Below are 60,948 nucleotides of genomic sequence, written 5' to 3'. Positions count from 1 at the left end.
ACTGCACAAAAATGTAATAAAATAAATATATAATAACAAGAAATTCCTAACTGTAAAATACTAGATGAAAATAATACATTTCCTAGTGAAAATTTAAGGTCTATGAACGTTTACCACAAAACTAAATGCTTAACAGAAAATGGGCGGCTACATACAGTAAGGCTCAATTCATTCACATAAAACTCTACTTGAGCTAAGATACCGAAACTACCCACCAACCCCGGGAAAGCTAATTCGGCTTAGATCCTGAAATATGCGGTCGATTACAAAAATAGATCGATCTATCCGGATTCCGAGCGACAATCGAGACGATAAACGATAAATGCTAAGTAATATTATCACCATATCTTGTACACCAAGATAAGATTTCAGACTAGCAGACAGAAATAACGTTTCGAGGAGTGTTATTTATTAAAAAAAAGTATCACAAAAGCCTAGTTAGCTTTGAATTGTAAGCACACTTCCAAAACGAATTTGATACTTTATGATTTGAGGAAAGTCGAATGACCTCACGAGGAGTGGACGCTGAACTCTCGTTTGATGTAGAAGAGAATGTAAGGCTTACATTTAGCCACTACTTCTAGCTGTGTCTGACGGACCGAGCTGTCGTTGAAGTGCCACCACTGGCCTGTGAACACAACATGTATCAAAGTGAGCTTACCTTTGAGCCAGAAATGGGAATGGTTCATTAACAAAAGATGGATAGAAAATACAAGGAAGAAAAAAGTGAAAGATTAGGTCTTTAAAGGTTAGTTTTGTTCAAGGAAGGCTGTAGGCCAGAAATTTCGTTTGTAGAATCAAGAGATAGCAGCTAGATTACCTTAGAAGAATTACGAGTACTAGTTTAGGATTGGTTACCTATTTTAACAGTCTGAGCAGATTTTTCTTCAAAGTTTGTTTCATAAAACTAGGGATGGACGAGATTGGATTTTTAGTTCGAGACGAGACGAGACGAGATTTTTTATTTCTCATAAAATTTCGAGACGAGATCGAGACGGGATTTCCCTTCTCATACACAACGGGAAATGCACGTTCAAAATTTTTACCTGATTTTGTAACATTGTTAGATGACTGTTTAAGTACAAAAATAATGATAATAGGCAAGAATATTTACAATCTTTTATTAAAAAACATCAGCATAACATTTTTTTATTAATCACGCCTAACTTATTAAAAATGCCTACGATTAGGAAACGTAGTGATATCAGTTAGGATAGAGTTAAACTTATCATAAAATAAAATAAATCATAAAATAAAAGCAATATTAATTTTTATAAAATAGTTACTTGTTTTGACTTTTTATAGTAATAAAACATCCCTCACACTGCTTACACTTTACAAAACTTCTCAAATGTTATTAAAGTAATATTATTAAAATAATTAAAGTAATATTTACATTTAAAGAATTAATTAAATAAGAACGCCTTCACAAAGGAAACGCAACTACAACTTGCTCCTGTATTGCGGGTATAGCATTGACTTTCTGCAAGCGTTTTTAATTTTTTTTTTTTTTTTTTTTTTTTTTAATTCCCGTCTCGGTAAAAATCTTGGCCAAAAAGAAATCTCGTCTCGTGTAACGGGATTTAAAATTTCCCGAAAATTTCCCGGAATTTTGAGACTTGACCATCCCTACATAAAACATTGAAAATGGATTAGTGATGAAATGGGTTTGAATGTTAGATATGATATTTAAAACTGATAGACAACTGCACTTGTAGTCTGAAGATACTAGGGATGGACGGGATTGAATTTTTAGTTCGGGACGGGACGGGACGGGATTTTTATTTCCTTCCAGATTTTCGGGACGGGACGGGACGGGATTTTTTTCTGTGCATAAAAAAAAGAAATTACTGTATTGCAGTTACCAAAAAAGACATACGAAATCAATTTTTACCATTTGTGGCACAGATCTATAAAAACCAAAAAAATGGGTAACAATTTACAGGTACCTATAGAAACTTGTGACTCGCGGGTCACGGCGCGATCGTCGTCATGACTCGCGGTCTCGGCGTGATCGTCTGTATGACTCGCGGTCAAGGCGCGATCGTCGTCATGACTCGCGGTCACGGCGTGATCGTCGGTATGACTCGCGGTCAAGGCGCGATCGTCGTCATGACTCGCGGTCACGGGGTTATCGTCGGCATGACACGGTTATCAACTCCACGGTCACGGCGCGCTCGTCGTCATGACTCGCGGTCACGGCGCGATCGTCGTCATGACTCGCGGTCACGGCGTGATCGTCGGTATGACTCGCGGTCAAGGCGCGATTGTCGGCAGGACTCCAAAGTCACGTCGTGATCGTCGGTAGGACTCCACGGTCACGTCGTGATCGTCGGTATGATTCGCCATCACGGCATGATCGTCAGTATGACTCCGCGGTAACGGCGCGATCGTCGGTAGGACTCCGCGGTCACGGCACGATCGTCGGTAGGACTCCACGGTCACGGCACGATCGTCGGTAGGACTTCGCGGTCACGGCGCGATCGTCGGTATGACTCGCGGTCACGGCGTGATCGTCGGTAGGACTCCACGGTCACGGCGCGATCGTCGGTATGACTCCGCGGTAACGGCGCGAACGTCGGTAGGACTCCGCGGTCACGGCGCGATCGTCGGTAGGACTCCGTGGTCACGTCGTGATCGTCGGTAGGACTCCGCGGTCACGGCGCGATCGTTGGTATGACTCGCGGTCACGGCGTGATCGTCGGTATGATTCGTGGTCACAGCGCGATCGTCGGTAGGACTTCGCGGTCACGGCGCGATCGTCGTTATGACTCCGCGGTCACGGCGTGACTGTCGGTATGACTCCGCGGTCACAGCCCGATCGTCGTTATGACTCGCGGTCACGGTGCGATCGTAAGTCCAATAATCGCGGCTACGGCGCGATCGTCGTTATGACTCCGCGGTCACGGCGTAATCGTCGAAATGACTTCGTCTCCTGCGTTCGCGGACCTATCGCTCGCAATAACGGCGTTATCGGCACTCGCGAAGCGGAAAAATCGCCGACGATCGGACCAAATCCCGTCCCGAAAAATTCCCGAGTCAAATGTAATCCCGTCCCGATAATCGGGAATATTTTTTTCCCGAAAAATTCCCGAAATTTCGGGACCCGTCCATCCCTAGAAGATACTTTTAACTTATCTTTATCTGAGGCATTGAGACTATTAAACCTGCTAATAATCGATATTATGATTGTTGTAATAAACCCCAAAACTAAGCCCTGGACAGATTTGGAAACTTACCATCATTTATTGCGAATGCTGTGTAGTGTCCTGATCCAGCACTAAAACATACAAACACAAGTTAAATAATTACTAGTGATGCAACTTCACTTTTTTTCCTAAACACACCTTAATCAGCAACAAGGCTTTCCTTCTAAATATATTTGTTCACTTGGGTATTTAGGTTTCTTGAGGAGCCACAAATTTTGTATTAATAAGGCTGTAGAATGTAATTTTTTCAACGTTTTGGTTATTTTTTTGCGGGACAATCCACATCTCACTCCCAGTTTAGCCAACACACATAGAAAAAGCTGAAAAATGATATAGGGTGTTCCTTATGTAAGTACAATTACTTTGGGAATAAGTATTATGGATGAAAATAAAAATAAAATCAAGAGTATCATTATTTCAGAAAAACCTTATTATCGAGATATTCAGAAAATGTCTGTGAAAGTTAGAACCTATACGATTTAAGATAGCAATTAACTAGTTAATAAAAAAATATTTTTGGTTTCAAAACGGCAGCCATTTTAATGTTTAGGCAATACCTTTATTATTGAAGTTCTTATGTATGTTTTACAGGGACGATCAAGATGCTTAGCGTGATGAGGGCCCTAATGTCGTTGTTTACTTCAACAATGAATCACCAACTACAAAACTAATTGATAAGTTACAGCTTTCAAATTAAGTTATAAGGTGGTCTACACTAAACTGCATTAAAACATAATTTTTACCAAAGCCTTAACCCTCCGAGTGTCCATAGTTTAGGCCTTAATGTCCGCCTATTTTTGGCGCATTTGCAAGGTTTTATTAAAACGGATCTGAGAAGCTTAAAACAATGTTAATTCTACTGTTCTATATACTATTTTGTTTGGAAAATCATGGGCTTCAATATTATACATAAAACATAAGGAACATTTGTTTCAAAAAAATTTTTTAGGTAAAAAAAAGATATTTTGGAAAATTTTCAAAAAAAAAATAAGTTCGCGCTCAATGAAATTGTATAAATTATAGGCCTATAAATATTTGAAAATAGCCAATTTGTTCTAAATTTTATGAGGATTACAAATATATAATAATATAAGGAAGTAGATTTGCAAATAAATAAGTTATGGGCAAAAAACAGATTTCAGTACATAGCGTTTAGCTAAGAATGCATAGCCTAACCATAGCTAGGAATCTGGCTGATAATTTACATCAAAATCACTACCTACTTCTTCAGGATCATCAACCAGCCCTTCAAAATCACTTAAATCTTCTTATAATGCACCACGTATATCACTACTTTTGATTTTTAACACTAAAACAATGATAAACGTAATAAAACACATCAGTCATCGGTCCGAGGGTAACCTAGCTATTTACAAATACGCACGTCAGCTGTCTGCTACAATTACGATCGGCTCGGAGACCATAAAGCGCTTAGAGACAGACCTCTGGAGAAAGCGTAGAATATAACGAAAAGAACGATACCTAACTTGATCCAGTTCAATCCGATTCAGTCAGTCATAGAGCCTTCGCCGTAAACGATGTTCGTGCGTCAAAAAATCGACGCGTGACACTACACAAAGTGTGTCGCGCGTCGATTTTTCGACGAGTGACGCTCGGAGGGTTAACCAACTGTAGCTTAACAAGGTATATATTTTAAGTAAATACTAGCTGACCCGGCGAACTTCGTATCACCTAAGTTATAGGTTTCCCCTAAGACAGACCGATGGAAAGAAAGTACCGTTACGTTTAATTTTCAAGATGATCTCGTTCGCATCGCTCAATCACGTCCTGGTTGAAGTTCGTTCGCTACGCTCACTCACCTTTGGGTTGGAGCTCGTTCGCTACGCTCACTCACCTTTAGGTTGGAGCTCGTTCGCTGCGCTCACTTGCCTTCAGGTTAGCTCTTTCGCTACGCTAACTCGCCTCCAGGTTGAAGTTCGTTCGCTACGCTCACTCACCTTTTGGTTGCAAATTAGCTGTTGTCATAAATGTAAAAGAAATAATAGTGCTGCACCCTGTTGGTAATCCTTGTAACTTTAATGCTATTGAACATCATAGAACAGAACCAACTTGTTTAATTGAAACAGCTGTTAAGATTCATTAATTCCATTTCTCATAAGGTTAACATGGGAAACTCCAGAGCCACTGGGGCGGAGCCCTTTTAAGAATTTCGAAACGGGAAATAGTTTACGTCCGATTCGCATACCTACAGAATTTACACACCAAATTTCATAACGATCGGTGAAGTCGTTCCGGAGGAGTTTGCAGACAAACACTGTGACACGAGAATTTTATATATTAGATTAGTTGTTTCCCAGGCATTTTAGGTTAGGTTTGCACTATCCCCATTCACTCTGCCACTCATTATCGTGGATACTCATGAGTGTTCTATACTTTAAACTCACCCAGACCCATGGTGGACTACTACAGCAGCGAGATCGTAAAGGTTGGAACCACTGAGGCGGGTGTCTGGTAGATCACTGAGCACAAACTGCGACATGTCTAGAGCCGACACTGGGAACTGGATGTTAATGTCTATCTTGGTTCGCCAGAAGTTGTTCCACCGAAACCGCTTCAAGTGTAGACACAGCACCTGAAAAAAATCAATTACTTACATTCCAGGGTAACGTGTTAACATTGGAAATATCTTAAAACACATCCTTCACAATGAAATTTTGTGTGATTTGACAACAGCTTTAAACATTTTAAATTATCTTCCACAATTTGACAGAAGTGGACATTCCATTTGTCAAAGAAGCCAGTTTCAGATTAAAAATAAGCATAAATTTTATGTCTTTGGGCAACAACTATTTGAATAAACACTTTCATTCATTGAACGATGATTACGTATTAAGATACATCAACTGTACGGAAGAAAATCACACTTTAACAAGGCCAAACGTCAGAGAATGATAGTGTTTCGTCGCTTTTGACACCAGAAGATCATCTATTTACAATAATTGACTGAGGAAACCTATTCAGTAGGGATGGACAGGTCTTGAAATGTAAGGAAATTTAAAATCCCGTTCTACAAGACGAGATGATTTTGACTCGGATTTTAATAATTAATTTTAATAACTAGTAAGGCTGATGTTTTATGCTGATTTAGTATTTTTTAGTGATGGTCGGATCCGGATATCGGACAACCGGATCCGAGCTGGAACCGGCACCGGATCGGACCTAAAAAATTCCAGATCTTGGGCTGGATCCGGTTTTGATGGATCTGATTTTTCCCCGGTTTTTTTGCTAACATAAAGCTGTCTGTATCCATGTACAAGGCCAGTTTTTTCCCGATTTTTTACTAACACAAAGCTGTCTGTATCCATGTACGCTCATCCGGACTAAAGTGGCGGACGTCCGGTCCGGATTACGAAAAATCAGCACTATCGAGAGTCGAGCAAATACACAGTACTGTATATAGCCGTTTTTTTTTCAATTTTGTTCCAGGTCCACAGTAATGATAGCCGGGCACATGCACTTCAACCGGTAATAATTTTTACCGCCGAATTTTGTTCCATGTCCAGAGTAATGATAGCCGGGCATATGCACTTCAACCGGTAATAATTTTTACCAACGAATTTAGTTCTAGGTCCACAGTAATGATAGCTGGACAAATTTACTTCCACCGGTAATAATGTTTCCCGCCTAATTTAGTTCCAAGTCCACAGTAATGATAGACGGGCATATGCAATTTAACCGGTTTAATAATTTTTACCGCCGAATTTAGTTCCAGGTCCACAGTAATGATAGCTGGGCATACGCACTTACACCGGTAATAATTTTTACCGCCAAATTTAGTACCAGGTCAACAGTAATGATAGCCGGGCATATGCACTTCAACCAGTAATAATTTTTACCGCCGAATTTTGTTCCAGGTCCACAGTAATGATAGGTGGGCATATGCATCTTCTAGGTAATAATGTTTAACGTCGAATTCAGTTCCAAGTCCACAGTAATGATAGTTGGGCAAATGCACTTCCACCGGTAATAATGTTTACCAAACCGGTAATAATAACCGGTAGTAATGTTTAGGCCCTACACCGGTAATAATTTTTACCACCGTGTTATCCAGTTAATCGGTCTAATAAAATCGGGAAAACATCGGTCTTGTATGCCTGGATCACCCCTTGCTTATCTCTCTTTGTTATTCGTTCCAGGTCCACAGTACTGATAGCTGGGTATTTGAAACTCTACAGGTAAAATACCCTGTGTCTGTGTACAAGATTATCTGTGTCCATAAAGGGTGAATAAAAAAGTCAAGACTCCCCCATCTAATATTTTTCTAAGTTAGAACACAGTACAGTCTTCTTGTACACAGACACAGGGTATTTTACCTGTAGAACTTCACATACCCGTCTATCAGTACTGTGGACCTGGAGCGAATTTAAGGAAGAGATTAACAAGAGGTGATTCAGGCATAAATAAATTGGGTGCTGCATGCAAAGACCACGATATAGCATACTCAAGATCAAACTATAGTAAAACTAGTGGCTTGTAGGGACATAAGTCCCTAAAAAGCTGAAATGTAAAACAACATATTGCAATTCCGGTATTTAAACAAACTCAGAATAACATTATCTATGTGTCAGAATAGGCATCCCTACACCATATCTTTTGTGTAAAAACCAGTTTGTTGTTCTTCTTTGTTTGCTTTTGTTGATGTAATTTTCAATAAATAATTTGAATCACTCCAGTGGTTTAACATGAAAAGGCAGCAAACATATCATTGTTTGTGAATATAAATATAACTGGTTTACTAAGGTAGCTTTGGTCTTGTGGTTAATGAGGATAAATAAAAGCTTCTCTGTTTAAAAATTTTAAAAATTAATTGGAGGTTCGCCTTCGGATGAATTGAAGACGCCTGCAATTTCATCTGCAGTAGGCTTATTATAGGCTACCTACGACGATCCATATTTATCCTGTCTACAAACCTAAGTTCTAATTCACTGTCACCTTGTACAACCATTTCTTCCGAAGCTCTTTTGTAAATTTGTGCAAATGGATTTTCTAATAGAATTTCAGCTAGTTTTGACAATATTTCAGGTTTTAAGTCACTATTTTCTCGACGCCTTTGATGAATTTCTGTTGCTGTTGATGTGTCAATAATGTACAATTGGCCATACACGGGGTCTTCATCATGTTGAGGCAGCAAATCTAAGATTGAACGATAAATCTGTCCTTGAATTTTGAAACAGTATGGTCCTTTTCCTGGAATATCTTTCTTACTGGCTGAAAAATAAGCAAAAGCCATCGCACTGTTGTATTGTCGAATGAATTTATACAGTTGTGGGCTCTCTTCAAACAAATTTTTAAGTTCTACATTAGTTTTTGGCTGAGGAAGGTTAATAAGTCCGTTATGGCAACATGTCATAAAATGATTATTCGTTAGTTCTTCTCTAAAATGAAGAGCACTACATTGAATGCACTCTTGGTCCTGCATCATGGATATTTAAATTTTTCTCGTCTACCATGGGTCTCCTAAAAAGGGGTTGTAACATATCTTGATTAAGTTCGTCATTATCTACTCTTGCTCTTCTACGAGCACTGTCATTCCTATGAACAGCTCTCTCCTTCACAGCCTTTGTGGTCTTCCCCTGGCGTTCATATTAATTACAGTACTTATAATGAAAAGAATATATATCCAGCAGCCTACATACCAAAACATCTTGAATCCCTGGTGATTTTATAAAAGTATGATCGAATATGATTACTCTACGTTGTATATTTACTGCACTAAAAAAATATTTACTTACAAAGGAATGCAAATACACCATTTTAGAACCAATAACATTTGTAGGTTATTTTAGTTGTATATATTAACACAACCTTAACCTTAAAATGTGTAGAAATATAAAGAAAACAACATCATTTAAATTAAACTTGAACATATGATTTAAAAATAAAAACAAAACAGAAGTTAGATTTAATTTCGAATCTTTGATTATTTATACAGAATATTTATTCTATGTCGTTTATTCCTTTAACACGACAATAACGTAAAAGCATGAAAAAATGAAACTTGAGTATATGATTTAAATATAAACAAAGAATGGAGACGTTTTCCTGATTTATCTTCAAGTTCAAGATTTCAGTTTTATTATAGTATACATTTCATAGTTGACTGGCTAAAAGTAAACCAAATGCGTGTATTGATCACTGTTTTCAAGATATAGCACGATCAGATGTATTGAAGTAAACAGAAATCAGCAGTAAATGACTTCTGTTTTAATTTCAAAAGATGTAAACAAATTAAACCCCATGTTGTTTTAATGGGAAAAGTTTTATTCTGTTGCGAATTTATGGTAAAAAAAAATAAGAAAAATTAATAGTTTTCCCTCAAAATTCACGTCAAGACCTTTAAAATAAGACCCCTCCCATCCTTCTACGGCCATCCAGTCACTCACAATTTCTTTACAAAAATTTGTCTTACGGAATTATATATATAGATACACACAGATACCCTTTTGGTGGTCGTGCAAACTTGGGACAAAGTTTCATTTTATGATTTTGAAAAGTTCCCCAAAAAGTTAGGGATTATGGGCTCAACTGGAGATTACTCTGTATATAAGATGTATTAATCTTTAAACATTACCAATTTAATTTCAAACAGTATGATTTAAATTGGCATTTTGATAATTACGTTTTTTTTTAACCCGCCCTTATGACAGTGTATATCTGGATCCGGATCCCGTACCGACATTTTCAAGGATCCGCCCATCACAAGTATTTTTCAACTTAACACATAATTTGACTGATGTTTCAGACAAAGAAATTTTGAATTAATCAAAGTTAAACTATGTCCTAACTGATATCACCATGTTTCCTACCTATGCGTAATAGTTATTTTTAACAAGGTAGTCCTAAAGAGTATTTGTTTTCTTATACTGATGTTTTTTATTGATGTTTTGTATTAAAAGATTTTAAATATTCTTGCCTATTATTACTGTTTTCATATTTTGTTTTTAGGAAAAATCATTTAGCTTGGATTAAATAAACCAAGCTAAATGTAGCTAAACTTCATCCTATACATTTATTTTTATATTTTACCAGTCTCTCATAAATCAGTAGGTATTTAAAATTTAACAAAATCAGGTTAAAATGGCGAGCATGCATTTTCTGATATGTATGAGAAAGGAAATCCAGTCTCGATTTTGTCTCGAAATTTTATGAAAAATCAAATATCCCGTCTCGTTTCATCTCTAAGTATAAATCCAATCTCGTCCATCCCTACTATTCAAGAAAAGTAGTTAAATCCTCAAGAGCGTGCTGATGTAACATAACAATTTCTGTTGAGAGGTTAACTGTAAGAAAGGACCATGACGTCCTAAGTTTACCTCAATAAAGAAGGATTTTCATTCATTCGTTCTATCTTACTCTCAGATATTCTTGTTTCTCCAGCCATCCTGATCTTGGATTGGGACAAATGTTTTCCTCAATCCTCAATGAAAGAGTTACTTGGAAAGAAGGCAGTTTGCGTAGCTAAAACTTACATTGCACAGTGTGTTTCCAAAATCCACAGCAAGCAGTCTGTGTATCAAAAATATACATTTAGACAGTCTGCGTATCCAAAACTTACATTTGGCAGTCTGCGTATCCAAAACTTACATTTGGCAGTCTGCGTATCCAAAACTTACATTTGGCAGTCTGCGTATCCAAAACTTACATTTGGCAGTCTGCGTATCCAAAACCGCTTGGTAGATCTTTGTTTGCTTTTACAGTTGTTGCAGTAGTAAAGCTCAGTTTCCGCCAACTCCTCTACTTGAATGAAGCTTGTGAGACAGTCTGTAATTTAAGAGTTATGATCAAATGTCTTTTATTTATATAGGTATCCTGAAAGAATAGTTCAAAATTTTATTTTGTTTTAGCTTTTAATTGCTGCTGTAAAATACTTCAATACCCATCATAGCCTCGAGGATAACTTCCATATTTATGCAGCATGGAATAATAATTTGGAAAGATATTTCAGCCATGGATACCAACCTCAGGATAGAGAAGACAAATATCTTTAAAAAAACATTGATTTGTGTGCGTTTAGGTAATTGGCATTCTTTACAGTTTTTTAATGGTCCACATAAAACATGTTTGGTAGAACCTCCTTCAGACATTTATTATTACCATCACAAATATTTTTATCAAACCTTTCACAAAACTCTTGTAATTAGTAGTGTAATAAAACCACTCAACAATCTTATTTATGTAAAATCAAATAGGTACTGTAACTCTAATTCCAGTGATATCCTCAATATTACCTTACCTAGAATATTACACGGAGAAATAGGTTCATCACTAGAATCTCTGTTTTTCTTTTGATAACACTTTTCTGGAATGTCCAAAGAGAGGTCTAGAAACGGATCGTGCTTCTTCGACTCAACATTGCAGTTCAAGCATGTGACCTAAAAAAATAAATGCTATCAACAAAACTGACACATTCTTCTTCCTATCGGTTAGCTTTTGGTCATTGTTCTCTTCAAAAATGTTAAAAATTGTCCATTATTAAAATTTAAAAAAGTGCAAGAAAATACCTTGGATTATTACTAACAAGCCGAATTTAATTAAAATTGCATCACAGGTGAAGTCTGTAGCTGTATTTTTTTTGGAGATGTTTAGGATTTTTTGGGGGAAAATCATAAAAATAACATTAATTTTAGAACCGTTGTGTTATGTGTTGAAGGTTGTGGATTGCAAGGACTTTAAATTGGTAAGCAAACATACATTTTGTAGGACCAAAAGGAGGTCTCAAAATGGTTTTCTGTCTCTTTGTCTACACTTAAAAACTACCCCAGGGGACAAAATATTGTGTTCTATTTCTTCTATGTGTTATATGGTCTTCAAGTACTTCTAATATAAGCTAGCTGCCATCGATTCATTTAACAGATCAAAATTCTGGCCTAGACCCTGTTCTAGAACAAAACTAGCTTTTTAGAGTACCTCGCTCTGTAGTGTGCCTCCAAAGACACTAGTGACGATGGATGATTTCCCTTTGTGTCCCAGCAAATACGGAGACTCAGGCAGTAGATGTAGCAACTCTGTGTGCAGTCTGTCCAGCATGTAGCGCAGGAACTCATGAGCATCTTGTTGTTGATAGCCTCTGTAACAAACAGTAAGGGACAAGTCCGTTTCAGTTGTCGGTTTTACAATACTTTAGCAAAAATTAAAACCAAGATTTTATAGAAAATTTTGGGTTTGGTTTATTAGCTTTTGCTCAGTCTTGACTTGATGTCATGATTACGAGGTCTTCACGATTACAGGCTACAATGATGTCTTTGCGAAAATTCACACTTGCAGCGAAATGCGGGAAAGAAAGATCATGATGGAAACGATGTTGGTATCAACAAGATCACAAAAGATATTCTGGATTTGACTGTGATCACAGACGAATATGATGATGTCTTTGCAATCGCAGATGTTTTAAGATTTTCCTGCGATCGCGAAGACATAATTATTTCCAGCGATCCCCCCTTGATACATTTTTTTATGTGAGCTTAGTTGAGGAGTTTTGAAGTGGTATTTTTAACATACTATTCAGTACAAGGAAGCATGAGGAGGGGTATTCCTAAACTGCTTAAAAATGATTTAACCCCTAATGCTTAAAAAAATATACCTATATATATATGACTACACTTTGATCTAAACTTAGATAAAAAAATACTAGCAAAGTTAAATTATGAAAACCATTAGGCCTATTATTTTTTCAGTCTCATCTTTCATGCTTTTGCCCACACAGTTTTTACTCTTAGTAGATTCGCTTTAAAAGCCAAGATTAAGTAAAATGTACGATAAAATGGCATTAGAGCCACAAATTAGGCATCTATTGTAGGCTATGTTACAACTTTGCTTCAGAAAAGTAACATATTAGTCAGGGTGTAAAAACCATTTCTAGACTGTATTCCCAGTGAGTTATAAATATTATTGAATTGAAGTTCCTTCTAAAAGATTGCAACTGAAGTTTTATACTAAATGGTTTAAGTTACCTGGCTTTGTCAAGTGGTCCTGCTTCAGTATTACACTATAGTTTCGGACTTGACAAAAACGTCAATAGGTCATCCAACCAATTTGGATAAATTGTAGACGAATCTAACCAAATTGGTTAGATGAGCTATTGACGTTTTTGTTAACCTGAAGATGGACTTGTTTTCAAGTCTGAAACTATAGTAGTGTAATACTGAAGCAGGATCACTTGACGAAGCCAGGTAACTTAAACCATTTAGCTTAAATTTAGTGATCCAGAGGCTACCTCACCATGAAGTTTTATCACAGAAATTTAAGTTACACTATATAATAAGTTTGAAAAGTGTCCAGTTGCTTAAAAATCTTATGATAATGATTAAAAAATAAAGTCAGAAAACATCCAAACCTACCGGAACCTAGGTACAACTTTCCAAATGACGAGGAACAGAGACTCTGGCGAAATAGCAGACTTGCTGGCTCCATTGTCCGTCAGGCTGATGATGATCTTACGCAGCTCCTCCGCCATGATGGCGTCATTGAGTTCTCGGAAACTGCGAGACTGGTAAACCTTGCTCCGACCCACTCCTTTGATGTTGTCTAGTGACGGCAGCTTCTTGAAGTACACGCGAAACTCTTCTATATTGCTGCAATTAAAATGATTTACTAAAATGCTAAAATACAGGTATTTCAGAGTAAAAAGGATTTTAACAATTTATTAAACTCATTAAATTTCACTTAAAGAATACAAAAACCATCTGGAATGTTTATTACTGGTACCATTAAGTAATTTCAAATGACGTAACTGGGTACTGTACACAATCAATGTAAGTCTGCTTTTCAGAGGTTGATATGGTTCAACATCATGTCCAGTCACACGATCTAACATAATCAAGATTTATTCTCTTTGGGTTTCACTAAGTATCTTGTACAGGGTGTCCACCAGACCAACCAGAAAAAAATGCATGAGTAATTCCAGGTAGTTCAGGTCCTAATTTTCATACCAAACTTTCCAACACGTTTTTGCACCAACTCCCGTGCTGTTTTAGCGCTAACACAGTTTGTTATTTTAATTATCGAAAAAAGCATTCTCAGTTAAAGAAACAAAATTTATGATTACCGGTACTGTAATATTGCATTAAGACAGAAGTATGCAATTTGTATATATTACTGATTAAATAATCAGAAAATTATAAACTAATCCTTAATCCTGCAATTTATCAATAACTTCTTTGAAATAGTGTTATGTCGATACCAAAATTTATCGAATCTCCGTACCGACACCTGAAAAATACATTCTTAATACTGATAATTATATTTTACCAAATTTTCTGTAAGGAATACTACACCAAACAGTCTTTATGTACTTTCATATGGTATGTAATTTTGGAGTTGTGGGTTGTTTTTCTTATGGAGTTATGGAGTTAAGTGGCCTACAGAAATAATTAGGTAATGCAGAAATTACAAAAATTTCACATAGCCACAATTAAGGTTTTAAACACATTAAATAAATGTCACGTTTAAGGTATAAATGAAGATTTTACAAAAAATATAAAAATAAAACTTTCTAGAAATTGTTAAAATTTGCGGTCAAGCCGAAGGTTATATCTTAATCATCTACCACTGTCATAGAGACACCATCATCGTTTTCTCTGATAACCGAAAAATCCTAAATATCTCCCTCAGTAACAGGAAACATCACCACTGTCTTCCGTGGTTGTGACAAAATACTGATACTGTTCAGAGGTAATGGAAACATTATAACTGTTTCCCGTGATCACAGAAAAGTAGTCATCAATTCTTATAACAAATCACATGGCCGTTTGGACATCATCATCGTCTCTTGCGCTCACGGAAACACCATCATCGCCATGCACGATCACGGCAAAATCACTAAAAAATCCCGTGGCCACTTAAGAGTTTGGACATCATCATTGTCTCCCGCGGTCACGGAAACGTCACTGTCTCCTCCCACGGTCACAGAAATGTCATTGTCGTCTCCCGCGGTCACGAAAACGTCATCGTCATCTCCCACGATCACAGAACGTAATCGTAGTCTCCCAGGGTCACGTAATTTTCATGCCCGATCGCGGCAAATTGAAAATTCCTGGTGAAATACGAAATTCACGCATAATTCCCGGTTTTTCAGGTCGGTGGACACCCTATTGTAGCCTACTCAATTACACACCTCCGGGACCAGATGATATAGACTCTGAATTATGAAACAAGGTTGACAAAGAAGTAACAAACTTATTCCAAGGTCTCTATTTTGGAAACAATTTTTTTTAATGTCCATTAAACCCATTGTCATTTGCGTGTACCCATAACGTCATTAATTTTTTATTTTTGTAATGAAGGTGCTTATAAACATTAAACACTCAGGTTGTTAAACAAAAGTGGTTGAGTTGCACCTTTATTTGACGTGGCCTTTACTGCAAATTAAAGTTGTACTGTACTGTTTAATACCAAATTATCATTTTAAAGAAAAAAGTAGGTATGCTAGGCTCTTGATAGCTAAATAATTTTAAAAAGGAATTGAAACTTAAAAAAAAACTTAGGCCTATAGGCCTATGATAAAAAGTTTAAAATGTCACATGTATTTATTGCTTTAGGATTTTGAGAATGATTTCTATCAAATTATAGTGAATCCATAACACAATTGCCAGGTCACACTATCATTTTAAATCATTATTATTGATTCTGTATTACCTGAGAGATTGTAGAACTGCATTCATGAAGCAAGTGTTCCCTAAATTACGAAGTCCTACCACTTTCTTTTCACGTTTCACAGTTTTGAGGTAAGTGTTGCTGGTTGTCCGTCTTTTTCGAGGGTAGGCCTTCTCGTTTTCTACACTTCCATTTTCAGTGCTCCCTGTACTACTGTCAGCCGAGTGACACCTAGAACAACCATTAGTGATCAAGATAAACACAATCTGCAATCGTTTTGTGGAGCTTTTCATAATTCGTGGATTTTGTTTACAGGCCTCTGTTTCTTATCATTAAATGTGAAGGGTTTAATTAACTCTACAAAGTTAAAGTTGTAGCGAAGGCCTACTGTTAACAGGAAATTTAGAAGAAATTTAGGCTACTCCTTGGATTCAAATTTCACCATCGATTAGATGACTAATCTTGTGTAACTGTAATGGTGTAACAATTAATGTGATCACCTTCCAATCTAAAGGTTGTCAGACACATATCTAGTTGCTATTTGTCATCTCGAAGTAGGCCTATTTGTAATGTACGCTATAATAAAAATCTCCCGCAGTCGTGTGGACATCACAGTCTGCCGTGATCGCAGCAAAATTATGATCAACTCCCACGTCTGTTTTGACATCATTCCTCTCCCATGGTCATGTGGACATTATCAAGGTCTTCCACTATTGCAGCAAAATTTGGATCATGTCCCGCGTTCGTGTAGAAATCATCATTGTCTCTTGCAGTCACAGCAAAATCATGAACATATCCCGCGGTTGTGTAAACATTATCATCGTATCATTGTCATCATGGGCCAAAGACGTAATTTTTCAATTGCGCAACCTTGCAGAAATATACCAATGTCCAATTATTGGTGGTATCGAGAATCCGTACTGAGAATCAACACATCCTACTAGCAATCATAAATCATGGGGAGAGAGCTGGTCTAGTGGAAGAGCGCAGGGCTTTGGTGCCCACGGTCTTAGGTTCAAATCCTGTCTATTACCTATAGATTTTATCCATGTGATAATGCTGCAACCCTCTAGGACTAGGCTTTTGTAATGTGTTAAACGGTTACGGGCTAGAACTAGCAGCCTAGAATGTGAAGGTGGGACACAAAAAAAAAACAAGGAAAAACTAGCAATCGTAATAAGGTTACAAAATTGCACTATTAAAATAAAAATATCCCTTGTGGTAAAATCCTTACAAAATAGGGAAAGTGTGTTTTAGGGAAATAATTCCATGAAATCAATTACTAAGTATTTACCTTTTCCTAGATCGGGGGCGTAGGTTCCGTCTGTTTTCATGTGCAGTTGAGCCTTGAGATGTCTCACCGACCTTGATAAGCTGTCTAATACGAGCTAGGCAACCGTTCTCCGTATCATTCACGACAAAATCATCACAGCTATAGCTGAAATCACACAAAACAAAGTCACTCAGCTGAAATGTACTTTTCTTTTGAGTCCCCAAAGAACAAATTAAATAAGTTAGGTTTAAAACAATTAATCAGTTTTACTTCCTAATGAGTAGGCTATATAGTACAATTAATTCCTAAAATAAATTCTTGTCAAAGCAAGGGAACGGGATGGCTAGACTATTATTGAAAATAAAGAATTACCGGTATGAAAAACATTAATATCATAACCAATAATAAACATGCTTACCAAAAGACTGAAAGTGAACTACAGTCGATGCAGACAAGATGATTTTGCTGTTTTGAATGTTCCAGTGAATGACCGTTGACGTAACGGCCGCAATGTAGAACGCCACAGTGAAGACACATCCAAGGACTATCAGTGGCAGAACAAACTGTAAAAAAAAACATTTATTTGCTTAGCAAAAACATTTCAAAGAACCAGTTACCGGAAATTAGTTTAAATGTTTATTTTTTTTATTCCTCTAGGCATTGGCCTATAGGCCTACCTAGGCTAAGATTTACCTACAAAAAAGGAGTCAACAACAAAATAGAGAGGCTACTATTTGTTGTAAGGAGATTTTTATATATTGAAAGTCATGACATTTTAAAAGCTAACCAATGCTGAGGGGAGTACACAAAGTCATATAACTCTTAAGTTAAGCAGTGTTTACACCAAAGTCTTCCTCTAGATGCAGCAATTAACTTGTTTTTTTCAACAAAAAATACAGCAATGTTTTTTGTCTTACTACTAGTGGAGAGAAGTCTTCCACTAAATTTTAGTTTCCCACTGAGGGTTGAAAAAGATCAAAGAAAGTTGACACCCAAAACTGGAGAATTTGTTGCAGCGTGCTTTGTTCCAAGTGTTCTCCCTCCACGCACCCCAGACGTGACGTCAGAAATAGTTTATTTAAGTTAAATAAGACTTCTGTACAAATCACAAGTAGTCAAAATAACTTATTGTAACTGCTAGCTTTTCTTAGAAATGTTTCCATTCGTTAATATCAATAGCCTATATCAGATTGAAAAATAAAATATCGATATCAAAACTAAATAATCCATTAAGTTAAGTTTAATTGAATGTTCCCTTTAACAGGAAAGTATAATTATACATGTAGGCCCTAGCCTATACTTGAGTTCTTCATCTTTGACAGAGCTAGGCCTAGTCAAATAGATTGTGTTATAAAATAATTAATAGGTACAAAAAGGTGTTTAAGTTTCACTCCCGTTGCACCTCAGCTCACCAGAGACAGATGTCATCTTCTCGGAGATCAGCTAGCTTATCATGTCAATGCCACTGTACCCATCCCTAGCCATCAATAACTTAAGGGTAGGCCCTATCACCCTCACCCAAAGCTTATCTTAAGGGACCTCTTTTACAGTGGCTGACTAACTTATTATGACACAGGTAGCTGCAGCAATGATTGCATTTTCTTCTTCCAAGACATCATGACACTAAGTTAAGTTAACTCAAGCACTGCCTAGCTTTTTTTGCACCAATTCATTCATTCTAAGTTAAATTGAGTTTATTTAGAGAAAAGCAACTTTTTGTTTTCCACAAAAATCTTTCACGAAGTAAGTTAATCTTAGGTCTAAGTAAGTTTTTTAAGTTTGCCTACTTTGGTTAAATCTTGCCTTTAAACTTAGTAACAGTCTTGGCCAAATTGGCTTAAGATTAAGTTAGGATCTTTTAGGCTTGGTTTAATTTGGTTTTTTAAAGAGACTTAGGCTAACCTTTAGAGTTAAGGTAGGTTGCTCAGTTACTTCTGCTCAATAGACTAAGTTTACTTACCTATGTTAAGTTAGTAATTTGAAAAAAATGAGGGATGACTAAGCTTAAGTTAGGGTTTTAGATCAGCCTAAAAAGAGGGAAAACAAAACTGAAGGCTTGACTGTTAATAATCAAGATAATAATTAATCTAATTTAAACTAGGCTTAACTTAACCAAAGAGTAAGTTTCCGTATCTGTTGTCAAAAACAACCGAATGAAAAATTAGACGATATAAGGCTATCAATTATTTAATTTGATATACTGTTGGTTAAGTTAGGTTAACTAACCAAATGCTAGAATAAAATATCAATATTTTCATTCGGTTGTTTTTGACAACGGATAAGTAGCCTACCCTATCCAAAAACAGTTAGGCCTAACTTAGTTTCATCAGCTACAAAATCTGAATTGAAAAGCTAACTCAAGCTATGGTAGGCCTACTCACTCATATGAAAAATCAATAATTACTAGTGCCTAGTTAGGCCACAGCCTAATTAACTTAAATCAACCGAATTCTTTCAATAATAGTTAACTTAAATCAACCGAATTCTTTCAATAATAGGCTATTTAAAAACGAAAAAAGAATAGGCCCTAAAAACCTAGCCTAGGCCTAAGTTAGTCGTCCACATAATATTTTGCAGCCAAATAGGCTGGACCTAGGCCTATTCCTAAAGCAACAAGCTCTGCAACCTAAATTGGGAATAAAAAAATAAATAGGCCTAATCGAGCTAAATATGCCTAGCTGAGATTAATCAATTCTCTACGATTCATGTGACTCAGTGCCAAAGGCCTGTCAATGGCCCCACCAAGGATGTCAAGTAACCATCTCTAGAGAAGCAGACCATTGACCATACTTTTTATGAGGCCCAGAAAAATATCAATTAAAAGTTAGTAAACTAATCAAGCCGAACCCAAATTGTGCGAGGTTTAGTTTATAGTGTTAAAGACGCAATGTCGCCAAGTTTCAATTTTTGAAAGTGAATCTAAAACCAGATCTATACTTTACCTGCGCAGGCCAACTCCTTTGTTGCCGTCTGGGCAGGAGACGATATTTTGACATTTTCCAACAAATGAGGACACTCCATCTCACTTTATTAAGCAAAGCCTCTAATTCAAGTAAAATCTAAGTTAATCCTTATCCACCAGAAATACTTTTCAGTTAGATAATGTACGAACAAACTTGAAACCCCAACCTCCTACTCCCTTGACAACTACCGCTACGAAATCCGAGTGAATTAACTCGGAAACTCCGTCCCTTCTCGGAACCACTTCGGGCTCAGCTCAGCCTGTCGTATCACTGCGCAGTTCAAAATAAAAAGTTATCTTAGGGAGTTTTAGCTTTTAGAATGGAAAATGTTCGTTAAATTGCAATTTCTTATATGTTATTATTTATTATTAACAGAGAACAACATTATTTAAAAAAAATAACGTATTGATATAGTCTACTGGCAAAGAAATGGTATGTCAGCTTTGATAATTGAAGGTTTTTTAACCTCAGGGAAAATTCATAATCAATACGACGCACTTTGATTTCCGAGTTTATTTCCCAATTTCTTTAAAAAAAAATTTGGGACTAAGTTTAACCTAAGTAAAGCAATTAATAATGAAGACATGTTGCATTTTTTACTTCTGAACATCGAGACATAAAAACAATAATGCGTGATTGGGCGTGATTAGTTTCCCAATTTTATTCATGTAAAAGAACGCAAGGAAGGGGAAAGTCTAATAATTAATTGTACCAGAGTTTCAAGGTTTTACGTTCTTTGTCTTCTTCCTTCTTGTGCATTGTTCCTGCCTTTTTAAAAATTGCTTTTGCTATTAACTCTAAAAAATAGAGTTTTGACATGGATACTGCATAATCTAATTTTCAGAAAACCTCAAATGAATCCCTATATATAATACGTGAAGGCGATTTCTACGAAACACTCCCGGACGGATATTAATATTAATGGACGGATTTTTACATACGCTATGTGTCAAAATAGCTAGTTCATGTAATAAAAGTCCTGAGGCTTTGCCTTGCAGGCCATCAAAATCCCAATGTATTTCTTATAAAAAAGGATTTTGTTTACAGACGAATAATTTGTATTAATTACAGCTCAACATATAGTAAACACATGATACAAACAAGAGCGTTTCGTTTTCAGAGTGAGTTCGTCGATAACTGTAGTGGAGTGATTGATTACACATTATCTTGAGTTGACTCTTTTAGGTCATCGGAAATTATGATTGTTATTAGTTTTGAAAAAAAAAAAAACGCCTGTAATACTTTGCAATTGCTCGAATTCGAGCAACAGGTGCACTAGTTTTATAAGAACTTTGATTTAGTTACTCCAGGCAGGGGCCTGTTTCATAACAAGCTGTAACTTGTTATTCCATTATAGATTCACATTAGTTGATCAGCTGATTTAATAATAATAATATATTAGTTTGTACAGTAGTTTATGAAACAGGCCCCAGAGGGCTGTTTTTCATAAAAGGTGGTGTTTTTCACAAATCAAATTTGTCAGAAACTATTAATTATTTGTAAATAATACTATTTGACAGGGTGACAATTTTAAAATTGTAAATTGTCTTATGTTTTAACTTTAGTTTAATAAAGTTTACAATTGTCATGAAAACATGTCAAGAATTAGCTACATTTACAATTGCTGATTATTTATTGTAACATATTCCAGTGCAAGATGTCTAATGACAAGATGAAAATAGGGTAGCCTATATGCGTAAAACAAATCTAAATTTGGGCCACAAACAACCATAGTATTGCATGATTATCATACATATCCACTAATGGGGCCTCATTTTCATGGGGTGCATCAATTTGAATTAAGACAAATCCACACTAAAGTTAAAATTGATTCTGTAACATTACCTTTTACATTCATACTACTAAGCACTAATGACAATAGCTTGACACACACGGAACCCTATGTCAATTTTATTCCGACAATTTGACAAAAAAGTCGTATTGTAAAATAAATTTTAATTTTGAGCAGTTTCATAAACATAATTGTCAACATATTTCTCGACAATTTGTGAACATTCACGTTTCAAACTCAAATTAAGTCTACCTTTTTTACTTTGTCTAATCATTCATCTTCCAAGTGGTTTATTTATACTTTTAAAACTTAACAATCGTCTGGGAAATTTTTATTTCATCACTCCTTAACGAAAGTAACTATTTTTGAAAACAGATGATATTAAAAATACCCCCGCCGCAGCAAACCTGCAGACTAAGCGAATTTCCATTAACCTGATTGGATTTACACTAAAATGCCTCCATAAAAATAGCACATTTATTTCCTATTTAAATAGAATTAGTTTAACGAGTACTTAGGTTTGCTGCAACAGGGAGGGTAAAAAAGATTTTTTTTATAAAATGATAATAGTTTAGTAAGAAATAAAAGTATTTTCCAAAATCAATCAAAATATGTTCATAAACAAGCAAACTACAACAGTTGAATTATTCTCCATAAGAATAACATGGGAATTTTAAAATTACAATTTTTTTGAATTTTCTCCGTAACAATTAGGCGCATAATAACGCTTCAATATACTAAATTATTTGTTTTTTTAAGCTCTACAAAATGGTTTAAAAAGAAATTGTGAAATGTTATGTTTTTAGGGTCAAAAATGGGAAAAACCTATTTTTACCCCATAAACCCCCGTTCCCATAGTCCGATCATGCTGGTTCGCGAACTCATTCAAGTTTATCCCGCCTTACACCTTCAAACCAAATTTTATCAAAATCGGACAAAAATTACTCAAGTTATCGTGCGGATGGACACATATATATATATATATATCTCTATATAAAGATATATAAAAATTTGAACGAATGGTGTTTTTGGCCTCTGGGGACATCAAAATGAAAAAGTAAATCGGTCCCGGGCTTAGGTCTTACCATGAGACCTACGGTAATAGCTACTTCCCTATAGGGAAATTCGCTAAAAGTAGTTTCCCAAGCTCTAATTTAGAGAAAAAGGGAAAACTATCAATCAGCTTATTTTCCCTCGTTCTTGATTTGTTCTGCATTTATCCATTAGCAGTAGTGAGCATAAAAAATAGCATTCGTACAGAGGACCGAAATAGTTTTACTGCTCTGCTCTCAATCGTTTCAAGTTTTCGACTTTGTCTCAAACATAAGCTATTTTCCGACACTTGCCCCGTAAGTAACTCTCCTATGCTCAGCTTCTCCTTGCACGTGAAATTTATGAGGCAGAGCCTCACACATGAATCTTGAGCGCATGCCGGAAATGCCACTTTTGGTCCTAGTAATGAAATATACTATTACCAATTATTTATGTGTGTGGATTTGAATACTTTATTGGGTGGTTATAAGGCCAATAATATTGTCATCAAGGAAAATGTCTTCCCTGGTCACAAAAAAAGTTTCTGTGACGTAACATAGGCTACTCCTCTGTTTTACCTATGGTAGTGCACAGCTGGTCACTTGGGGCCGAAACAAGGTATAGTATTTATTCAGCTGTTTATAACATTTTGACTGAATCATTTTAATTTTTATCATTTCGTAAAATCATGGTGTTTCCACCATGTATAGTTGCTGCACCAATCTATTATCTTGAATTGGTTAAAACTATTTCCAAATTGTTTTTATAGCTTTATAAAAATGTATAAAAAAAAATTATATTTGAGGTAATTATTGGTTTGACTGCAAGAAAAGCTCTTTTCAAATTCAGTCTGCATAAATAGTACTCTTAACATCTTAAATAAAAATACATGTTTTGCCTTTTTGTTAGAGGTTTGATGAAGACTTGTTAATGTAAGAAAATAGTAAAAATAGTGTTAGGTTCACCATTAGACAAGTCAATGGCTTAATAAAAATGGTAAAAATGGTAGCTTCACACAGACTTCAGGCTCAAGGCATGTCCTGGTACCTGCCACTACTTTACAGTTTATTTCACCTTTGTACTTAACTGGTTCATTCCTTGCTTTGCTGGATACGTCCCACACACAGACCCAAGCCTATGCGGACAAGCAAATGCGTGGTTAAAAGCTGCCAACCTCTTAAAAAAATTAGGAATATTTATTATATGTTTCTGAACACTTAAAAAAAAATTACTTCATACCAACAACTGTTCAAGTATTGAGTTGGAAGTGGTCAATAATGGCTAAAAAACGTAAATCGTCTGAGTAGGATTACAGTAGACGTAGACCCCATCTTATCCGACCTTACATTAACCGATAATCTGACCATGCGCAACTGGCTCTCCAAATTTTCTAGGAATCTCGGCATTTCTGCTCCCACGCTTGGCGATCGGAACAATACGCTAAACTCTACAGGATGTTTCTGTAGAAATAAACAGCCTGTCTCGCAACAAAATGGTTTTTTATCTTAAATTTCGATGATAATAATTTGTTTAACACACTCATATTGTATTGCGATAGATTTGTAAAGTATCAATTATTTGACTCTACCAGTGTTTTGGGTTTATTTGTGACTTTTCAACACAAAGTCAATACTTTTTTCTTAGTCTGCTTCCTGCCATGTCCCCGGCAGTGCGTGTAGTTGATAGGCCTATCACTATATATTCGACACTACATGTTAAGGATTGTCTGACAAGGTATGTTTAACCATTATTTGTCATATTAACGCAATCCTGGGGCTATGAAAATGAATTTTAACAATTCCTGGATATTTATAAATTAAATAATTTTGTCTATGTTTTTTAATTGGTTATAAATTTATAAAATAATAAAAAATGAAATAGCCACGGCCTTTTTTAATATACTATTTTTTTGTACCGGTAAAATCAACTGATGTTACTCGATTTAAGACACGTAACTCCATGCTTATTTAGAAACTTTATGTACTATTAAAAAAAGTGCTAAATCATTAAATAAAAGGTACTAGCAAAGCTTCAAGTTACTGTAAAAGGTGTTATAGACTATCCTAATTTGTCATGTAATGATAACGATAACAATAACATATTTAGGGGTAAATATAAATGAATTTCAATCGATTTCATAAATACCCAAAATAACCGGGTATTTATTGATTTTAGGGTATTTACCCGAGTATTTTACATCACTAGATAGGCTAAGTGTAGTTTATTTTGTAAATAATACACGCATGACTTCGCACTTCATTTTATAAGTTTTTGTTTTTAGGGATTGCCCATTTTAACCGACCCTTTAAGAGGAGGTCTACTGTAGTATCTAAAACAGAACAGGCCAACTAATATATTTTAGCCGTTAACAAAGGATATGATTGGTTTATAACCAGGAGAATAAACAATTTAGTCATGAATAAAAACACAATTTATTACACTATCCTACATATAGTGTATGTAGTTTGTACTTATTTAAACAAATACGAAAGTAAACAGTAACACTCAAATCATCCAAAAGTATGGCAAAACAAGGAGTATTTAAAACACAAAACAGGGGATTTGAAACACACTGGAGCCTGCTTTGTGCTATTTTTGCAACAATGAATTAATTATTTCAGTGGTCCGATTGCAGAGACAAAGCAAAGTCATAACTTCTCCAAGCCCTGTGTTCATCTTTTCTTAGATTATCAGTTCAACTTTTTTGCATTATATTTAACAGACTGCTGGACGTAGTTCTCAAAATTAAAGTGCAGCTCTTGTTATTTGAAGGAACCACAAAAAAAAATCAGTAAGGATATATTTTGTACAATTCAAAAATCAGGTCAAAGAAAACGGATGATCAGAGAATTACTGTTCTGGTAAAAATATTAACTTACTCTACCACGTTACTCATACTTATAAAACTCAGAATATAAAACAAAAAATAATTTAAGTACTAGTAACTTCTTAAAATTTGGAATCACTCAACTGTCTTTAGTATCAGTTCAATCAGCTTCTTAACAATCACGCACACACATTATGACTACTTAAAATACAAATGTTGGTTTGGTAATGTTCGTAAATAAAACACCCAAGAAACCTCAGGAGCAGCTCATCTTGAATCTGGAACAAGAAATTAGTTTTAATACAACTAAACAAGTTAACATTTTGTATTCATATGACACTTACTTAAAACGTTCGCTGGCCACTCACCGGTGAGTGCTTTAGTTCCTCTCTGCTACGCTGATGCTCACCCATGAGTGCCGGCATCGCCTACATTACAAATAATTTCTGCGCAGCAGCACACCAGGAAGAACTGGTATTTTTATGTCTGCATTTAGCTAGGAATGGGTGCTTTATTGTGGTGTAGATTGGCAGTAAAATTCTGCATATAAAACCATTCTGGCAAGCTTAGAAACCAACTTTGAAATGAAATTGGCAATAAAATGGGACGGCTAGTTTCAGGCAGTGCTGCTATCTGCGTTTCAGCAAACTATGTCGACTCTCGTCCTAACACAGCACATCACCTTAGTTTTGAATGAATGAGTTTTGAATCCATGATGATGGGCAACTCTGAAGCAACTCACTTCTCGATCGAATCACTACAGATGATGTTATTCATACATTCATACATGGGTTAAGAATGTGAACTGTGAGATTTAATTGCAGTCGATGGAGTGGGGCACACAAATTCCCCCCAAAAGCCCCAAAAAATATTTGCAAAGAATGTTGGCAATGAAGGTTATGGCAACTGTTTTTCGGGACAAAAAAAGGTTGAAACCTTTGTGGACTTCCTGGAAAGATACATGACAATTTTGAAAATTAGGTTGTAAGCGTGACCTCTAAAGTAAAAAAAACATTGTCCTTAACTTCATTTTTAATTCCAAACAGAAATGTACTTTATAGATAGCCCTGGTATAAGAGTTATAGAACGATACAACTTTCTAACTGACTAAGATAAGCTGGGAATTTTCAGCCAGGACTGTTGATTAAAAGTCCAATGAGTCCAGTTTGAATTCGAAAATAATAATCAGACTTTTCGGGATCAAACCAATTAAATGGTAAAAATTACACTCACTGATTTTACAGTATTTTTTTTGTTAAAACTTTAAGTTAAAACTTTTGATGGGTTAAATGAGCTCTTAAGATCTTTGAACTAAAGTAACTATGATAAATTTTATTTTAGGAAAGGCTCAATGTTAGGATGTTAATTTGTAGAATAAAAGGGATAGCAGCTAGTTTACCTTGGAAAAGGCATAGGAACATCATAGAACACAGGAATTATTAGACTAAAGTTTTGCTAATCCCTCAATCTAAACTTGACAAAGTTCCTCAGGGGACAAAATGAAATATTGTTTTTTACCTGCCTTCAAGCTAAGCTAGCTGCAATTTCTTGATAATTAGAATAGCAAATATTTTAATCAAAGGTTTTTCATGAAACTTCCTGAAAAAGTATAGGCCTAAGCTAGAGATTAAGTCAATTGAACTTAGGGACGGACGGGTCCCGAAATTTCGGGAATTTTTTGGGAAAAAAATATTCCTGATTATCAGGACGGGATTACATTTGACTCGGGAATTTTTCGGGATGGGATGTGGTCCGATCGTCGGCGATTTTTCAGCTTCGCGAGTGCCGATAACGCCGTTATTACTAGCGATAGGTCCGCGAACGCAGGAGACGAAGTCATTTCGACGATTACGCTGTGACCGCGGAGTCATAACGACGATCGCGCCGTGGCCGCGATTATTGGACCGACGATCGCACCGTGACCGCAAGTCATAACGACGATCGGGCTGTGACCGTGGAGTCCTACCGACGATCACGACGTGACCGCGGAGTCCTACCGACGATCGTGCCGTGACCGCGGAGTCCTACCGACGATCGCACCGTGACCGCGGAGTCATACTGACGATCATGCCGTGATGGCGGAGTCATGCTGACGATCGAGCCGTGACCGCGAGTCATGACGACGATCGCGCCGTGACCGTGAGTCATACAGACGATCACCCTGTGACCCGCGAGTCACAAGTTTCTATAGGTACCTGTAAATTGTTACCCATTTTTTGGTTTTCATAGATCAGTGCTACAAATGGTAAAAATTGATTTCGTATGTCTTTTTTGGTAACTGCAATACAGTACTTTCTTTTTATGCACAGAAAAAAATCCCGTCCCGTCCCGTCCCGAAAATCGGGAAGGAAATAAAAATCCTGTCCCGTCCCGAAAATCGGGAAGGAAATAAAAATCCCGTCCCGTCCCGTCCTGAACTAAAAATTCAATCCCGTCCATCCCTAATTGAACTCAATATACCTTAATTTATTTCCTGGATTTCCTGCCTTTTGCTGACTTGGCAGGTGTCTTCTTCTTTGCCGTTTTCTTTGTGGCAGTCTTTTTGCTGGGCGTTTTCTTCTCTTCAGGCTAAAACAACATCCAACTCATTTAAGAATCTTCCAAAGACTAACACTAGTTTTAACCAATCTTAAGTTATTAGATACAAATTATTGTTTTAATCATATCCGGCCAAAATGTTATCTGGCCAGGGGCTTGGTCCCACGTAGGCCGGATTTAAGGGGTTTTACTGTATGGAGTTTAAAGTTGCAAATACACATAAGGCACCCAGATTAAAATACAACTTGAGAGAACCCTTGGTTAAGCCAGTTTAATACATGAATGCGTGTGTGACATTCCTCATAGACAATAGTGGTGGGGGGATATAGAGCTCAGTAATGAAATTGAGCTTACTTTAATTGAAAAACATACTCTTGTGCATTGTTGGTAGAAAATCTATGTAATAAAGGTAATGGCACATTTAATCTATAAAATATGTACATATTTAAGAGTGGAGTTACATTTGTTGAGTTGATAGAAAATAATGCAGTTGCTTAGTTATTTCCAAACAGCACAAACAACAACGATGAGGTTTTCGAAGAATTTAAGAACACTGTGAAGAACACCATAGTTTCTATGCGCCCGACCAGATCTGGTTGGGTCTAGGCAAGGGGGTTGTTGGGGGTACTTTTGTGAAAACATTTGTGTCTTGCTACTCACTCACCCCTACCCCCAGCACTGCCAATAGCAATAGCCGGTACCCGTATGTTTTAGTTCAGCTAGTAGCGACCCGTCCACGCGAACAGAAGTTTTGGCCGAACTGTAGCATAGGCCAACAGCACAAGGGCCTAGGTTTTTAAGATGTTGAGGATAACAGGTTTACCTGAATGGGAAAGAAAGAAAATGCGCTGTCAGTGAAAGTAAAATATTTTAATGTTTTGTGTAGGCCTATATGGAGTAAAGTTTTGTGTTCCTTGTACAAGTTTGGACTCTTTCCCATTCAGGTAAGCATGTTACCATCACATACAAATCCTATAAGAATCAGGAAACCTAGAATATTTTGACCATACTTAAACATCCAAATTACTTCAACAGTTTGTCAACCTTTAAGCCTACTTCATCTTCTGCCCCAATTACATTACTCATCTCATATTTTCAGTTACCTGCGTCTCACTTCCATGCTCTTCTAGGTACTTGTTGATCAGATCTTGACAGGAAAGATGGTTTTCTGGCTCCCAACTGTCATCGCTTTCCTTGTATCCCTTCCAACGGATTTTGAATTCTTTTTTGCCCTTTTTCATTCTCAGGCCGACTATTTCTTCTACCTATAAAAATTAGTATAGAGATCAGCTGGCTAAGCAAAATAAATCTCTAAAAAGAGCTATCAGGCCAATAGGCCCTAGATGAAGAAACTGTAAAAATTTTTTCAATCAATTTAGAATTCTTTCCTTCTACAAGCTTAAATATTCATTGAATCACTTTGATGAATAAGGAAACCTTAAACGCTAAACCTATCCAACTGCAATTAATTATGATACCTGATTGAAAAACTGTCTAAAACCTTTACAACATGAACTTACATCCGTCATCACCAGTACATGGCTCTCAAAAATTACCATAACTGCCACTAAATACAAGTCACTCTTTATTACAAAATTTAAAACTTATTTAAAGGCGTGGCTATTGGAGAAAGGGTTTTATTCTTAAGATTTTTTGTAAGTCAGTAATTTCTTTCATGGCATTTAAAATTAGTTCCATAATCAATGAAGTAAACAACGGCAACTCTATAGTCCGTTAGCGAGGAGATGGTGGGCCTCCCCATAGTTAACATCTTGTTCGTCGCTATTGTTAATTATACTTGCAAATTTTTTATTTGTGATCGTGACTCATTTGTTGATAACTGGAAGTCTACTTTGCACACTAGCACCAACATATGTCTACTAAACCTGGTGTGAAAATTTTTCCAGGAGAATTCAAGGCAAATTCCTGAATTTTAAGAGCTACTATCGGAACCCTCTCAACTTATCGCAACTGGATAATAATAATTTATTATTATCTGAAACAAAACTTTTCTAAAGAATAATATTTTAAACAACATAATAAAACAGTATAACTGGTAGGTGAGGCGACACCAGTTATAATCTCCTGCGATTGTGGGAATGCCGGTGAGCATATCCTGCCGATTCGGCAACACCGATAATTGTTCCCCGCGATTGCGGCAACAAAAGCGATAGTGTTTCGGTTAGCCGACGATTCCGACGACAGGGCTCCGGATTCCCGGAGAGGTTTGGGTGGATTGAGTTTTCCAGGACATTTCAAGGTAAGATTCCCGGAGAGCAGACACTATGACCAACAAAAATATGACTTATCTCAAGTACTCAGCCAGCAAGGTTTGCCATGTAGACTGCTATGTTGATAAAAATAAGGGTTTGAAAAACATGCCTTTGGTTACACAGTCACAATGAAATTTAGTAACGGATCACCATTACAAGGTCAAAATTATTTTTTAAAGCATTATCAAAAATGCCTCTGATGAAAATTAACTGAATGTATGAACAAATTTTCATATAAGTGGATGTTTCCTGTAAGACAACTGAGAGTATCAACGTCTTTTGTTTAAGTCCCATGATTTATACTTTCATGTGGTTTTTAGAGGATTTTGTAATGAAATATCGTAATTAGCGAACTTAGTAAACCAACTTACCTCGTAATCTTTTTCAACCTTTTTCGTCTTTTTTGGTAAGGTGGCCTTCACCGGTGACTTTGAAGATCGTTTCTTAGCCTGCGGTTTCTCTGACCTGAATTTCTGTAACAAGTCGTTACAATTAAGGTCCGATTCCTCCTCCCATGTGTCGTCCCCTCTAGAATACCCCTTCCAACGCACGAGGTATTCTCTCTTGCCTTGTATTGTTCGGCAATCAATTATTTTTTCTACCTGTCACACAATTTAATACACAATGAAAGCTTAGACTATTTTCAAAAAACAAATTAAATTAACAGGCTACCAGGAAAATAAAAGTTTAAACAAGTACTACCAAAGTACGATGATCATGAATTTGCCAGTCAGGGAAGACAGTGATAATGTTTGTTTCCACAGAGTAGGATTTTTCTGCAATCGCAGGAGACAAAGTGACGATGATGTTTACACAGTTGGGGGTGATGACCAGAAGGATTAGAATTTTACCACAACCGTGGAATACAATGATGATGTCTACATGACTGGAATATCGCAAATGACGATGTGTTACCACGGGGGATATTCAGCTCTTTGCTGAGACAATGACAATGTCTACATGACAAGAGATGATCCTAATGTCCACATTACCGCAGGAGATATTCAATATTTTATTGTGGTCGTAGAGGACATCGGTAATATTTTCATGACCACGGGAGGTGATGGATGATGTTTCTGTGACTGAGGAAGATATTCAGAATTTTGCAATGATCGCAGAAGATATTCAGGATTTTGCAGTGATCGCAGAATATTCGTGGTCTCTCTGATGGCGGAAGATGATCACGATATTACCTTGAGTTTGGCTTGATTGAAAATCCCAGACTGGCACAACTCTAGTTTTAATTAACATTTTCTTTGTGATAGTTTTTCTAAATCTTCATTCGCTTTTGATATGGTATTTAAGTCTTAGAAGGGTTTAAACTTAGCTGGAATTTTTCATTGCTGCATTGATTTTGCTTTACATGGGAAAACTCAAATTGCTTCAAAATTACTTTATAGAAGGACATGGCATAAATACAGTTGAATAAGCAAGCAATCCATACAGAGAATTTGGTTAATAAAACACATGGTGCTGGTATTGAATTGAGAATATATTTACCAGATATTGGCATCGGTATCGAGAATCGATAAATTTTGGTATTTATTAGGGGAGAGTGGGGCACATTTGAACACTTTTTAAACTTTAATTTTTTAATGGGGGTATTTATGTGTTTCAGTTGGGGTATATTTGAACAAAATGCTTACCAGAGGAAAACATGGTGTTCAAATGTACCCCTCAGACTCTGTTCAAATCTACCCTACTAGACACCATTTTGCAAAAAGTTAAATTATGTCTTCTTGGATTATAATTTATCAATGTGAAGTGCATTATTGTAACTAAATATGTATAACCTAAGCCATAAGGTAAATGGATCAAACTTATCTGTAATGTAGTTTTTCTATGGAAAATTTACAAATCCCTACTGCTAAATAAATTTCCTTGTGGCACTCTAAAACTTTTTTTTCCAACAACAAACTAAGAACTGATCAGAAATAGAGGGAGATGAATGCAACCTCTTGCCCTATTGGAGGGCTACATTTTACATCTGATCCAATGGCCTGCGAGTATAAAAACATGACGGCAAATTTCAACCGTTCAAATGAGCCCCACTCTCCCCTACACATCACTAAATAAATAGGACATTCAACGAATTATTTACATTCTTTGGAGAATTGTGAGCATCTGTTTGAAATACCGGTACTCAAGACTATACCTAGTAAAGTTAATTGGGATTTTTGGTATTTCAGTTAGTTATGATCATGATGTTTCTGGTCTACTGTCTACTGAATATTGTCTACTTTTTCTGCTCTTTGACACTTTTACTGTAGTTTGAATTTGTGATGGTTTTCCCACATAAGCAACAGCTTTTGAGATGATCTAATTTGTTTCACATTATTGAAGACGGAATTGCTATTTAATATTTTTTTATGGGTTATAGCACAGAAAACATACTGCTATAACCCAGAATGCCAACCGCATGGTAAAAAGCATTAAGTGTTTTGAGAGAGCTTTGCCTGTCAATCGTAGGCAGCGCCACCAGCGTTGCTATGCTGAGTGCATGGCAACGCTGGTGGCGCTGCCTACAATTGACAGGCAAAGCTCTCTCAAAACGCTTAATGCTTTTTACCACGCGTTTGGCATTCTGGGTTGTTGTAATATGTTTTCTGTGGTTATAGGTAGCTTTAGTGTAAAAAAATTGTATTTTTTACTTTCTCATTAGGTGTCATTAAGTATGTTTTGAAAATTCCGATAAAACAGGATTCTTGTTTTTAATATGTTTCTCACAAGTCTACATACTCCACACTGGTATTAAGATTCATGCAAAATTAAAAATTGTTAAGTACCAGTACTTCCACAAAATTGAATAAAAAGGCAATGTTCGGAAAATACAAAATGGCGGCTCTGTAACTAACCAATGACTTAAAGTTAAAGATGATTTACAATGAGGTTACAAAACACTCTATATATGTTTACCTCATAAGAGGCTTCACTGTCTCCATCTTTTGTAACCGGCTTTGGCGTTCTGGAAGACTTGCGGGCTGGCTCTGCTTGAGGTTTCTGAAAACCAAAACAATAACTTTAGAAGCACCACTCATGAACAAATAAACGGTATCAGCATTCTGACACATACTTTCTCCTATAAGTTTGTCAACAACCTTTATCATGTGTAAGGAGAATCTATTGCGGTCTTGGCTTCACCGCTGATTGTGTCTAACGATCACGGAAAAACCAGTGATCAGTCTTTCGGATAACCAACATTATGGACATTATGGATAACCACGCTTAAAAGGATTCCCAGGGGTTTGGGTTAATTCTCACAGTTTTCCAGGACATTTCTAGGTGAAATCAAATTCCTGTAGGGTTCCCGGAGAGTATGATCATGGTGAGCATTATAACCACTCTTTTACCTAATGTTTGGAGCTACCACGCCACCGTCAGCAGAACGTGACAAGTGCCGCTGCAGGTTGCAGGGGAGATTTAACAAACCAATTCCCCGATATACTCTGGCTTAGGTTCTAAAAATATCTGAAAAAGTAACTTCTTGAACAGTGTGATGTTCTAGTTAGCCTATTTCAGGCATCTTTAGCTAATTAACATAATCTGATTAAATGTAAAGCACGCATTCAATTTCTCTAAGCAAGCCAAATAAAAAGTCAGTTTTAAAAGACAGCAAAACAAAGAACAGAGAACAGAGAGAAAATTGTTTTACATTTTTTTGGTTCTGATTTTTTGAACTTCTGAAATTTAAAATCCTTAACTAAGTTTTATTGAAATAATAATTTGACTGTCTGAATGATAAGCAACCAATTTGATTGTTTCTTTCCAATTACCAGAGCAAATTCCATGAACACCAAAAGGACCAGGGTGAAGTGGGGTAAGAGGAACAGATTTTAGCCTACAGTAGAACCTCGGTTAACCGAAACGGTTCCATAAAATAATGGCCTACATGACCAAAATATAAGAAAGTCTTGTAAAATGCTTATTAATAAAAAGTGTTTTCCAACCCATTGTAACATTTCTGTAGCTGAAATAAAACAGGTACTGTATTATAAAGACATGGTTTCAAATTCATTTTTCCAACACACTGTGGTAATATAGGCCTAGGCTATTTTTAGCATATTAGGGGTTAACAGAACAATTGGTTATCCGAAACGGCTACCCTCCCCCTTTTTTTGGGTTAACCGGGGCTCTACAGTAGTTGAACATTGACCTAACATTGCTCAGGTATTATTGGTACTACCTACTTGTAATAGTGAATTTTTTGTACCATAACTACAACTAATCAGCTTTTTAAAGACAAAAATTAACTTACACAAAAATTCCTTTAAAAAAGTAAAAAAATTTAGTTTGACCTGTGAATTTACATCAAAAGGTCACATGTAAACAAGTTTTTTTTAAATTTAAATTTGTTCATACCTATGTTATTTAGATTTTTAACACCTTCAGTACGAGGGGCGGGAAATGTCGTCCTTCACCAATGCCAACAATCTTGCTTCAATGTGAGCTCAACCATTGCCGGGGAACGTTGTAATCATTCCTAGCCTGTAGCTTAGAATGCGAGCTTCATTCTGGTGTATGTTGGTACTAAATTGTTCCGTTCCAATGCAATGCCTTGGTCCCGGTTCCGGGGATTTTCTCTCTTCGAGCCACATTACAAAGACACTGGCTACAGATCCAGGCAGTGCTGCTACCTTCGGGTGTTTCAGTGAACTACGTCCACTCTCAAAGTAGGTAACGCAGCACAATCACCGCTGCTCTTTGCCCGGGCCTCACCATCATTGGCCTGTTTGAAGGTATGCCGCACTGAACGTGTTAAGGTTAAGAACCTTAAAACAAGGTCCAGAGAATACAATATGATGGTAATCAAGCTGAAAATTATCTTATCAGTTGATTGATAAGCTGCGGTTACACTTGCCCCCTGGTTCCACTTACCCCACTTCACCCTATCTGAAGTAAATCTTGGAACTTACCGTACCAGAATATTCCCTTACACGTTGTTTGGATTTTCTGAGTAGGTAGCCAAAGAAATCCTTGGAAAAATTAAAACATTTATCCCGGTTCTCCTGACCGCAAAACCTGGTTCCCAATTCGCTAAGCTTTACCATCTTTTGTTTAAAAAAGTCGGCTTTAATGTACCGAATTTCAGCATGTTGCATTTACAACTTGCTAACTTACTTGGTTGATACGGATATTCCGTCAATCGTTTTAAGTTTACATACTGTTGAAAGAACCCCAGAGGATCTATCATGGTTTGACAGTGAAATCCACAGTTTTCCCTTCACGGTTGAGTGTGTAACCCTGCCGAATGTTTGTACAATAATATTGCTTTACTCACAGGTTCTTTTTTGGCGGCCTTTTTTGGTTTGACAGGAGCCTTTTTCTTCTCTGAGCTTTCCTCCCCATTTTCAACCACCTCCTCTTCTTTTTCTTCTTCTGAAGGGTTCTCCTCGGGTTTCTGAAAATACAAGTAGGTAACATTATATAGACAAAAATTCCAAATACAAGGATTAGGAATCAAAACAGTTAATCTTACCAATTAAGTTAATCAGGGTACCAGTTTAAGAATGTAGAAATTGAATGGCATTGCTACATTAACAAATTTACAAAGACATGATGCATGGATTCATTAATTTACAGGCAAATCTAGAAAACTCTTAAGTTTAACCCTACCAAGACGGGTGATGAATATAAATATTTGATGCTTGTAAATGTTACGGATGGGAGGGAGATACTTCACGGCTGCTTCTGTAGACAGGCTGGTTGGCACTAACAGTAATCAGCTGATCCGGGCTACTATCGCACTATTTTTCAGTGATTTGAATTGTTGTTACATAGAATGTGGAATATCTGTAGGTGCACCTAACACTGCACCTAACATGTAATTTTTTTACGTGGTTTTGGCTGTATATTGACTTACTATGCAAGGAAACTGTACCGTACCGTAACAAAATAGCTCAGAATCATCTCCTGAGCTTCAGGACGGAATCATTTTGTCATGCTGAGCTTAATTATATAAGCAGTCTCATTCGACAGTAGCTACATAGGAAGTTAACAAATATAATTGTAGGGCTTGTAAGCACAATTCAACTGTGTGAATCTATGGCCTGTTATTGAACTTTACAAGAAAACGACAGTGTTAAATTAATTAGGCCTAAATATGACGTGGAAGCGAAAAGGGACCTCTTGTCTGGAATTTTTGATTTTGAGCCAAGTTATAGGCCTACGGTATGTATATTATATTTGAATTCCTTTTTAAATTACGAATTACTTGGTGCAAGTCTCTTGCATCTACGATGTTAAAGTTATAGGAATATATGAATTTTTTTTTATGGAGTGGGTCATATAGAGAAAACTATTTTGAAAATTTCAATTAAACATAAAAACAGTTTTTTATTTGTAGGCCTATTTATGGGACAATTTTGGTATCAACAGAAAGCTTCTAATGTCCTCTTTGGAAGCAATACAAATTTTTGTCTTAGCTCACAGGGGTTTTCATTTCAGAAAAAGGGACCTCTTGGCGGTCCTATGTTACTTCTTCATAAGATAAAAAAGGCACCACTTGAAGGACCGCAAAATTTGTGAGATATTTTGGTCTCTGTAAACTGAACTTTGTTGTAGTCCTCTAAATTCCCAATAGAATGCAGTACAATTCATTTTTTGGACTAAAGCCTGTTTATAAAGTGAATATTAGAAATTAAACCTCTTGTTGTTAGGGCGAAATAACATTGAGCGACAACAGGTAGGTACCTTTTCCCAGATCGTGCAGGACTAACAAAAAGATTTATTTCAACCTTTTACATCTTACAAATCCATAATTTAACCGATACTGTCCTGTTCTAAGTTAAACGAGATATAACAATCAATATAGGCCTACCGGTACTTAAATCAAAATTTTGGTATTTTTTACCGTAATTACTTAGCCTATATCGACCGTGCCGGTACCGAAAATTTTGCATCGTCCACAAGAGGTCCCTTTTTATATAGACTAACTATTTAAATTTTAAGTCTATGCCTACCTTTTCTTTGGATTTGCCGGTAGTCTTGATAGCCTTCTTCTTAGCGGATGGATCGTCTACTCCATTCTCTTGGCTGGTGTTTTCTGTGTTGTCATTTGTAACACTCTCAGCCTCGACCTCCTGAAAATAATCTATTGTAACATAGGCCTAACAATAATTTTTTAGACTAGGCCTATTGCCAAAAATACAGACAAGTAGGCCTAAGCTATTTTTTTACATTCATTTTCATACGTAGGTTAAGTTAGAAAAACGCCATCATATAAAATAACCAAATTATCTAAATGGGCTATGATAGCGTACAAAATTGCAAAATGGCGGCCATTTACAATTTTTATAAAATCAGGCATTCTTTGGTAGGGTCAACGTGGGTAATTGTGAACGCCAATGTACTACATGTTCCACAGTACATTTCACCGCATCCAACTCTTGGCCAACAGCTTACCGGAAGATACCGACCTCTTCTCCACCAGTGGCGAGTCGTTAAAAAGGTTGTTACTTGATCTGTGAGGCGCTGCCTTGATTTGTTGTTTAAGTAAAATATCAGTTTATTTATTTATTACTATTGTTATATTTTTCTATTGTAGTATTATTATTGTTATATATTATTGTCATTATTTGTTCCTGTTGTTGTTATTATTTTTGTTATCTTTGTTGGCTAGAGATTTTTATTCAATGTTTGTTGCTACATTACAACCACCATAAGATTTAATATTAAATCTTAGATATGGATATATCTAAGATTTATCATTGTTAGTCAACATTGCTCAGATTGTAGTTTGTTGTTTGTTGTTAAGTTCTCTCTGTTAAGTAGAATCTTATGCCCCTTTACATGTTTGGCTTGACCCTTTGTTATGTATTTTGACGTTTTTTGACCATTGGACCACTTTTGAGCTACATAGCTCAGTTATGATCGAGAGTATAAATACCTTGTCCCTTACTATGTAAGGAACATGTTTAGGAAATAAAATCCAAAAATTAAACGAGTGATTTTCCTGAAAGCGCCAGCAATCGATTGTATTTTGACCATTGGACCACTTTTGAGCTGAGCTCAGTTATGATCTATATCACCCATATGCAAGTATATATACCTAGTCCTTTACTATACAAGGAACGTAGGCTATTAAGGTAATAGAATAAAAAATTAAAGATAAATTTTTCTGAAATCGCCAGCAGTAGATTGTATTTTGACATTTTTTGACCATTCGACCACTTTTGAGCTACATAGCTCAGTTATGATCGATATCACCCATATGCAAGTATATATACCTAGTCCTTTACTAAGTTATGTAAGGAAAGTATTAAGGTAATAAAATCCAAAATTTAATGATCATTTTTTCTGAAATCGCCAGCAATACATAGATTCATTTTAGGTGATTTTCTATCATGTGACAAATGTTGGACTTCATAGCTCAGTTATGACCAATATCACCCACAAGAAAGTATATATACCTAGTCCCTTAGTATGTAAGGTAGATATTTGGGTAATAAAATCAAAAATTTAATGATAATTATTTCTGAAATAGCCAGCAATAGATTCATTTTAAGTGATTTTCTATCATAGGATCTCTTTCAAGCTACATATATAAGCTATGATCGAGTTAGCTCTTATAAGGGATATAGGTATATATTATCTTGTATTTTACTATGTTACTAACATAATAAAACAACAAGGCAATAATTTGTTTATGCAGTTTTATACATATGTATAGAGAACTAGTATACTCAACGCTCTGCGGGTGCCATGAAACCTCATTTTGGCCGCGTTTTGATTTCGAAGAAAAAAATTTCCCGCCACTGATTATTTGGAGGTTATGTTAACCTAGTGATGACATAGTCAGACTGAGGTATGACGTTTTACTGTGACGTGAGATCGTCGGAGGGGCGGTACGAGAAGTGGGCGGAGTTATTGCTGATCTATTGCCAGTTTCACGACGATCGTAGGCCTAAGCTAGGAAAAATTGTTCCAGGGTTTTTTCCATTAATGGTAGATTTGTGTTAAGAAAATCTTTTAACTTAGGGCCTAGACCTTATGTTGCATTAAGCAACTTGTGCTGCTCTACTGGTCTCGGTCTAGGAGGAAGTAGGGGGGTAGCGGATTTTTATCCCCCTGGAATTTTACCCCCTGTGCAAACGTGACGTCACAAACCAGGGGGTAAAATTCCGGCCACAAACTTTTGAGTTTCGCGACATCAGCTCGATGGATTAAACGCGGAATTAAACATATATTTTCACGGTTGTGAATTTAATCAGAACACATGTAATTATAAAAACCTAGAGTGTACAGCCCGGATTTTTACCCCCTAGCCAGATATATAAATTAGTGAGAATAATTAATTATCTTCATTCTGTTTTAATTTAATAGTAAACATTTAATTACTTATTATGTAGCCTACTGTAGGTACATTAATTTAGGCCTACTATTTGTAACATTATCTAATCGGACAAGTTTTTAATTTCAATTTTGAGATTCTAGTATTAGGATTCGATCTTTGAAGCCAACAGTTGGTTAATATGGCGTAAACAATCAACTGAATGATAATTGTTTCGAACATTTCTTTACAAAATAAATAAATAAAGATAGGGTCTATCCATATTAAGTGATCCAACAGGGGTTGCTTGACCATTTTTAAAATAAATAATATTTTTATCCTAGATACCTTTATCAATTCTGGGTTCAAAAGTGATTTTAAAAATTTTTTATCTATTTTGTTACTCCTACGGCGGCCATTTTTGTTTTGCAGAACACGCAAATCTTTGCTCATGTAAGGGTTTGCGTTAACTTGCACAACTTGGTAACCATGAACACTAGAGTGATGAAACAAAAAGCATTTTAATCTGGAAGAAACAGCCTAAATATTATGTTCAGTACATATTTATTGAAATGTGTATCAAAAACAGTTTTAAACCCATCTCAACATTTCATAAGAAAACGGAAAAAATTCAACTTTTGAAGGCGTAAGCATATTTTCAATCAAGGAGAGGTTTTTCACAATTATTTATCTTAAAATATACTTTAATTTTAGTTTCTTCTCAGATTCTTGTTTTTAGACCCTTAATATAATTTATTAAAACTATTAACAAAACTTTTTTTAAATTAAATATGTTTTTTAAGGAATTTTAAAACGTAACGAAACTGACGTTTTTTTTGTACTCTGCTCACAAAAAACCTGTAAAAAATAGAAATTATTAGAATTAAGCTCTGCTGAACTAATTACTATGTTTTATATGACATATACTACTTGTATACAAAGAACCATAACAAAGTAAATTTGTTTATGAAAAAAATTTATTTGTTTTGATTTTGTCCCTCAATTTGATAATCACCCTTGGAGGACAATTTAGGTCCCAGGCCAAAAAAATGTGAAAAAGTTAATAAAAAAATACAATTTTATTATGTTGTTGTTTATTTATCCCTATTTTATCCCTTGTAATCCTTATTTTTTACTTAATTAGTGAATAAATTAGTTTTAAATCTTTTAAAAGCTGATTTTTGTCAGTTTCGTTACTGTCCCCAGAGGCTAGTTTGAATATCATTAAACTCTAAAGTAGAATGTAGAATCAAAAAGAAATCTGTAAACTAAATATAAAACGTAATAACTAATGTCTGTATATTCTTATACCACACCTATATTTTCCATAATATTGTTATTTAAAGAGAAAATAATAAAAAACTGCGTGTCCCCGGCTTTTGCCATCGTCTGCAGAGATATTTTAAATTCGCGCTACAAACTACGTGATTCGCCGATATCCCGCCCAATCATACTACAGTGGCAAAAGGAACTAATGAAGTTTGCGGTGAAAGTGTTTCGTGTGGGTATTTTCTTTATATTTCGAATGAAATAAATAAATACAGGACTACTGAAGGTGAGTACCTTTATTACACATCAGTTTCGTTACTCATGTTTATATAAAAGTAATATGTTAATTGTTCTAATTAAGGTTTAGTAGTAGACAGTAGGTCAGTACAAACATAACCTATACGTCTCTTTGCTCACCCTGGCGATGTTCAGCACCATCTGGTGCGAAAATGTCAAGATCGTCAGTTACGTTACAGTCATTTTCGTTCCGCTACGAAACTGACGTCAGATTTCGCTACGTAATGAAACTGACGAAATCGTAATGAAACTGACGAAACCGTGACGTATCTGACGATTTTTGTATTCTATATAAACATAACTGATTTTTTTTATAATACTACCTGTTCTTCTAATAGTTTGTTATTATGCGGGACAACAATAAGCAATTTAGCAAAGTGTAACATTAATGTTTTTGCCGCACCTCTCGTTTTTTCTCGTTTTCTTGCATCCTCGATGTTTTTCTTGTTCCTGTTGATCTCATCTTAACCACACTAAGATTTAATATCATTTTTATATTTTCGGGTATCATTCTAATGCAGGATTTTTTTTGCTTTACAGTTGCTAGATTGAAAAAATGGCGAAAAAAACAAAGAAAAAGACAGTTGAATCAAAAAAACTGGAAAGGCAAAATAAACTCGCCGCAAATCGTCAAAAAAAAATATAGAGACAAAATGTCAGAAGAACAGAAAGCTGAATACAGAAAGAAGGCGAGGGAAAGATATCAAAAAAGGAAAGCAGAGAACAAAGTAAAATTTATAAAGGAACTTAGCGCTAAAGAGCAAAAAGAAAGAAGAAAAAGGTGGAAAGAAGACTCAAAGAGGTATCGCGACAAGAAGAAAATGCAAGAGAAGGCCTTGGAAAACACCCCCCCTGAATCTGGAGAGGAAGAAGACATTGTACAAGTGCCCCAACAAGTTTCAAGACAAAATTTGAGTGGAAGAAAGAAAGTAAGACGGGATCGAGCAAAGGCATATAGAGAGCTTAGAAAAAAGGATGAAAAAATATTAAGTCTGGAAAGAAAACTAGAAAAATGTAAAAAACGGTTGCAAAGATTGAAAAAAAAAAAAAACAAGTAAAAGTGACAATCAAACACTAGCCTCACCCTCACCTTCAAAGAAAGTGAAAGAAGTGATAGGTAAAGATCGTGTATCTCCCAATGTACGCAGACAATTATTCATTGGGTTTGCGTTGCAAAAACAATTAAAAACACAACTTCAAAGTGTAAGTCCTAAAACTAAAGAAATCCAAATAGTACGAAAAGTGGTTGGAACTAAAATCTTAAGGAAATACAGACTTCAAAATCAGTTGAAACAAATTCTTCCGTACAAATGCAATAAGCATGAGACTGACAAAGTGAATGCTGAATACTCAAGAAAAGTTTACCGGACAATTAAAGTTAAGGACTCCAAAACACTTCAAAAGTTCTTTGAAGATGACACCGTCTCAAAAATGTGCCCAGGAAAGAAAGACGTGGTGAAGAAAGGCAAAGTTAAAAAGCAGCGTCGAATCCTTTTGGACACCATGAAGAACCTGTATCTGAGATTTGTTAAGGAATATGGGCGAAAAATCTCATACTCCACATTTACACGTGTAAGGCCGTTTTGGGTCCAGCCTCCAAATGCAAGAGACCGCGAAATGTGTGCTTGCATTATACACGAAAACATGCAACTCCTGGTAAATGCTCTAAAACGTTCAAATGTTATAAAGTTTGCCAATGCAAATGGTCTCGTGAACTGCCCAATTAAAGAAGTGGAGTTTCATGGTGACATAGTTGATGAACTTAAATTCCATCAGTGGAAAACGCAGTTTGAAATGAAAGACATTAAAGGAGTTTGTAGGAAAATCAGAAAGACTGTTAAGTCTCAAGTGTCTGAGCCAATAGCAAAAGTAAAGAAACGTTTCTATAAGTCTCTGGAAGTGTTTAACAAACACGTTGCCAATCTGAAACATCAATCTAAGGCATTTAAACAGCTGAAGAGCAATCTAAAGGATGGTGAACTTATTTTTCACATCGACTTTTCTCAGAACTACGTTGCTAAGTATGCAAATGAAATCCAAGCCATACATTTTGGAGCATCCAAACGCCAGATTTCATTGCATACAGGGCTATTATATTATCATATTGGCGAGACAACAAAGGCTGAAACTTTTTGCACCCTCTCTGATAATTTAGACCATCATGCGCATGGTGTTTGGGCGCATATGGCACCTATTCTCGAAGAAACTAATGAAAGATTCCCGGATACTCATACAGTGCATACGTGTTTTCGGATAGTCCGTCTTCCCAGTATAGGAACCGGACAAACGTTTACTTAATGAAGACAATCCTACCGAACATTTTCAAAAAAGTCAAACGTGTGACTTGGAACTTCAGTGAACCTGGTCATGGGAAGGGGGCCATGGATGGCGTAGGTGGCCACATAAAAAGAAGCGCAGACTCAGAAGTCAAACACGGCAAAGATATCACATGTGCTGCTGACATTGTATCAGCATTAAATGATAAGACAAAGACTCGGCTTCTTGAGATTCCTTATACTTCTATTGAATCTGCAAAAAAGGCCCTCCCTAAATCTATCCCAGAAATAAAGGGGATCATGAGTTTGAGGCAAATAACGTTTAGTACTGTTGGAAGTATGTTCGGCCGAAAACTCTCCTGCTTTGATTGTCCAGTCAACAAGGTATGCCCACATTTCGGTGTAATGCAAATAAATATCACCGAGGAAGCTGGAAATAAAAAATCCTCCAAACAAAAGACTCGGAATCAAAGTCACAAGAAAAAGGTACTCAAAGTTAGCGATGTTTAACATCAAGTGACGAAAGTGACTTTCCACTTGAAGAGGAAGGGTCAGCAAGCACTAATCTGGAAGACTCATCCACTAAATCTATTGGTAAGGAGCAAAAAAAAATCATTATCAGCTTCATTTCAATAAATAATAAAATTGCAATAACGTTCATGAGCCATTAAAACAGTTTTTGCTAATAAATTAAAAGTTACATTAAATTAAATGACTACAGACTTAAAATAAATTTAAATCAATTAATTTAGTAATAAATTTAAATTAATTTAATAAATTTAAATTAATTAAATTAAAGGAAATGTTTTGTTTTCAAACATTCTATTAAATTAAAAAAACGTATGTCTTAATTGAAATAATAAGTTTAATGAAAATTGTTTTTATTTCAGATCCAGATCATATTCAAGCCGGGATATTTTTGATAGTAAATTTGAAAAATGAAAAGGATGTACCTTATCGCTATTTGGCTGTGTGCAATTCAGCCATTGAAGACAATGGTGAAGTGGAGGTGACATTTGCTAAACGCGTTGGAGAGAATAACACGACTTTCAAAGTTGTGGACAGTGACAACTCGTTTGTTCATTTCACCGATATTGTTGAGATCCTTCCTCCTCCTGAAATGATCATGAAGGGGGATAGGTTTTTTTATGAATTCGACTGTGACATTGACGTACACCAATAGTTGTGAGTGACGTTCAGCGTTTTTTATTGCCTTACAAAAATAGTAGGGAAGGTCACGTTCAGCCTTTTTACTTACCTTACATTTAGTATTAATTTCCAGTGTATTTATTTTATTTCCATAATAAGTTGGTAACACGTTCCTACGAAAAATAATCCTACGACTAAGTCAGTCTTGTAGTCAGTTTTGTTTCAAACGAAAATCGGCTTATTCAGTATTTAGGCCTATGTTAAAAATAAGGATTACATGGGGGGTAAAATAAACATAAATTAACAACAAAATAATGTTTTTGTTAATTTTTATTAAGTTTTTCACATTTCTTTGGCCTGAAACCTATATGTAGTGTCAGTTTCGTTATGTGATATCACAATTTTCGTCACGCGCGGTCAGTTTCGTAACTCCCAAGAAATGTATTTTTTCACGGATATTTTCGTACTTGATTTGACCAACTAATATTTATTTGTAATAATACAATATAATTACATACTTTAACACAGAAACAAGTGCCTGACAAATTTTTTACAGACTGAAACAACAAACTTTGTCTTGCATCCTTATACCATTGGAACGAATAAAATCTCAGACTTGATTTTTTTTGTATGTGTAGCAACTCAGTAGAACTGTTTGTATTTCAAATATCAACCCTGAGACTTAATTCATTTAAAAGTTATCTTTTTTCAAAAACTGAAATTTTTTGAAAAATTCAAATTTTGAGTCTCAATATCTTTGTTGGGACAAAGTTTAAAAATCTGAAATTTTTACCAAAAACCCCTCTTATGGTTGTTATACTGCTGTATGAATTTCATCTTTGAGATTTACTTGCTAAGTTACAGTAGGCCTATCATGAAAATCGCAAAAACCCCAAGCTCGGCCAAAGCGGCTAGTACTGTAGGTAGCTTAAAAATTAATTTATAGGTCTAGGTAATTATTTTATTTAATGTTAACTTACCTAACTTACTTTAAAGTAATGTATAGCCTTTTCTTGCAAATTTCTTGTCTTATGTGAAATTAAAAAAAACTTTTTATCAGATTATTTTCATTCAGGTTTACACCTTTTTTTTCAATAGGCCTAAATATTTTGAACTAATTTATTAATTTATTGAACCACTTTCATTTTAATAAAGAATATTAGAAATTTTACATACAAAAGCGGTTTGAAAGACAAGTTCTTAAGGTAGGCCTACCTATACAACTTTTTTTACTTGTTAGTGTTTTTTGTTCTACTTTGGTCATGCTAATTAGGAAGTTTGGATGTTTCTTCATTCAGTTTTGGTTTGTCCTTCCAGTGGTTTTCGTCAGTTAAAAGAGATTTAATTTTCTCAAAACTTTGTTATTGTTTATAGGCACCCAAGCTTGGTCTTTCTAATTTGTTTTAAAGGCGGTTGGTTGTTGGTCCGGCTGGATCTTTATTTTGATAACTGATGTCAATCACCTCTGCCACCCACCACTGTCATACACAAATGCAATAGAGTCTTTGGTATGAAGTGTAATTTTTACAGCTTTCAGTTGCTAGTGAGGTTACGAAGCACCTAACATTACTACTGTCCGGTACAGGAATAAAACAATGGAAGCTTCTTGTTCCAGTAATCTTTAAATAGTTGTCAAATCGGTCCAGGAGTTTGTTGTTGAGGTGTTGAGTGATTTCTTCATCTGTTATAAAAATGAATTATTTTGTTAAGAAAAACTGTGTTTTGTGACTCATTTACGACTTCCTGTAGGTACTGGAGACTGTATCAGTTCCCACAGAATATGAGTTATTTTTTTCAAAATACCACAATAAACACTTATTGATTTGTGTTATACAGGTTACCCCTACGGTACATTAAATTTAATCTAAATGGAAAATAAATTTTAAGACCTCAATATAAATAGAATTAACTAAGTTTTATTTAAGTTAAATGATGAATAAAACTTAAAATTTAGCAGGATTTTATTTATTTTTAGTACCGTAGTATATAGGCCTAATTTGTACTTTGGGTACAAAGTTTAAGTTAAAAATCTGTTTTGGATTTTTGAAATGAACATTAAGATAAGTTTACATTAAATAAAATAATTACCTACACCTATAAATTAATCTTTAAGCTACCTACAGTACTAGCCACGTTGGCCGAGCTTATGGGTTTTTTGTGATTTTCATGATACTGTAGGCCTAACTTAGCTTAAAAGTAAATCTCAAAGATGAAATTCATACAGCAGTATAACAACCATAAGAGGGGTTTTTGGTAAAAATTTCAGATTTTTAAACTTTGTCCCAACAAAGATAGGTATGAGACTCAAAATTTGAATTTAAAAAAAAAATTCAGTTTTTGAAAAATGATAACTTAAAGGAATTAAGTCTCATGGTTGATATTTGAAATACAAACAGTTCTACTGAGTTGCTACACACACAAAAAAAATCAAGTCTGAGATTTTATTCAGTTCCAATGGTAATACGCCTTCAAAAGTTGAAATTTTTCCGTTTTCTTATGAAATGTTGAGATGGGTTTATAACTGTTTTTGATACACATTTCAATAAATATGTACTGAACATAATATTTAGGCTGTTTCTTCCAGATTAAAATGCTTTGTGTTTCATCACTCTAGTGTTCATGGTTACCGAGTTGTGCAAGTTAACGCAAACCCTTACATGAGCAAAAATTTGCGTGTTCCGCAAAACAAAAATGGCCGCCGTAGAAGTAACAAAAGAGATTAAAAAAAATTAAAATCACTTTTGAACCCAGAATTGATAGAGGTATCTAGGATAAAATTATTATTTATTTTTAAAATGGTCAAGCAACCAATTATTTTATTTCTGGATCACTTGATATGGATTGACCTGATAGGCTATTAAATAATGAAATGTTTACAATTAATTAAAAACAGAAATAAGAAAATCAATCATTCAATTTCTAAAACAGGCCAGGGGGTAAAATTCCAGGGGGTAAAAATCCGGCCCGTACATCTTTAACTTAAGTTGTCTAAACGCTAGTTATATGGACAGGGGGTAAAATTCTGGTTTTTATCGCTAATCTAATTAATCACGCTCTGGCTATTTTCATTAGACTTCCAAATCCGCGGGGGTAAAATTCCGGCCGTGAACAAACTTTTGGCCACTCAGGATCCTACGTCATAGTGACGTCAGCTTTGCCCAGGGGGTAAAATTCCAGCGACCCAAAGTAGGTAAATTAATTGGTTATGTCCTATTCCGCCCGAGTTTTATTTCGCCCGGAGCCTAATTACTCCCAATTCGCCCGCGGTCCCAGATTAACCCCTATAATCCTCAGCTCTACCTGCGTCAGAAGTCCTATTCCATCCACGGTGGCGAAGCCCTGCCTCCTAGGACCCCACCCACCCCCAACTATGTGAAAGCCCTCCCCTACCCATTAACCCGTTATCCACCTCCGACTACACGGTTATTTAAGCTTAAAATATTTATTTGACAAACCAGACAAACCAAGCGAATTTCCTTTATATTAATGTAAAGTTTAAAGACGAAGTTTTATGCACTAAAATATAAAGGGGCATGTGCCCTTATTGACGTAGCCGTTGTAAAGATATGTTAAATCTTTATAATCTGGAACTTTCCTTTGCGTTGAAACGCTTCAACAGTGATATTGATACATGTTTACGACATAACAGATTAATAAAATTTGCTACCTATATGCTGTTAGTTACTGTATGTTTGTCTCCCTATCCAAAATGTGCAAATAAGCAATTAATTATTTAAAATACCCCCGCCGCAGCAAACCTGCCGTCTTAGCGAATTTCCATTTGGCTGAATTGATTTTCAATTGATCTATTTAAATAACATTAGGTTTAACGAGTACCTAGGTTCGCTGCTACAAGGAAACTAATGAAGTGTGTGTTTTAAGTAAAATAATTATTGTTTAGTATAAAATGAATATATTTGCCAAGTTTGATCAAAAGATATCCATAAACAAGCAAACTACAACATTTTACAATATTCTCCATAAGAATAACATGGGAATTTTAAATTGGCCATTTGTTTAGTTTTCTCCGTAACCAATAACCATACAAAAACTTTTTGAAATACTGAATTGTTTGTTTTTTTAAGCTCCTTAAGAAGGTTTAGAGGAAAATTGGGAAATTTTGTGTTTTGAGGGTCAAAAGTGAGAAAAACCAATTTTTACCCCATAAAACCCCCATAAAACCCTGTTCCCATGGTCCGATCATGCTGGATCGCGAACTCATTCAAGTTTATCCCGCCTTACACCTTTAAACCAAATTTCATCAAAATCGGATAAATATTACTCAAGTTATCGTGTTCACGGACACACACACACACACATATATATATATATATATACATATATATATATATATATACATATATATATACATATATATACATATATGTATATATACATATATAAAAATTTGAACGAATGGTGTTTTTGGCCTCTGGGGACATCAAAATGAAAAAGTAAATCGGTCCCGAGCCTAAGTGGTACCATGAGACCTACGGTAATAGCTACTTCCCTATAGGGAAATTTCGCTAATATTGCGTTTAACGACAAACAGAAACATATGATAGATAACGCTGCAATCCAAGACATGGCCAAACAAAGGCCACTAGTTAGCGGCTTCTAGTGTTAAATACCCAGCTGCACACCTTTGAGTTTTCTTTATTATGCAATGTATATAATTCACCTATTGGGTTTGATGATGATTGGAGTGTCGAATCGAACTCGATCACCATTTGCTATCTTTTATGTAAATTTATCGTCTGGTGAGATAACAGCATGAGAGCACAAAAGTTTTAAGTGTTATTAGACTATCTTTTTTTACTTTTAATATACAATGTAATATAGTAGTTTATGCAAGGAATGCGTTAAGATGCGTTAAGAAGAGTGTCGTTTACTCTTTTTACGCGAGTTGCGTACACTACTTTACCTACGACAATATTTTCTTATTAATAACCAGACTGGATGAGAATGAAGCGCGAGAGATGTTGACTTGGAATGTCCAAGCGTTGTCCGTGAGAAATAACAGGGGAGAAATAGCAGAGTTTCGCATTTTTCCAAGAGGGGTGGTCATTATGGATTCGTCATCGGTATGCTTCTTTTTGGGGAGATGAGAGCTAAATCTCATTTCCATATGTGCCGTTGACTGTTACACATCGCGATGGAGTACACAACTACTAATAGAGGTGAGCTTAGTCTTATTTACAACGGGTATGGCTATTATAAAAACGCGAGAATAAATCAGGTGAAGTGATCTGGTGGCGTAGTAAATCGTATAACGGAGGTTGTCTTGGAAAGGTGATTGTTAAGGAAGAAGTAGTGTTGAGGGAAGAAGCTCATGAGTGTATTCCGGACGTTGCAAAGTTGGAAGTGAAAAAAGCTATTGCTAACGCAAAGAAGAGGGTTCGACAAGAAGACAACATAACCGTGGCAAAGGTATGTAAACAATATCTTGAATAACATTTTCCTTGTCAAACAATTTACTGTTATCTCACCAGACGATAAATATACATAAAAGATGGCAAATAGTGATCGAGTTTGATTCGACACTCCAATCATCTTCAAACCCAATAGGCGAATTATTTACATTGTATAATACAGAAAACTCAAAGGTGTGCAGTTGGGTATTTAACACTAGAAGCAGCTAACTAGTGGCCTTTGTTTGGCCATGTCTTGGATTGCAGTGTTCATATGTTTCTGTTTGCCGTACAGAAACATACAGTTGCCGTACAGTAACTAACAGTTCATGGACAGTCAATTTTATTAATCTGTTATGTCGTAAGCATTTATCAATATAGATTACTGTTGAATCGTTTCAACCCAAAGGAAAGTTCCAGATTATAAAGTGGTAGGGGTGATGGGTAGGGGAGGGCTTTTATAGGCTATAGCTACATTATCTGGGGGTGGGTGGGGTCCTAGGAGGCGGGGCTTCGCCTCCGTGGATGGAATAGGACTCCTGATGCAGGTAGAGCTGAGGATTATAGGGGTTAATCTGGGACCGCGGGCGAATTGGGAGTAATTAGGCTCCGGGCGAAATAAAACTCGGGCGGAATAGGACTACACGAATTAATTAGGTGTATGCTCTCTGGGTAACTTGGGTTAAAGGATAGCATACACGGTTATTTTATGTCTAGGCCTAGGACCTTACTTGGCCTAGAGGACTTAGGTAGGCCTAATGGGCCTAACAAAACAATAACTTAGGCCCAGAATTTGTGCAAGATACCGTATCTAAATTTGGGCATTTCAAAATAACCAAGTAAGTTAATTATTAACTAAGTAAAAACGACGAAAGTTTAATAAAATTGACTGTTGTAAGCTTAGGATTAGACTAAGTAAAAATAAGTTATTATGACGCTAGCCAATAGCTTAAGTGCTGCATCAGTAAAAACAAAAATGGCGGTTGGCGGGATTCTGAGATGAAGTAGGCCTTATGATTAATATAGGTCAACGGGTTTAATGTTTTCGAAACTAAATAATAGGGTTTGTTATGACCAGTAGCATACATCGACCAAAATTATGTAAACTAAAAATAGGTAAAAAAATGAATATAACATAATAGCCTGAATTGAGTTACTGTGATCGTAAGGACGCCGAGAGTCCACTAACTTGCATTACATTAGGTTACTTACCTCTTTCTTTGTAGGCTTTTTTCCTTTAACCATTGCACTGGATTAAATGTGGGACACTAATCGCTACTATGGGCACAGTTTATAAATCCCGTTTTAAGAATAAGCCTAGTTAGGAATTAGGATCAGCAATTAACCGATAAACCGGTGAAATAAACGAATAGCCAATAACGATTCGATCCGACCGAGTGAATAGCGATGATGGCAGTTGAGATCGAGATGCGGAAGAGATCGAGTACGCTACTAAACAGTGTGACCACTCAACTACAGACAAAAAATAATTTTCCCTGTCTGAAGCAGGAGATAATATATGCTACCATACAGCGATACCATTGATTAAAAGGTAGACTACTCCCTTTCGGCAACAACATTCGTGTCAAGTGATGGGATTTGTGCTCTTGAAGTTCCTTGGTGGTGCCTTTAGAGGGCCACACGCTCAACAGTGTTAAGTGATGAAATGTCTTGTTGTCAGCATTCTATCAAAAAGTTTTTCTCCCTCCAGATCCATCCTTTTGTTATATAGTTTTGTTTTTATGTTACGTTATTTTTCACAGTTTATTATATTGTTATCTATTGCCATAGTCTATTATTGTTATGTATAGTAAATTTAATGTTAATTATTTACAATGTTGTCATTTTGATGATACTGATTGTTATTGATGTTAATTATTCACACTTATTGTTATTGTAATTAATTATTTACACTGTTTCTTGTTATTGTTATTGATGTTTATTATTCACACTGTTTCTTGTTATTGTTAATGATGTTAATTATTTACACTGTTTGTTATTATTGTTATTGATGTTAATTATTTACACTGTTTCTTGTTATTGTTATTGATGTTTATTATTTACACTGTTTCTTGTTATTGTTATTGATGTTAATTATTTACACTGTTTCTTGTTATTGTTACTTTTTTCACAATGTTGTAACGGTTGCAATTTACTCAAACTGTCCACCACCACCACCAAACTTCTTACTCATTTATTGATGTTTTCTATTGTATTATCTTGTTGCATGTAAATCTTGTCAATGTATTATTTTGTAAAATAGCGATTGCCGTCGGAATGAATAAATAAAATAAAACATTCATTGACTTCTTGTAGACTTCGGGCACTGCTAGTAGATCAATTATGAATCATATTTCGGAATAAACAAATATTGCAAAAAAATTTAAATTGAATCAAATTATACTCATGTTTAAGAAAAATTACACATTATCAAAACTAATCATTAAGGGCAATATATAACGCTTGAATAACATGTTTATTATCATTATTATTGGAAAAAATACATACTTTCTCAAATATATATATTCTTACTTCATTCTATAATCTATTTTTCACTCTTATTTAGATTAGGCCTAAAATACGCATCTAGCTATTAGCATAACATGCCGATATTAGGAAAACTTATTTTAACCAAACATCCAAATGAAATATAACGGGAAAAAATGTGGGAAAAATTCCCATACACGGGAACACTGAATCCGAATTTGATTTCAAACCGAGAAGAAAGGAAGTGGGGGAGAAGAAGAAATCAGACATGATGAAAAATCTACTTTTAGCGGGAAAAATTATCAAATACTAAGGTTTGAATAATAAATAATGGTAAACTAACTATAAATAACACAGCAGTCTGGTTTATAAATAACAATTTAGCATATTTGAAAGTTATAAGATGGTTTCACCCTTCTACTCGTAAATTGGTCATTCATGGTTGGTTTTAAATTTTATTAGGCTCAAAATAAATTACTTATTAAATTATTTGATTAATCTGTTAGCACGATTCATTTGATTTTGATGAAATTCGGTATAAACGTGTAAAACTGCATTTATTTAAACGAGTTCATTTTCATTTTTATTTTCCACGGCAATGCCATTTACAAAATACAATTAGTTAAGATTATAATAAGATTAGGCCTATATAAATACAAAACATTAAATTACAACAAAACAAAATTTCATCAGCAATCGAGTTGGCGAAGCAACATGATTGGATTATGGGAACGGGGTGTAATGGGGCAAAATTGGGTTTTACAACATTAATTTTGAAAATTTTATCCCGAAACCATTTTGTAGAGATGAAAACAAAATAGTTTAGTACATTGAAGCATTGTTTTACGCCTAATGGTTATAGCGAAATCTAAAAATTTTCAAAATTCCAGTGTTATCCTTATGGTTAATCTAAATATATAAAAGGCAAAGCCCTCACTGACTGACTCACTCACTCACTCACTCACTCACTCATCACTAATTCTCCCACTTCCCATTTACCTAGGAGTCTGAAATTCGGTACACCGATTCTTTGGGCATTAAATAGGAAAACTAAGTAGTTTTTATTCTGATCGGGCTTTCGGGCTCCGCCCCAGTGGCTCTGGAGTTTCCCATGTTAACCTTATGATTTTTCATATTTAAAAGGAATTTCTTAACAGCTGTTTCAATTAAACAAGTTGGTTCTGTTCTATGATGTTTAATAGCATTAAAGTTACAAGGATTACCAACAGGGTGCAGGACTATTATTTTTTTAAATTTATGACTACAGCCAATTTGCAACCAAAAGGTGAGTGAGCGTAGCGAACGAACTTCAACCTGGAAGCGAGTTAGCGTAGCAAACGAGCTAACCTGAAGGCAAGTGAGCGGAGCAAACGAGCTCCAACCTAAGGGTGAGTGTGCGTAGCGAACGAACTTCAACCAGGACGTGATTGAGCAATGCGAACAGGCTCACTTGTGAAGTTAAACGGGGCAAAGCCCGCGGGTACAGCTAGTTAAGTATAGTAGCATTCTTAAGGGAAATCTTTCGATCAAATTGGCCAAAGTTATTTATTTTATACTAAGCTATAGCTATCAACATTTCACTAAAAACACACACTATATTACCTTCCCTGTTGCAACAGACCTAAGTAGTAATTTAAAATAGGTAATTATTACTTTTTTTTGTATTTCTTCACCCTCTGTTTACACCATACAAAAACTTGTCGACTCCAATAGGCCTTGGATAGGTTGTGGACTCTGATTTTTAGGCACTCGTGTATAGTTGAGTTCATTTAAAGTATTTTAACAGTATTTAGAAAAAAATGAACACACCTAAATATTACTGGCCACAGCACCCGCCAAAACCAGCTTAGTATTTTTACAAGCACGAAAAGTCAAAACAGCTGGATACTGGAAAGTTTGGATACTCTAGAGTATCCAAACTTGATGGATAAAGGGGTTTTATCAGAAAACTATCAAACAAACAATGTTGGATATTCACCATAAAACCACGCATCAATATTAATATTTACTAGCCAGTGCATCATTGAACACTAGTCCACAACCGTACACGACTGACTAAAAGCATTCCACCTATTTGTTATTGGCAATTCCAAATTCGATATACCCTTTTCATTTACCTTATTTATTTTAATTTATTTGAATCATTATTGGTTATCGTTGACTTTATGGAAAGTAAATTACAAATCTAAATATTGCGGGCCTGAAACACTCAAACAAGCTTTTTATCACCCAATCACAGGACTACTAGTAGTGTATGTAGTTGGTAGGCCCAATTCATATACATTGTCTGATGTTTTCTCTATACTAACCAAAATATAAAACAAATGTTATAGTTGATCTTAAATATATATTTTATTTTTATAGATGCTAACACGAACCAATGTGGTACCTACTAACATAAATGAACATTCTACATTCACTGTACAATTTGCCATAAAATACCTAGCAAAAAAAGTTTGCATTAGAATTCACTTTCGCCTCATAGAATTTGAGCAAATAGTTTCCATTAAAAACTCCATCAACGCTCAGCGCATTCTTTGGCCATTGGCCTTGCAGAGTACCAACGTGTCGCGTGGCTGGAATGTGCTGATCTTTGCTGAGCAACTCCTCAGCTCGGCTCAACTGCCAGAGCCAGACGCAGACAGACAAAAGGAAGGGACGAGACGACTAATTAGTTCGTATAATGGCCGCTGCAGTCGATTGGCAGCGGCAGCAGCACTGTATGGTGGTGGTGACGTCACACACTTGGCGGTAGAACAACGGCGTCGGTTAGAAATGGCGGGAACATTCGTTTCTTTTGGATATCCGCGTCACCTTCCCCTGCCCGCTGCCTTCTAAGTTATAGCACCCTAACCTAATTCTCTTTTCTATTATTTTGTCGAAGGGTTGTCAGAATGTTTTTACGATTCATTATCAGAACACTGTTGAATTTATATTCCTGTGAGTTAAAAATAACGTGGTGCCCAAACTAAACGGTATTTTAAATTTGGCCCCCAGTTGACTAATTCTCCATAGTAAGAACATTGGAATAAAAAAAAATAAATTACATTTTCTCTTCTAAGCACATAAGCCTTAGTTTATATGATAATACCACGAGCCATTATTTTATTTTGGAACCTAAATCTCACATTTTGGCATATTTTAACTAGTTAAAAAATCTAATCAAATAAATTAAGATCACCCACCTTTTTTTAAAGCCACAATATGTTTTTTACTTAAATCTAACTATGTGGAAAGGGTCCTTTGTAAAGGGATCAAACTGGTTCATTTAAAACCACTAACATTTACTTTCCTTTGTGGGTACAGTAACGAAGGCTTTGGTTGAGGGAGGACTTGTGGTTGCAAGCTTGTGGTTCGTGTGGTAAGACAGCTCTGTGGTAACGAACTACCAACTAAACGAATCGAAAGAATTATAATTTATTTTATAGACTGTTGATCATAATCTATAGCATATAAAATGATTTTCTCTGCGACATCGCTTTTCAGCTGCCCCACTTAACCGATTTTAAAGATTGACGTGTAATTTTAAAGCTTATGATCCAACGCATCTACGAATGTTAACGAAAAAGGGCTTCCTTACGTTTCAATTATTTATATATTTCACTTTCAAAGATCCAGTGTTGCTGAACAACTTTCTTTTCGTCAGCAACTGCAGCAACAACAGCCGTTTTTAACACATGCGTGTCTTGGCTAAAGTAGCATTTTTACATCCTAGGGAGCAACTGTAGTCAGCTGTCGTAATCAGTTGTCAATTTCGATTGTTAGCAATCGCATGGATCGAAATTATTTATCAAATGATTTATTGTTATGTTTTAGCATGTTGCATTGTTGTCAATAATTTGACATATTGAAAACAAGCTGAAGCCATTTTGTGAGGCTATCCTGTTATCCTTGCATGAAAAGTATGTTCGATTTCTGGCTTAGTTTGCTAACTGATGATGCAAGAAAGACGAGAAGTAAGCCTATAGTCCATTACACGACCAAAAAGTGTCCATCATAACGGATTAAACACGAGAATAACTGCTGAATCTAACAGCTGGTCTCTCAGTTTAATATTTTAACCACAGTCAGATTGTAAAGAAGAGACAGACGAAAACGTTTATTAAAATAGATTTTTTAAATAGTCTATTTTTCTGACAATTGCAGCCTGATTGAGGTAGGTTAATTATACAATAGCCTTTATGGTGGAGATCTTGGTCTTTGGAAAGTAAATAAGTATTTTAATTATTATTTTTACCTTGTAATTCAGTTTTGAAATACAGGGTGTTTTTTTAAAAACTTGCATCTTTATTTATGTAAAAACCGCAATAGATAGAAATATGCAGTTTGCGGGAATCATCTATTGACGTAGGGGGACCAATTGTTTTGAATTCAACGTTACATTCACATTCCCCCCCTTTACCCCCCTGCCCCCAACTTAATATTTTTAAATAGCAAGGTACCCCTTGTGACATATCAAATAAAAGAGCATGAAAAAAGAAAATGTTTGATGAAAAAAAATTGAAAATCGGTTCATAAATTTGTGAGATATTCCCCCCCTCACCCCCCCGGAACTTATTTTTTTTTAATAGCAAAGTACCCCTTGTGACATATCAAAAGAAAGAGCATGAAAAAAGAAAATGTTTGGTGAAATTTATTTTTCATTTGATATGTCACAAGGGCGGGTACCTTGCTATTAAAAAACAAGTTATGGGTAGGGGAAAAGGGGGGTGATTATCTCACAAATTCATGAGCCGATTTTAATTTTTTTTTCACCAAAAATTTTCTTTTTTCATGCTCTTTCATTTGATATATCACAAGGGGTACTTTGCTATTAAAAAAAATTAAGTTCCGGGGGGGGTGAGGGGGGGAATATCTCACAAATTTATGAACCGATTTTCAATTTTTTTTCACCAAACATTTTCTTTTTTCATGCTCTTTTATTTGATATGTCACAAGGGGTACCTTGCTATTTAAAAAAATTAAGTTGGGGGCAGGGGGGGAAAGGGGGGGAATGTGAATGTAACGTTGAATTCAAAACAATTGGCCCCCCTACTTCAATAGATGATTCCCGCAAACTGCATATTTCTATCTATTGCGGTTTTTACATAAATAAAGATGCAAGTTTTTAAAAAAACACCCTGTATATTAAAATGCACGATTCACGTGGGTACCCTAGTATATAATAATTTTAAATTTCAATGAATAGTGTTTGAACTTATTATGGTGACATTAACAAGAAAAAGCAATTCGGTTCGGGTCTAGGTCTAACCGTAATAGGCAATAGTTTAGTTTCATATATGGGAAATTTGTAAATATCTGAAAACGGTAAATTAAGGGAGGCAGGATATTTAACATGGCACCCCGCATCACTATTGATGCCCCTTGCATCATTGAACGCTCTTCCACCACCGGACATGACGAGCTAAAAGCTTTTCACTTGTTATTGACGATTTCAAATTGACATTCCCTTTTCATTTATTTACTAAACCGCGCCTACGTCATTCATTGATCGGTTAAGAGTTATACCTAACGAGTTATGAGACAATACGGTTAAGTTTGCCATCAGAATGAACAATAAATAGATCGATCTAGTCGAGTTAGACTGAGTTAAGTCTAGAAAGTGATTTGCAAAATGCGTTAGATACAATGCAATGAGGAAGGGCATTCAATTAATTTAATGATAAACACAATTTCAGTCAAATTAGTGAAGTAGGAAGATGGACATTATCCAAGAAACAAAATTGCTTTGAGAAAAACTAGTGTTGAATCGACCAATTTAATTCTCCTGATGCATAATAAATCTGTTGCTAGAAATCGTATTTAACTTATGAGTATAATATTATTAGATTTTATCATTGAGCAAATCTATAGGGTGTTTGGTAAGTAAACAACCAAAACTCCGGGAAGTGATTTTCTATGGATAAAAAAATGAATGTTTTTCCAAAATCGCTTTGTTAACTAGATATCTGCCTTTTTGTGCTTTTTTACATCCATAGGCTATATAAATCCAAAGTACCCATGAACTTTTGAGAAAACTACAAGTCACACCGCCATAAACCATATACTTAAAATGTTCGTCATGATGAAAAATCTTGCGCAAAACTCTCCATTATTTCATAAATTGCCCTTTAAGGTCGTAATTCACTTCTAAAGGAACTTCCCATGTACCTAATGTTGAACATAACTCAGCTGTACTTATTTTTGTTTGTTCAAAATCAGGTGTGATTATTTGTTTGTATTACTGTATTCTGTTAAAGCCAAACGGAGTGAAGCCCGTGGGTAATGTTTATTTTATCTTTGGATTGTTCCAAACGATTTCCATAAAACTCGGTATGTATGTTAAGGTAGAAGGGATCTGTGTTAGAACAAAATAACTTTGTTAAATTTATAATTTCAATATAGCGGCTGTTTTCTAATTTTTCTAATTTATGGCTAAAAATGGCTGACTTCATAACAATAACAAATTTAATTGACACTTTTATCGTCATTATAAATTTCCTATCAACAACACAAAGTTAAAAATAATCAAATGAAAAATACGCTGAAATATTAAGATTTTAGTTGTAAAATAGTACGACAAAATGAGGTGCAGCCTGACCAGCTTAGAGCATAGCCAACGGGATTTTAATAAGGATTCTATGTAGCTTACTCTATCTCCTGAATCCTTAATATGAACTAGAGTTTTTCACTGGTAAAGGCTAGGAGGAAAATGACAACTTGGAATGAGGTTTTTATTTAAAAAAGGGGTTTTTATTAATTGCTTTTACTACCTCAGAACTATGTGTAAAAATGGTTGAAGAACAAACTCTGTTTATTATTATGATTTAATATTTAAATTTCTTACAATATACAACATTGGTTTTAAAGAAATTACATTTAAAAGCATTCCAAACTTAGTTCTAATTTTTCTATATTTCACTGTAAATTCGATGGATAAAAGAGATTCCAATATTTATTGACAAGTTTGAAGGACATAATTGAATTGTCTGAAATGGAACGTCCATCAGAGTTGCAATAATGTCAATAATTGATTTGACATTGCCTTTCGTTCAGCAACTTAACCATCAATGTATTTATTTATTTATTTCAACGGATAAACCCAAATATATTACAGAATTTAGACGGAAAATAATGGCTAGTCAGTTAACAATAAGTAACATAATGTGAAATCTAAGGTATGGAACAATGTTTTTTTACAAAGATAATAAATAAATACTTCAGTAAAAATTTCTTTTACGGCATCTGAGAAATTTAGGTTCAAGAAAAATAAATATTATATTTTGGATCAAAACAAGACAAAAATTAAAATATCTTAAACCTACTTCCAGCTTGAAAATAAACATATCTCTCGCAACACTTAACAATTAAAATATACAGTTTAGTATTTATGGTATTTTAACCGCTATGCCTATACAAATACTCTTTTTGCAGCATAGAAGCATTGACTTTAAGTCAATGATAGAAGTTTAAAACATTATATTCTAGTACATATTCTACATGTGTTAATAAATATTCCCACCTAAAAACATTATGCTAAGCTCATTGTTTGAACATTGTCTTACCTTGAGTAGTATGGTTTCATAACGAAAATATTTCGAAAAGTAGGGTGCGTTGGATGGAATATTATGTTCTCTTCTCGCCGCTATTGAATGTAGTTTTGTGCCACGCCGTTGGATGGCAGCACTGAGGCCGAAAACCTGACTGATCCAACTCGAGTTCTTTTATTTGAATATCTGTATTTAAAAATCCTATATTTAAAGTTTCAACTAATATTATACAGTGTGTAAACTAAGTCTTGAAACAAATCTGTATTTTTAAAACCGAATTAGATAGAAATATTCTGTTTGTAGCATTGATTCTTAGGAAAAGTTTCGCTATTTTTTACACAAACAAATTCTATAACCCCCTAACAGGGTGGGGTAGGGAGTGACTTTTTTCAAATAGCAACCCCTATTGAGTGACCCCTCATTTTGAAGGGCTTGTCAAAAGATTCACAATGACGCAAATCCGAGGTGAATATCTCGCGCCTAGCCAAAATGGCGGGTATTCCAAAATAGATGATTTTTCACATAAATCAAATTTTGGAATACCCTCTATTTAGGCTAGTGATGAAATATCTATCTCGTGTTTGCGTCATTGTATTTCTTTTGACAAACCCTTCAAAATGAGGGGTCACTCAATAGAGGTTGGTATTTGAAAAAATAAGTCACCCCCTACCCCCTACTCTGTTAGGGGGGTTAAAAAGTATTTTTGTTAAAAAAATATGATAACTTTATTGACAGTCAACGCC

At 35.4% G+C, this 60,948-nt stretch overlaps 2 protein-coding genes across 2 annotated transcripts; both read right to left on the bottom strand.

Moving 5' to 3' along the window:
* Positions 1-387: 387 nt before the first annotated feature.
* LOC129003806 (ubiquitin carboxyl-terminal hydrolase 3-like) lies at positions 388-20,246 on the bottom strand. Its single transcript, XM_054432116.1, has 11 exons — positions 20,037-20,246; positions 17,513-17,657; positions 17,116-17,259; positions 15,864-16,052; positions 13,568-13,801; positions 12,138-12,297; positions 11,464-11,602; positions 10,873-10,991; positions 5,615-5,802; positions 3,240-3,280; positions 388-628 (listed from the first exon to the last, which is right to left on the bottom strand). Exons 1-11 carry the CDS (start codon positions 20,113-20,115, stop codon positions 510-512), a joined length of 1,557 nt encoding a protein of 518 aa, XP_054288091.1. The 5' UTR covers positions 20,116-20,246; the 3' UTR covers positions 388-509.
* A 5,051-nt stretch (positions 20,247-25,297) lies between these two features.
* LOC129002898 (nucleolar protein dao-5-like) lies at positions 25,298-51,611 on the bottom strand. The gene is made up of 8 exons (XM_054431012.1): positions 51,402-51,611; positions 37,479-37,598; positions 35,798-35,917; positions 33,436-33,519; positions 30,891-30,992; positions 29,350-29,511; positions 28,169-28,276; positions 25,298-25,986 (listed from the first exon to the last, which is right to left on the bottom strand). Exons 1-7 carry the CDS (start codon positions 51,432-51,434, stop codon positions 28,175-28,177), a joined length of 723 nt encoding a protein of 240 aa, XP_054286987.1. The 5' UTR covers positions 51,435-51,611; the 3' UTR covers positions 25,298-25,986; positions 28,169-28,174.
* Between the last annotated feature and the right edge of the window lie 9,337 nt (positions 51,612-60,948).

This window comes from Macrosteles quadrilineatus, unplaced genomic scaffold (genome assembly GCF_028750875.1).
Source record: "Macrosteles quadrilineatus isolate MER2022 unplaced genomic scaffold, UCM_ALF_1.0 Scaffold_9__3_contigs__length_116548681, whole genome shotgun sequence".
In the NCBI taxonomy this organism is placed as follows: Eukaryota; Metazoa; Arthropoda; class Insecta; order Hemiptera; family Cicadellidae; genus Macrosteles; species Macrosteles quadrilineatus.
Note: the sequence above shows the minus strand (reverse complement) of the source record. Positions and strands in the feature narration are given on the sequence as shown.

Coding starts and splice junctions, on each gene's coding strand:
- LOC129002898 (XM_054431012.1), bottom strand. CDS start 51,434: ATGGTTAAAGGAAAAAAGCCTACAAAGAAAGAG. Junction 37,599..51,401: donor AAAAGCCTACAAAGAAAGAG/GTAAGTAACCTA, acceptor GATTATTTTCAG/GAGGTCGAGGCTGAGAGTGT. Junction 28,277..29,349: donor AGCATGGAAGTGAGACGCAG/GTAACTGAAAAT, acceptor ATGTTGTTTTAG/CCTGAAGAGAAGAAAACGCC.
- LOC129003806 (XM_054432116.1), bottom strand. CDS start 20,115: ATGGAGTGTCCTCATTTGTTGGAAAATGTCAAAATATCGTCTCCTGCC. Junction 12,298..13,567: donor AAAGTTGTACCTAGGTTCCG/GTAGGTTTGGAT, acceptor TGTTTGTTACAG/AGGCTATCAACAACAAGATG. Junction 10,992..11,463: donor TTCTCCGTGTAATATTCTAG/GTAAGGTAATAT, acceptor CTTAAATTACAG/ACTGTCTCACAAGCTTCATT.